This window comes from Neovison vison, chromosome 13 (genome assembly GCF_020171115.1).
Source record: "Neovison vison isolate M4711 chromosome 13, ASM_NN_V1, whole genome shotgun sequence".
Lineage (NCBI taxonomy): Eukaryota > Metazoa > Chordata > Mammalia > Carnivora > Mustelidae > Neogale > Neogale vison.
In genome coordinates this window covers 109,219,215-109,291,303 of record NC_058103.1, presented here as the reverse complement: position 1 = coordinate 109,291,303, position 72,089 = coordinate 109,219,215, and the positions used below count along the sequence as shown (strand labels likewise).

At 38.1% G+C, this 72,089-nt stretch overlaps 1 protein-coding gene and 1 long non-coding RNA gene across 2 annotated transcripts in view; both read right to left on the bottom strand.

The window, feature by feature from the left end:
• Positions 1–39,531: 39,531 nt before the first annotated feature.
• Positions 39,532–52,522, bottom strand: LOC122893149. The gene is made up of 3 exons (XR_006381587.1): positions 52,431–52,522; positions 51,544–51,658; positions 39,532–39,650 (listed from the first exon to the last, which is right to left on the bottom strand). It is a non-coding gene; the product is annotated as an uncharacterized LOC122893149 (long non-coding RNA).
• A 16,547-nt stretch (positions 52,523–69,069) lies between these two features.
• The window catches only part of LOC122894658 (intraflagellar transport protein 52 homolog), a 22,976-nt gene continuing 19,956 nt past the window's right edge, over positions 69,070–72,089 (bottom strand). Inside the window, exon 2 of the mRNA XM_044232414.1 lies at positions 69,070–69,898. Within this exon, the coding sequence (XP_044088349.1) occupies positions 69,289–69,898 (610 nt within the window). The 3' untranslated portion in view covers positions 69,070–69,288. The remainder of the gene's footprint in view (positions 69,899–72,089) is intronic.

Sequence of the window (72,089 nt, the reverse complement as noted above, 5' to 3'; positions counted from 1 at the left end):
GAGGAAGAAGCAGTCTCTCTGCTGAACAGGGAGCCAAATGTGGGGCTCAATCCTAGGCCCTGGGATCATGACCTGAGCCAAAGGCAGATTCGTAACCAACTGAGCCACTCAGGTGCCCCTACCATTGCCATTTTGGCGTATTTTCTTTCTTTTCAGTCTTTTTAAATAATATAGCTTTATGATCATTTCTGGATTTTAAAGTTTTAGACCTTGGAAATGTGTCCCACAATGGAAGACAAGGACTAAGAACTCATGAACTCTTCCGTCAATACACACATATATTTCCCTTCCTCTTGGAGTTTTACAACAATTTTTACTAAAGCATTACTCAAAATGATATTCACAATGTGAATGTACTTTTAAAAAAAAAAGATTTTATTAATTTATTTACCAGAGAGAAAGAAAGAGAGCACAAGCAGGGGGAGCAGTAGCTCCTTCCTTCCCAGAGGAGGAAGGAGCCTGATGGGACCGGGTCCCAGGACCCTGAGATTATGCCCTGAGTGGAAGGCAGATGCTTAACAAACTGAGACACCCAGGTGTCCCAATGTGAATGTACTTAAAGCCACTACACTGTATACTTTAAAAATGATTAAAATGGTAAACTTTATTATGCATATTTTACCACAAGTTTTTTTCTAAAACCTCAAGCTGTAGAAAATAAATGATATCAACATTACTACAGTCATTTATTTAGTATATAAAAAGTACGTTTCATTTCTACTACAATTTTTATTTTTACAAGATTCAGTAACTGCCTGTTTCCCCCCTCTATTTGCTTAGTTTTTATGGAAATGATCCCAACCTTTCAACCGAACTATAAAATCTAAATCAGGTCAGCCAAATACACGAGCTCCTTTTTTTTTTTTTTTTTTTGGATACAGTATTCATTTTGAGGTCCTCTATAATCCTATTCCTATCTGAACTAGAAGCTTTCATCTTGAACCTAGATTATTTCCATCCTGGACAGTTCTTTTGACTCTTTCCTATCTTGGATCTCTTGTTTCCTGAACCCCAATCTTTTGATTTCTTGCTTTATTGCCTCTGATGAAACACATACTTGAGCAACTTCCTGAAAAACTCTGTGTGGAAAGTAAATGTTTTGTGCTCATGGATGACTGAAAATGTCTTTATTATAAATTATCCTCATCTGATTGGTAGTTTGCCCAGGTATAGAACTCTACATTGCAAAATAATTTTTCCTCAGAATTTTGAAGGCTTTGCTCCACTGTTTTTTTAGTTTCCAGGATTGTTGTTGACATATCTGCCATTCTGATCCTTAAAACTCTGTATGTGATCTGCTTGATTTGTGTGGGGTTTTTTTCCCTTAAAGATTGTCTCCTTGTGCCTGGGGATTTGAAATTCAACAATATAACTTGTGGATATTTTTCATTTGGTGTCCCAGTTACTTATCCTTTTTATGCTCTTTATGTAGAAAAAATAGGATGCCAAAATCTAACGGCAAGAAGTTTCTCTTAGACCAATCAATTTTGCCAAAGGAGTATCCTCCATTCTCTTTCTTAGGGGATAAAAGCTTAACTACTAGCCTATTACATAGCTGTATACATATTTTTTATTTATACATATATATTTCACAAATGAGATCAGACTACACATTTTGTAAAATTTGTTTTTCATCTAATAATGTATCTAAAACTTCCTATGTCTGTATGCATAGGAATGTATAAGAATGTAAAAAGGATGCCTAAAATTTCATATAATAGATGAGCCATAATTTACTCAAATAACTTCTAGTTGGTGGGCTTCAGGGTTTTTTTTTTTAATAACAACATTGCAATTATGTCTGTATCTTCCTGTACTTAAGCAAGAATATCTGTACAATAAATTTCTAGAAGTAGAATGGTTAGAGCAAAAAATGTGCATATTTAAAATTTTTTAATTTTTTTAAAAGATTTTATTTATTTATTTGACAGACAGAGAACACAAGTAGGCAGAGAGGCAGGCAGAGAGAGAGAGGCAGGGAAGCAGGCTCCCTGCCGAGCAGAAAGCCCGATGCAGGGCTCGATCCCAGGACCCTGGGATCATGACCTGAGCTGAAGGCAGAGGCTTTAACCCACTGAGCCACCCAGGCGCCCCCATATTTAAATTTTTTTTTATCAACATTGCTAAATTGCACTCCCAAAAAGGTTGTAAAAATTCATGCTACCTCCAATGTTGTGTAAGTGCCCACTTTCTTATAGGTTTGAGAATTCTGGATATTGTCAAAATTTTTTAACTTTGCCATTTTGACAAAATTTTTAAAAATATATTCAGTTCTCTTGAGGCTTGAGATCTGAGGAAGGTGGTGGAGTAGAAGGATCCTGGGCTTACCTCATCCCACAGATTCAACTGGATAACACCCATATCAGTGTAAATAAGCAAGAAAATGACTGGCAGAACAGACTCTCCATAGCTAAATGTAGAGAAGAGGCCACATGGAAGAAGGTAGACTCTGGAGCCAAATGTACCCATGGGACTGTCTGAGGTGCCCAGCATGGGCACCCCAGGCACAGGGGGCCTACCCTGGGAAAAGGAATCCCAATAACATTTGGCTTTGAAGGCTAGAGGGTCCAGGCTTCACAAGTTTCTAAATCAGTGGGCCTTAACAACTGGAACTTTAAAAATCAGTGAGCTAGGCTCTAGGAGAGCATGCAGGGCAAGAGAAACGAGTCTTTGCCCTTACAGAGACAGCAAAACAAACAGCCCCATGGAGATACAGCATAGAAGCAGCAGTTTGAAAAATGCCTGGGTTACATGAGAGGGAGATTTGTTTACTAATCTCAGAGTGTGCACTGAAGGACCAAAGAACTTAAGGAGACTTCTCCAAAAATAAAAGAACTGGTGGGCACCATTTTTCTCTCCAGTTATGCAGCCTAAACATTCAGACAGATGCAGGAACCAGTGCAACACCACCACTCTCTATGTAGCTTGCAAACAGTGCATCCTGACCCCACACACTTCTACAGATCCACTGCCTCCAACCCAACCAACACTGGCAGGAGTTTTACCAGGAGGCTGCAGCTCCCCTTCCACAGCCGACCTGCCAAGACCTTGCTTATATTGTGCATGCTGCCACCACATTTTCCTGAACTGACCACTCCCATATGTTGGCTGAAGCTAATCCAAAGCAGTGTCACAAGACTGACAGTGTGCAAGCAGCCCTGACAAGGGCAAGCACCGCTTCAAAGTCAGTCTGGCCCCAGGGAGAAGGGAAGATAACCATATGTACCAGTCCAACTGTGGCCCCAGCAATAGACTAGGGGTAAACATCAGGTCTGACTGCACACCTGATCACCCAAAAAAGCTTCCCAAGGGACAACACAGGGAAAGTACCCTACAGTTCAGTGCTATCACAAATGATACTCAACTCAAGCCACGGTAGCCCCAGACTGGCCCATTAACAACACCAGAATCAAACCCTGCCCACAACAGGCAAAGAGAACCATTTCAAACATGACAGAAAACAAACATGGCTCAGCCACAACAAAACAATGCACACAACAGACATAGGAGACATCTCTGAAGTGCCAGGTTCTGCTACACAGGGACCATTGTACTGTAGGGCACTAAAGTCATAAAGCCACTACTTCCATGAACAGGAGATATAGCTGACTTTCTTAACACTTAGAAACAGACATAGGGAGTTAGACAAAGTGAGGAGACAGAGGACTATGTCCCAAAAGACAGACCAGAACAAAATGACAGCAAGAGAGCTAAATTAAATGGAGATAAGCAATATACCTGATGGAGTATTTAAAATAATGGTAATAAAGATATTTACTGGACTTGAGAAAGGGTAGAAGACCTCACCAAGACCCTCAACAAAGACATAGAAAACATAAAAAAGAACTGATCAGAAATGAACTCAATAACTAAAATTAAAAATACACTAGAGGGAACAAATGCTAGACTACAGGAAGAAAAAGAATGGATCAGTGACCTGGATGACAGAGTAATGGAAATCAAGCAAGCAAGCTGAACAGGAGAGAGAAAAATGAACAACAACAAAAAAAAAAAAAAAAGAAAGAAAATAGATTAAGAGAATTCAGGAGCACCATCAAGTATAATAACATTCAGATTACAGGGTCCTGGAAGAAGAGAGAAAAAGTGGAGGAGAAAATTTATTCAAACAAATAATAGCTAAAAACTCCCCAAATCTGGAGAAGAAAAAAGAAACCCAGATCCAGGAGGCAGAGAGCCAACAACAAAATCAACCCAGAGAGGTCCACATGAGGACACATAATAATTAAAATGGCAAAAAGTAGTGATAAAGAGAGAATTTTAAAAGCAGAAAGGAAAAAAAAAAAAAAAAGTTACATACAAAGGAAATCCCAAAAAGCTATCTGCTGATTTTTCAGCAGAAATTCTGAAGGCCAGAAGAGGGTGCCATGATATATTCAGAGTGCTGGGGAGAAAAAAAAAAAAAAAAAAAAGCCTGTAACCAAGAATACTCTACGCAGCAAGACCATTCAGATGAGAAGGAGAAATGAAGACTTTCCTAGACAAATAAAAGTTAAAGGAATTCATAACCATAAATCAGACTTAAAAGGGACTCCATGAGTGAAAAGGAAAGATCATAAACAGAAGTAAGAAAAGTAGGAAGTGTAAACTAGTAAAATAAAATATATCTACAAAAGTCAGTCAAGGGACGCCTGGGTGGCTCAGTTGGTTGAGTGGCTGCCTTCGGCTCAGGTCATGATCCCAGCGTCCTGGGATCGAGTCCCGCATCGGGCTCCTTGCTTGGCAGGGAGCCTGCTTCTCCCTCTGCCTCTGCCTACCACTCTGTCTGCCTGTGCTTGCTCTCGCTTCTCTCTCTATGACAAATAAATAAAATAAAATAAAAATTAAAAAAAAAAAAGTCAGTCAAGGAATTCACAAAATAAAAGAATATATAATATGATACCATAAAACTAAATCATGGGAAGGAAGGGAGTAAAAATTTAGTGATTTTAGAATGGGTTCAAACTTAAGTGACAATCAACTTAATATAGATAGCTATATGCAGAAGATGTTAAATATAACCTAATGCTAACCATAAATCAAAAACCAGTATGGGGCACCTGGGTGGCTCAGTCGGCTAAGCGTCTACCTTCAGCTCAGGTCATGATCCCAGAGTCCTAAGATCGAGCCCCGCATCAGGCTCCCAGCTCAACGGGAGCCTGCTTCTCCCTCTCCCTCTGCCTGCCACTCTGCCTACTTGTGGACTCACTTGAGTTCTCTAAAAAAAATAAATAAAATCTTTAGGGAAAAAAAAACAGTAATAGGCAAAAAATAAAGAGAAAGGAATCCAAGCACATCACTAATGAAAGCCAACAATGTGAGAAGAGAGCAAAAGAAGAAAGGAACAGAGAAGAACTACAAAACAACGATAAAACAAGTCACAAAATAGCAATAAGAACATATAAGCACATACCTATCAATAACTACTTTGAATGCAAATGGACTAACTGCTATAATTCAAGACATGGGGTGACAGGATGTATAAAAAAACAAGACCCATCTATATGCTGCCTACAGGAGACACATTTCAGACCTAAAGAAAGACACATACATATTGAAAGTGAAGGGATAGAAAAGCATTTATGAAGCAAATGGAAGTGAAATGAAAGCCAGGGTAGCAGTACTTTTATTAGACAAAATAGACTTTAAAACAAAGCCTGTAACAAGAGACAAAGAAGAATAATCATAAAGGGAACCATCCAACAAGACGATACAACAATTGCAAATAACAGGGAGCACTCAGATATATAAAGCAGCTAGTAACAAAATAAGTAATTCATAGTAATACAATAATATTAGGAGACTTTAACACTACAGTTAGATCAAATGATAGATCATCCAACAAAAAATCAATAAGAAAACAGTGGCTTTGAATGACACATCAAATCAGATAGCTCTAACAGATATATTCAGAACCACCATCCTAAAACAGAAAAATACACATTCAAGTGCACATGGGATACTCTCCAGAATAGGTTATATGTTAGGCCACAAAATCATTTTCCAGAAATTCAAGAAGGCTGAAGTTATACCATGCATCTTTTCTGACCCCAACACTGAAACTAGAAATCAACCATAAGAAAAATCTGGAAAGTAAATTTTAAATTTTATTTATATAAATTTATATAAATTTTAAATTTATTTACAAATAAATGGAGGTTAAATAACATACTACTAAACAATGAATGGGTCCACCAAGAAATCAAAGAGGAAATCAAAAAATCCATGGAGACAAATAAAAATGAAAATACAATTTACCAAAATCCATGAGACACAGCAAAAGGGAAGTTTACAACAATATAATCCTACTTCAAGAAACAAGAAAAATATGAAATAAACAAGCTACTTTTAAACCTAAAGGAACTAGAAAAGAAGAACAAACAAAACCCAAAACCAGTAAAAGGAAGGAAATAATAAAGATTAGAGCAGAAATAAATGAAATAGACACACACACACCAAAACCAAAAATTAAAAAAACAATAGAACACATCAGTTGACACCAGGAGCTGTTTCTTTGAAAAGATCAACAAGAATGATAAATCTTTAGCCAAATCCAACAAAAAAGAAAGATGACTCCAGGGCGCCTTGGTGGCTCAGTCCTTAAGTGGCTGCCTTTGGCTCAGGTCATGATCCCAGGGTCCTGGGATCAGAGCCCCTGGCCCCTGCTCCCATCGGGCTCCCTGCTTGGTGGGAAGCCTGCTTCTCCCTCTCCTGCTACATCTTGCTTGTGTTCCCTCTCTCTGTGTGTCTCCCTCTATCAAATAAATAAATAAATAAAATCTTTAAAAAAAAAAAAAGAAAGATGACTCAAATAAAATCAGAAATGAAAGAGGAGAAACAACTGACACCACAGAAATACAAAGAATTATAAGAGAATATTATGAAAAATTATATGCCAACAAAGTGAACAACCGAAGAGGAATGAATAAATTCCTTAAACAGGAAGAATAGACATTTTGAACAAACCAATTTCCAGCCATCATTGAATCAGTGATCAAAGAGTCTCCCAACAAAGTCCAGGATAAGATGGCTTCATAAGTGAATTATACTAAACATATAAAGAAGAGTTAATACCTGTTCTTCCCAGACCATTCCAAAAAATAGAGGAGGAATAAAAGCTTCCCAATTCATTCTACGAGGCCAGTATTACCCTGATACCAGAACCATATAAAAACACTACAAAAAAAGAGAACTATGGGCCAATATCTATGATGAAAATAAGTGCACAAATCCTCAACAAAATATTAGCAAACCAAATCCAACAATACATTGAAAGAATTAATTACAATCAAGTGATTTGTTCCCAGGATGCAAGGGCGGTTCAACTTTAGCAAATCAATTAACTTACTATATAACATCAATAAGGGAAATGATATGATCATTTCTCTTTTTTTATCATTTCAATAGATTCTTAAAAAGCATTTGACAAAATACAACATCCTTTTATGATAAAAACCCTCAACAAAAGTAGGTATAGAGAAAACATACCTCAACATAATAGGTTGAGCAGCAACATACTAAAGTCCATATATGAAAAACACACAGCTAACTTCATACTCAATGGTGAAAGACTGAGAGCTTTTCCCCTAAAGTCAGGAATAAGACAAGAATGACACCCCTCTTACTCAACAACACAGTACTGGAAGTCCTAGCCACAGTAATCAGACAAAAAAAATGGAATAAAAGGCATCCAAATTAGTGAGGAAGAAGTAAAACTTTCAGTATCTGCAGATGACATGATACTACATATACATAACTCTAAACACTCCACCAAAAAACCATTGAAATTGATAAATGAATTCAGTACAGTTGCAGGATACAAAGTCAATATACAAAAATCCATGCATTTCCATATATTGATTTTGTATCAATCAAGAGAAAGATAAATACCACATGATTTTACTCATATATGGAATTTAAGAAACAAAACAAATGAAAAAAGGCAAAAAAAAAGACAAACCAAAAAAAGACACTTTAAACTCTAGAGAACAACCTGTTGGTTACCAGAGGGGAGGTGGGTGGAGGATAGAGAAAATTGGTGGAGGGGATTAAGAGTAAACTAATCATGATGAGCACTGAGTAATGTACAGAATTGTCAAATCACTTTATTGTACACTTGAAACTATATATTAAACATACTGGAATCAAAATTTTTTAAATATCTAGTTCTAATTATAAAATACATTTCTTTAATAAATATTGAGGTAGAAAAACTTTATTTTTGTTAGCCATCTACTTTTATTCTGATATAAATTTTTTCTTTTAATTCATTGCACATTTTTCTAATGGGTGATTAATTTTTATTTTGTTGAATTGTCCCATTCTTCTGTACATTAAGAAGATAGGCCCTTGAACCCTCCTACACTGTTGGTGGGAATGCAAGCTGGTGCAGCCACTCTGGAAAACAGCATGGAGGCTTCTCAAAAAGTTGAAAATAGAGCTACCCTATGACCCAGCAATCGCACTACTGGGTATTTACCCTAAAGATACAAATATAGTGATCTGAAGGGGCACATGCACCCAAATGTTTATAGCAGCAATGTCCACAATAGCCAGACTATGGAAAGAACCCAGATGTCCATCCACAGATGAATGGATAAAGAAGATGTGGTATATATATACACAATGGAATACTATGCAGCCATCAAAAGAAATGAAATCTTGCCATTAGCGACGACATGGATGGAAGTAGAGGGCATTCTGCTTAGCGAAATAAGTCAATCGGAGAAAGACAAATATCACATGATCTCCCTGATATGAGGAAGTGGAGATGCAACGTGGGGGGTTTGGGGGGCAGAAAAAGAATAAATGAAACAAGATGGGATCGGGAGGGAGACAAAACATAAAAGCCTCTTAATCTCACAAAACCAACTAAGGGTTGCTGGGGGAAGAAGGGTAGAGAGAGGGTGGTGGGGTTATGGACACTGGGGAAGGTATGTGCTATAGTAAGTGCTGTGAAGTGTGTAAACCTGGCGATTCACAGACCTGTACCCTTGGGGCTAATAATACATTATATGTTAAGAAAGAAAGAAAGAAAGAAAGAAAGAAAGAAAGAAAGAAAGAAAGAAAGAAAGAAAGACCCTTGCCCATTAGTTATTGTTTCTTTTTTAAAAAAAAAATTTAATTTATACATAGATTTTACATTATGGCCTGGATTTTTTTGTGATTTTTTAGAAGAGCCTTCCTTACTCCAAGATAATTTTTTAAAATTCAGTTTCATCAAGTGTTTCATGATAGTTTTTATTATATAGAGGCACCATAATTTATTTAAACAGTTTTTTATTATTAGACTTTTATGTTTTTTCCCATTTTGCAAAGGCTATATCCTCCTCCTATTTTGTCCTGAACTCCAGAGAAACTGAAGAACAATAGGTGAATGTCTTCTCTATAAAGCCTCTTGACAAAAAAATAAATAAAAAATTTAAAAAATAAAGCCTCTTCACAAATATATAAACATTTTTCTTCTCTGACTTCTCTTAACTTTAACCATATTTCATTTCATTTTTTATTTCATTTTTGCTACTTTACTCTCAAATCCTCCTTGCCATTCCCATGTGCATTAAAATGCCAGTGACCAAACTTGGCCTGATACTTTAAGGGTGTGACCAATTCTAAGTTTAGCAGAGGGATACTTTCCTAGCTCTTGGATGTCACAGACCTATTAATATATTTCACTATCACAGTTAGCTTTATAAAAACAGCCACACTATACTGCTGACTCATTCTCAGCTGGTGGTCTCAGGCTATCAAATTCATAAAACTAGAAAAAAATGTCCAATGTGTTAGAGGAAAGAAAAAGAGATTCAAAAGATCCTGGCATTTTGGAACACTGTACCAAAAGATGAAACTTACAGAAAGAAATGAAAAGTCTTGCATTTTATAAAAACAACAAAAACCAAATAAACAAAACAAAAACCTACCTGAGTACAGCATAGGGGTAATTTCACTTAACAGGTACACACTGAAACATCTTAGTTTACTGTAAACTTAATATCATCAACAATGCTTAACAGCTGCCAATACATGTAATGCATTTTTGATAGGAAAAAAAAATGATGCTTGACTGTTCACAGCCTCTCCCCTCACTCTTCAGCCAAGGAAAGTTTTTTTCTTGGCAAGGTCAGTTCTTTTTTTAAGAGAGTGGTAGATTGGGTAAGAGGAGAGTTTTGATTGACCTACTGGAAAAGCTGGAGAGTTGCACAAGAAAAAAAGGCAGATGCTAAAGATGAAGAGACACTCAAATAGTCAAAAACCAATAGGCTCTAGCTTAGAGAGAGAGTTTGGGAAGTTTATAAGAGAGAGAAAAAAGAAAGAAATTTGGATTCACTGCTGTGTTATGGCAAGGGAGGCTTTTGGGATGAGGAAAGAGGTTTCAAAGGAAGTGTTGTCATGTGTTATGAATATCGTGTCACTCTGTGTGTGTTCTAAGAGACTGAAGTAAAATTTAAACATTTTTTTCCAATTATTTTTGGATGTTGGAAATGTGTGTCTTTGGAGAGAAGTTTGGGCTAAGCAGCTACCACAATCTCTGAACTGTATACAGGTTGCAAAATCTTATGTTGCATTAACAGAACTATAATATTTGACCATAATAAGATGACAATCATGTCATTTTAGCAGACATCTGTATTATTATCCTGGGTTCTGGATGCCAAAAATTTACAAGGTTTATTAGTTTGCTAGGGCTGCCATAACTCACCACAGACTGGGTTGGCTTAAACAACAGAAATTTATTTTCTCAAAATTCTGAAGGCTGTAAGTGTGAAATCAGAGTGTCGACAAGGTGATTTTCCTCTGAGGGCTCTCTCCTTGGTTTGTTGATGGCCATCCATTTTCAATGCCTTCTTATGGTCTTCCCTCTGTGTATGTCTCTGTGTGTGGTATCTTCTCTTTCTATAAGGACACCAGTCATATTGGATTAAGGCCCACCATAACCACCTTTCAATTTAATTACCTCATTAAAGACCATGTCTCCCAATCCAGTCAAATTCTGAGATATTGGGGGTTAGGATTTCCATAGGGGTACAAAAATCAGAACACAACACAAGGCTGCTGACAAATTTAATCTTTATTTTCATTTATAGAACTCTGAATTTTATTGCTGGTCTTTCAGGACACTCACCCAAGTTCTTATAACTGATAAACATCCAGAATAGTCTCAACTTCTTCATAAAGTTATTGTAAAGTAGTGAATTAAACTGGCTGACATGGATGCACTATATTTCTATTCCACTTATAAGAATTTAGAATCTGGTAGTTAATAGATATATGCAAAATGCTATTATATAAAATGGCCCTTCAGAGTTTATTGATACACACACACACACACTCATACACATATATGTATATAAAGAAAAACAATTCCCTTTTTAAAATTTGGTAATGATTGGGGCACCTGGTGTCTCAGTGGGTTGAGCCTTCGCCTTTGGCTCAGGTCATGATCTCAGGGTCCTGGGATCAAGCCCCGCATCAGGCTCTCTGCTCATCAGGGAGCCTGCTTCCCCCTCTCTCTCTGCCGGCCTCTCTGCCTACTTGAGATCTCTCTCTCTGTGTCAAATAAATAAAAATTTAAAATTTGGTAATGATTTATTGACTATGACACCAAAAGTACAGGCAACAACAACAACAAAATACATAAATGAGACTTCATCAAATTAAAGACTTTTGTGCATCAAAGAACACTATCAAGAGAGTGAAAAGCCAACCCACAGAACGAAAGAAACAAGTGGATTAGATAATCTGTCAGGTCTCTTCTATCTTAAAATCCCACAATTCTGGTTCTAGGACAATAAAAATATATTGTTAAATATAATTTTAAAATATTGGATATTAACAATGGGCATACAAGAAAAGCAGAGAGCTCAAGTTAGGAATCATGGAGGTTTTTCTTAAAATTTGACTAGACAATCTCAAACATCTTGGAGGAAAGTCCTTTACATCTGATTTCTAACCTAGAGTTAGACCTTCAGAATCATAACTCATACTGATGGCAATTCAGACTCTCAGTTTCACATTGCATAACCAGCATCTTCTTTCATAATGAAATATGCTTCAAAACTGACCTACGAGAATTGACCATGTACATTTATGCCCTGCTACAGATTTCGTATCTCTTCACAGCTACATGGAAAAATACACTGTATTTCCCACTTCCTTTAATTTTATTTTATAATTTGTTGCAGAAATAATAACATTTAATCAGCATTAACTGATTATCCATGTATTTAGGTAGAGAAGAATAGATAGTAAACTTCTGTGGTACACAGATAAATATCTGAGTTTGACAGTGTTTTATACATTATATTTATTCACATTTCCCTAGCTCATGTGGAAATCTATTCATATACTTTTCAACAAGCCAGGATTACACAGGAGATCTGCCAATCCCTAAAATTAGTTTTTTAAAATACCTTGTATAAGTCAGAAAATATGGCTCATCTTTTTGAAGGTTGAAGACAGGCTAATATTTTACTTTTCCTCAAAAAAAAAAAAAAAGATAAGGGCCAACTGTCAGGCAAAAGTTGTGAAAATGTAGCAGTAATACTTAGAGTTTGCTTTCTACAGTGAATTAAATTATTATACTTTGTAAGATTTTCATATACTACCCAAGGCTCATTTCTGCCATCAAGTTAAAATCACTTTAACATGAATATTTTTTAAAACATGAATAATTTTTAAATGAAGCATTTTCTGAGGGTAGAAAAGAGCCATATTGGATTTTATCTGGATACTAAATTCAAAAGGCACCTTGTATCAAGAAAGTAGATATTGTGCCCAGTATTATTAACATATTCTATTTAGAAGAATGACATTGTTATTCATATGAAAAGAGATGATGGTCTAGATAAAGTTAAACACATTCAGAGGTCTCAAACGTGTGTACATGAAATTATAAAAATTATATTTTTATATAGCAAGGACTTGACTACAGTCCTATAAAGAAAGTGTTTGGGCTATTTACTGCTGTGTAACAAACCACCCTGAAATTTAATGGCTTAAAATAAAGATTGGCAAACTTTTCCTATAAAGGACCAAACAGTAGACATTTATAGACTTTGGAGGCCATAAAATCTCTATCACAACTACTCAGGTTTGCAATTTTACCTCAAAAATAGTCATAACAGGGTGCCTGGGTGGCTCAGTTGGTTAAGCAACTGCCTTCAGCTCAGGTCATGATCCTGGAGTCCCAGGAGTGAGTCCCACATTGGGCTCCCTGCTAGGCAGGGAGTCTGCTTCTTCCGCTGACCTCTCTCTTCTCATGCTCTCTCTCATTCTCCCTCTCTCTCAAATAAATAAATAAAATCTAAAAAAAAAAAATAGTCATAATAATTCTTAAACAAATGGGTGCAGTTATGTTCTAATAAAACTTTATTCACAAAAAGAGGCAGTTAGCCAGATTTGACCCACAGACCATAGTTTGTTGGTTTAATTTATTTATTTAAGCTCATAATTCTATGGGTTGGTATTCTGGGAAGGGCTTTCAACGGGGAAGACTTGTCTGTTCTCCATGGTTGAATGGTTTAATGCCTGTGTTTGTAGGGAGTTGGCAAGTTGTCTGGGGGAGAGGGAAGAATGGTTCTGAATAGTCTCACTCATATGCCTCTCAGTTAATGGAGGCTGCTAGCTGGGTGCCTTGGTTTGTCTCCACATGGCCTCTGTAGTAGGCTAGCACAGGGTTTATCACATGGCAGCTGGATTCCAGGGTGGCAAAAGTAGAAGCTTCAAGACCTTTTTGAGGCCTCAGCTAGTCACACAATGTTCACCATATTCTGTTGGCCAAAGACCCAAAACTGGCCCAGATTCAAGTGTGGGGAAATAGACTCCACCTCTCCATAGAAGAGGCTGCAGTGAATTGTAGCCATTGAAAATTCTGGGACTAAACTCTGTCAAAACAGAGTGCTATCAATTCCCAAGACTTTTATCGGCAACTTTCCTACTCTGAAAAACTTGTCAAAACCTCATGTATTGTGGTCACAATTCTCATTCTGTATCACATAGCCACAATTTAAGCAAAAAATAAGAATTAATCAAAACTTCCATTCAAAGTGTTTTTGAAATATTTGTGTAAAGAAAGAAGCTTTCAAAGTAAAGAACCTTTTAAAGTCTCATAATGGAATGATCTCATTTTTATTTTTAATAGGGTTCTTGATCAGGAAGGTCATTTGAGGAGATAGTGAGGGAGAATGGGCAAGGTAGTGAACAGGGATGGCTGGAATTTTGATCGTTGGAGGTGAAGAGATTACTGCTTTTGGACTGAATTCTTTTGTTTTAGGATATTCCCCTCTATGAGTCTTTAGTTACATTTAATACAGTGGTATCTGCCAAGCTTCTCCTCTGTAAAATTATACTTTTCACTTTCTAACTAATAAATATTTTGTTGAGCTTCTTTATGCCATTCTTCACCAGATTTTACCCATTAGTTGTTGTTGTTGTTTTTTGTTTTTTTTTTTCAAGATTTTATTTACTTATTTTAGAGAGAAAGAGAGCAGAAGCAAAGGGAAGAGCAGAGGGGGAGGAGCAAGGGGGAAGAGGGAAATGGAGGTAATCTCTAGCAGACTATGCACTGAATGGAGAACCCAATATGGGGCTTAATCTCAGGACCCTGAGATCATGACCTGAGCCAAAACCAAAAGTCCAATGCTTAACCGACTGAGACACCTAGGTGTCCCAGATTCTACCCATTAGTTTCAACATTTGCTAATTTTTTTGTTATTGAACTTATTAGTATTATGATGCTATTAGAGTGTATTTTTTCTAAAATTCCATCATTCCCTCTATATTTACTAGTTATAAGGGAAGTTCTCCTCTTCTCTATATGTATTCATTTATATTAATACAAGTTCATGAATTACTATTTTACTCAATTTTATTAAAATCCATGGTAATGCTACTTATTATGATGACCAAACTATTCCAGAGTTGGCCAGTGGAAGCTTCTGGAGTCTACGGCCATACCACCCTGAACGCGCCCGATCTCGTCTGATCTCGGAAGCTAAGCAGGGTCGGGCCTGGTTAGTACTTGGATGGGAAGCTTCTGGAAGCTGGCTTTTCTGTTCTTCTAATATCTTCATCATTCTTTGGACACTTCCTTACTTTCTGACACAAAAGATGTTTCAGGCTCATCTTGTACCCTCCCTGCCTCAACCTGGCTTCTTTTAAGGGTGAATAGAATTTAGAAACCAAGTTCTGGATGCTAAATGTGCTCATTGCTATCAGGATATTGCTATTCAGTCTCTCACAGAGGGCACAGCTAGGGAATATTTGTACATATATATATATGTATATGTACATATAAAGGTATGTATACATATATATGTACATATATATATGTACATATATACATATGTATATGTCTATTTGTATATGTACATATATATACATATATATACATATGTATATGTCTATATATATGTACATATATATATACATACCTTTACAACAATATTTATCTATCCATCCACCTATTGAAATTAATGAGTTTGCCAATATTCTCAATCCAAAAAGTGTTTATTCTAGTTTTCTAATTTGTCTTTATCTTCACCAATGAGAATCCCAGCAACCACCATCCTCAATATACTTACATACTTGTTCAATATACCTGTATATAACTAGTTTCCCATGGCTGCTTCTGCCTCTGCGTGTGACCACTCCTCATTACATTTGTGCTGACCCAGGTTGCCCCTGCCACCTCCTTATGTGGATGCGTCCTCATGATGCTCAGCCTCCAACACTAGCTGCCATCCCACCACAGCCACTGCCCTCAGCTGCCCACACAGAATTTTGGATTGAATCTTGAAGGAAGATTTAATAATAAATAAAAAATAAGATTTTCTTGACTTTTTCCTCTCTATTATATGAATTGGGACCTATTAATACATATTTGTATAGCTGTAATACAGAGCTTCAAAAACAGTTTTTGTGTGCCTAAAATGACAAATAACTAAGAATTATCCTAACATATATGTTACCAGGAACATAGTTGTTACTTTACTGCTGACACTAATTTATGTCTTTTTTTTTAAAAAACCAGTTCTGATGTTCGGATGCTAAGGTATTTAGACTTACAGATAAATTATCTGCTATTGTAGGTATCTTCATGTTTCCTCTCTCCTTGTCCTAGACATGTTAATCAATAGCTCTTGCCATGCCCACAGCCCTCCTGAAAAAGAAGCCTACAAAATGGTTCAATATCACATTAATACAATCCTTATAGGAGCCAATGCTGATTACCAATACTGATGACCCAAAGGCCATCAATCTATGACCTGACAAGAATAGGGTTCTGCTTATAACAGAGGCAATCGGTTCCCATCCTGTATATCCCCCCCCCCAACAAATTCCTGGTCCAGGAATGCTGACAGCATCCAGCTATAAGCACCTGCCACTTTCTACCTAAGGGAAATAGGGCAAGTTGCACATACATATAAGTCAATGTTCCTTGAACTGGCCCTCAGCAAATGACAGAAAAGAGCTGGAGGACAAATATCCAACTTCCTTGCCTCCAAATTAAGATAAGTCTGAGGAATATTCTATACTGTCTCCCAGAGTTTCCTCTTGTCCACAGTTGTCCACAGCAGTAACCTACTCAATAATGAATCCTTTATTGTCTTCCCAATCCTTTATTGTCTTGTCCCAATTCCTTGCTCCTATAAAAGTGTTTCTAGGAACCACCTCCCAAATTAATTACAAGCTCTCAAATCCTTGCCTCTAAGTGTGCTGCTATGGGAATCCAACCCAAAAACTACTCAAATGCCATAATAGTTATTAGTAGAGCCAAACAGATGTCCTTTCTCAGGTATTTAAATTGGAAGTATACATGTATATATGTGCATGTGTGTGTGTATACATATATAAAACTGTTGTTAGTTGGACAGAAGGAAAGAGATGTGTTAACACTATTGAACCACATAAATGGTGGAGCACTAGAGAGATGATATAAAAATCCCTGCATTACCCTTTGGATCCAGAACCACCCCTCAATTCTAATCTGGATTAGACTGTGCCTTATTACAGCTTCTCTTGAATTGCCATGAGATTCTACCATGCTATAACTTTATATGTATTCTAAGAATAATGAACACTCACTCCCATCTCCACATACCTGAGTTCATACTGAGCTCCTCTGTTTCTTAAGACTGAACTACAACATGGAAGCCATCAACTTTATTTTATATTTTGCTTCCTGTATTGCAACTAAAACAAAGTCCTGCAAACTGTAGGGACTCAGTTAATTTTGTCTAATGAACAAATGAGAGGAGTATTTAAAAGGTATATAAGGATGGATGTCCATAGGTTCGGAACTACTTTCTAAATCTTAGCTATGGAAAGTAATAAAAATTCTTTCTCTTTTCTTTTTCCCCTGGAGTAAAGACTTGAACAAATTTTCATACCTTGTAACTGAAGAAACAATTCTTGTTTTTGTATATTCAGCATCTTCTTCTGCTTTCTTTTGGTAAGTGTTCCTCCTTCTCCGTGCCCCCCTTCCCCACAATACATACATTTCCTTTAGTTAAACAACCTGTCGCTCAATTCATGAGGTTCTGTCCCTTCCTGGGTGGCTCAGTCGGTAAAGCATCTGCCTCAGGCTCAGGTCATGATCCTAGGGTCCTGGGATCGATCCCCACAGGGGGCTCCCTGCCCAGGGGAGTTTGATTCTCCCTATCCCTCTGACCCTCCATCCTGTTTATGCTCTCTCTCATGCTGTCTCTCTGTCTCTCTCTCTCTCAAATAAATAAATAAAATCTTTTTTAAAAAAGAAGGTATAAACCCTGTAACTGGTCATTCATAATCCCCTATATTCCAGGGGGTTTATATATGACGTAAGCCAAATCAAACTCACACCCCATTCCCATCAATCCACAAGAAGTTAAGACCATCTTCAGTAGAAGTTGTAACACATAGGGAAATGCAGCCTAAGGTGGGGATTGGAGGACTGAGGGAGGAAGGGAGGGTGAGAGGGAGGGAGAGATGGAGACAGAAAGATCTAGCAATATTTTCTGAGTCTCCAGAGTTCTAAAGCCAGCTTCGCCTTGTATTTCTCTAAGAGCTAATAAATCTCCTTTTATATTTAGTTAATCTGAGATGGGCTTTTATCACTTGCAACCAAATAAAAGCCTCTCTCTCTCTCTATATATATATATATATATTATATATACATATACTCTCTCTCTATATATATATACATATATATATATATACAAAAATTGGAAAACTAACTCTTGAACTCTGATAGAAATACATTTCAAAATTTAAATTCCTCCCCCATAAACACCCCAACTGCACCTTAGTGCTTAGAACATGAGAGACCATCAGTAGAAGTCCATAATTCTGTGTTTCCCATTACAATGTGTGCTGAATGCCTGGGAGCCTAAGGAGGGGCCATTGTGTACCAGGGATTCTTAAGAAATTAGGGTGGGTCCAGTGGAAGGGGATTTTAGAAAGAAAAGAGAAGATTTTTTTCCAGACAGATTTTTAAAATATAGATTCACATACAATGTTACCTAAGTTTCAGGTGTACAACACAGTGATTAACAAGTTTATATATATATATGCTGTGCTTACTGTAAGTGTAGCTACTATCTGTCACCATACAACACAACACTATTGTAATTCCATTGACTCTATTTCTTATACTATACCTTTTATTTCTGTGTCTTACTCATTTTATAACTAGAAGCCTATATTTCTACTCCCCTTCACTCATTTTGCCCACAGGATAATGCCTTGTGTCCATCCATGTAGTCACAAATGGCAAGATCTCATTCTTTTTTTAATGGCTAAGTAATATTCCTGTGTGTGTGTGTTTGCGTGCGTGCGTGCATGTGCACGCGTGTGTGTAAAAAAAGATTCTTATTTAATACAAAAGGGAATATTATTGGAGGAATGCTAATATTTATTTTAGGAAGGGGTAAGAATGGGTGGGAAGCTATTTTTTTCTAATAGGAAGGGGCTTCAATAAATTTATCCAAGAATGAGAAGTGATTTGTCTCAAAACATTTAATAAATGTATATGAGTAAATTAAAACACTCTAAGTATCTTCTAGCCACTTCCACTTCGATGTGTCAAAAGGAACTACAGTTAATCTGAAACTGAGGCTGTACCCCTCAAAACTGATCTTCTTTTAATACCACTTATCAGTATAATGTCACCATCACTTATGCAATTTATATGTAAGCCAGAATCTGAGGGTTATCATTAATAACTTACTTTCCTTCACTTCCTCCATGTGCATTTAATCACCAGGTTGTATTTATTTTACCTTCCAAATGTGTCTTGAATCTCTCTGCTTATTCCCTATTTTGCTGCCACTTCCTCTGTGTAGGCTATCATCATATGAGTCTACTATTCTAACCTACTAATTGGTCTTCCCTGTTTCTGCTCTTGCTCAAAAGTATACAGCATATCTGGTGATTTCCATCCAGAAAATTTCCACCTTCCTTGAGGTAATAACACTCTAAATTTCTTTTAAGAAACCACCCATCCCCCAAATTATTTGGAATTACTTCCATCTCCAGCTCCAGAGTTATGGATGCCCTAACTGGCATACTTTTCCCTAGCCACAGAGATTGTTTTAGGGAAGGGCATTTAACCCATACCTAAAACACTTAAAATACTGCATTCCCCTAGTCAAAGGAATTAGTTCAAGGTGGGCATATGATTTAAGCAAATCCAGTCAACACCATTGACTGGTTCTTGTGACTGAGATGGGTACCAGACTGAAGATTGGGCCAGCACAAGGGTGAGAGCAGAATCAAGGGATCCAGAGGGCCAGGGCAGGGGCATGAAGACATCAACTGCCTATGCATAAAACTGTGCTTGGCCAGGGCAGTTGCGGGGGGGGCACCACAGTTGCTCAGTTGTGAGTGGCCCATTCTTGCTTTTGGCTCAGGTGGTGATCTCATGGGTCATGGGACTGAGCCTGGCATTGACCACTGCACTCTGCAGGGAGTCCGGCTTGGGGATTCTCTCCCTCTGCTCCTTTCACCACTCATGTGGGAGTGTGCACTCTCTCGCTCTCTTTCTCAAGTGAATATATAAATCTTTAAAAAATCTGTGCTTGGGGGCGCCTGGGTGGCTCAGTGGGTTAAGCCGCTGCCTTCGGCTCAGGTCATGATCTCAGGGTCCTGGGATCGAGTCCCGCATTGGGCTCTCTGCTCGGCAGGGAGCCTGCTTCCCTCTCTCTCTCTCTGCCTGCCTCTCTGTCTACTTGTGATCTCTGTCAAATAAATAAATAAAATCTTAAAAAAAAAAAATCTGTGCTTGGGTGAGGCCTGAACTCTGAATTTCATCATTATGTAACCCAATGATTTGTGGGGGGGGGGGCTTAAGGCAAGTTAGACTGGGTTTTCCATCACTTGCAGCTGAAAGATTCTTGGCTAATATCCATCCAAGTGAATGTACCATTGCACATAGAATAAAAGCAAAAGGCCATAATACAACTTAATGCACATTTGCATTTGCTCCATGGGTTCAAGCCACAAAGGCTGACCTTTAACCTCTTTTGATGCCATTCCCTCTTCCTGAAACCTCTTTGGCCTCCATATACGCAATACTATGCTTCTTACCCTACTTACCCTTTAATTCTCAGCTCAGATGTCTTTCATGAGTCTTCAAACATACTAGATCCTCATTACTTACTTTCCAAGCACAATATGGGTTTAGCTTTGCTACTTGTAAGCATAGAAATTTTACATTTACTTATGAGATTCTTTCATCAAAATGTCTGTCTCATACAACTATAAGCCACATGTGAGAAACTCTTTTTGCTTACTAATACATTTCCTGACACATAGTAAGTGCTTTGTTATTTCTTTTGTTGACTAAATTAATGAATTAATGGAGTCAAGAGGAGGGGTGTCTGGGTGGCTCATCTGGTTAAACATCTGGCTCTTGGTTTCAGCTCAGGTCATGATCTCAGGGTCATGAGATGGAGCCAGCCTTTGGGCTCCACACTCAGCAGGGAGTCTGCTTGAGAGTCTCTCCCTTGCCCTCTCTCTCTCTGCATGTCTCCCCTCTCTCATTCTCTCAAATAAGTAAGCCTTTAAAAAGAAGTCAACAGGAGGAATACATTCTCTTAGTATAATAAGTTTCAGTTAAGATCACACTTTATCAAATAACAACTTGAATTACATCTGAAAAGGAGCATAAAGTTATAGTGACTATCACTGTTCACTTACAAAATGAAAATGGGTTATAAAATTTATTAAATTTTATAAAGGCATGATGGGAGAAATTTTTCTGGTTATATCCAAGGAATTCATAAAAATGAAAAATTTAAAAAGATGTATCAGAAACACATACTGTTTTATCTAAAGGGTAAATTAAATAGCTGAGTTAGTATCCTTGTAAGGTAAAAGGTTGAGGGATAAATTTGTTTTAATGTAACTCAACCAAAGGGGGCAGAATATGACCAATGTATTGATTAAGATGTAGATGGAATAATTTAGGAAAAAACATGATTTCTGGCAAGGTTCCTCCTCTAGCTTAAAGTGCAACAACAACAGCAAAAAACAGATAAATGTTCACAATTCCATTTCAATGCTGGATCAAATCTCAACACACAGACTTTCTCTCAGCTATTGGAAAAACAGTTCAGATGATTTTGTAATATTACAAATTGCAAAGCCCTCTTTCATTGTCAAAAGATAATTTTAGATTCATTTTAAATCTTAGAGGTCATATTCCTGCATCATTTTTTTCTGGTGTCCTATCCTCACACCAGAGAAATGACAGTTGTGTAAGGGAAGGTTAAGGTGACAATATTATTGCTTTAATGAGAGTTTCACAGTATAACAAAATGTATTATATATTTAGTGAAACAATACTTTCCTGTTGTTTTCAATAATGATTGAATGAAAATATACTATGACTCAATTTAGATTTTGAATGAGCTATGATTTCATAATAAAGAACACCTAGAAAAGTAAGATCATAATGCTCACATCTCTAAATGTTTTTTCTTCAACCTGAAATGCCTTGCCTTCTCAGTTCTGCCTAATCCAAATTCTCCTCAGTTTTTTTTTTCTAAGATTATTTATTTATTTGACAGAAAGAAACACAGAGAGAGGGGGAACACAAGCAGGAGAGTAGGAGAGGGAGAAGCAGGCTTCCTGCCAAGCAGGGAGCCCAATATGGGCCTTGATCCCAGGACCCTGAGATCATGACCTAAGCCCAAGGCAGATGCTTAACAAATGAGTCACCCAGGCGTCCTCTCCTCAGTTTTTAACAATACACTGAAATCATATGTTACGACCTTATTATTCTAGGGTGGTTTTTTTTTTTTTTTTTACACTTCTAGGCTAGTTGCTTATTGTGTGGGATCAGTTGCTCCCAACTGCCAACTCAGATGTACTGTGTACATCTGACACAATGCATCAAAATCACCTACAAAACACTTTTAAAATACATCTTCCAAACTGCTCCCCATTCCTCTTCTCCCAATTCTAAGATTTTGACTCAATAAATCAGAGAACCTAAGGAATCTGAAAATTTAAAGAACCTTCTCCCTATATCCATGTTTATAGTAGCATTATTCAGAGTAGCTAAAAGGCAGAAGCAACCCAAGTATCCATTGAAGATAAATGGATAAACAAAATGTGGTAGTACATATAATGGAATATTACTGAACCCTAACAAGTTAGGAAATTCTAATATATGCTACCACATAGATGAATCTAAGGACATTATGCTAAGAAAACAAACCAGTCACAAAAGGATAAACACTGCATGATTCCACTTGTATTAGGTACTAGTTAAATCCATAAAGAGAGAAAGTCGAGTGGTTGTAGCCAGATGCTGAGGGGAGAGGAGAATGGAGACTTATGGTTTAATGGGTACAGAGTTTTTACCCATGAAGATGAGAAAGGTTTTGGAGATGGATGGTGGTAATGGTTGTACAACAATGTGGATATATTTAATACCACAGAACGGTACCCTTTAAATAGTTAAGATGAGGGGCACCTGGGTGGCTCAATGGGTTAAGCCTCTGCCTTCATCTCGGATGGTGATCTCGGGGTCCTGGGATCAAGTCCTGCATCGGGCTCTCTGCTCGGCAGGGAGCCTGCTTCTTCCTCTCTCTCTCTCTCTGCCTGCCTCTTTGCCTACTTGTGATCTCACTCTGTCAAATAAATAAATAAATTCTTTAAAAAAATAGTTAAGATGATAAATTTTATATTATGTGTATTTTGCCACAATTTTTAAAATGGTTAAAACGGTAAATTTAAGTTATGTATAGTTAACCACAAACGAAAAATATTAATTCTCTAGATGTGGGAAATAATTCTTAGTCATTTGTGTTGGTTTTCCATTCTTCCTTATCACAATATTTTATTCATAAATTTCTTTATAAATATTTACTGAGTATCTGCCATGCACTAGGGATCATTCTAGATGCTGGAGAGATAGCCATGACTCAAGCAGACAAGGTCCCTGATCTCAAACAGCCATAATTCTCTCTACGGCATTGTATTTGTAAGAATTAGGTGTGTAGCGTAAGAGAGAAAACCCAGTTTCACAGTGGTTTTAATACTCAAGATGCTGTTCTGTCATATAAAATGTCTATTTGCCAGGGACCAGTTTCCCTAGTTTTCCTTTTTATCAACACTGGGGTATGATCCTTATAGGTATCGTCCATGGTAGCTGCTGGATAGTTGGTCACTGTATCTGTATTCCTACCAGCAAGAAGGAGAAAATCAAACTCAAAGGGCATAATCCTTACATCTGCTACATTCTCAGAAAGTGACATCTCATTGACAATTACTTAGTCATAATGGCCACGCCTAGTTGCAATGAAAGCTGGGAAATGTACTCTAACCTTGGCAACCCTGTGAGTACCTGAATTGCAAGGGTTCTTTAACTGAAAAAGAGGAGTCTGGATACTAGAGAACTAGCAGCCTCTGCTACAATTATTTTCCCAGCAGATCTTAAATCCTTTGAAGACTGAGAGGTCTCACTAAGTATAGAATTATTAAGAAGAGACCAAGGAGCAAGGTAAAGAGAGCACTTGGGATGATATCCATCTGAGGGTTTCACCCCTTTTACATGCCACTTCCTATTGATAAGGATGGCTTTAGAGCAGTGGTCAGCAAATATCTTCTGTAGAGGGGCAAAGAATATTTTAGGCTTCGCAGGCAACAGGTTCTCTGCATTTACCACACAGCTCTGTTGTGATTGCATGAAAATGCCCAAAGAAAATATGTAAATGAGTGAGTGTGGCTGTTTCCAATAAAACTTTATTTACAAAAACACATGCTAGGCAGAGTTTGGCCCATAGGCCATAGACTGCTGACCATTGCCTCATCTCAAAATACAAGCCCTTAAGAGATTTTAGTATATTGCCTATATATTTTGTCACCTTCATGGGTTAGTAATCAAAACCAAATATGGGACTCAGATCCGTCAGGAATGTGAATTTTGTTCACATCATCATGTTAGCCACTGAAACAAGGAGAGGTAATAGTTAAGCATTAGGAAGATTTAGAATGGATAGTAAAGGATGTGTTGTGGAGGAAGGCCAATTGTGGCAAGTATTTTCTCCCATTCTTTGAGTTGCCTTTTCACTTTCTTGATAATTTCCTATGAAGCATAAAAGTTTTTAATTTTGATGAACTCTAATTTTTCCCTTTTGCTTTGGTTGCCCCTGCTTTTTGGTATCATATCTAAGAAACCATTGTCTGAGCCAATGTCACAAATACTTATACCTTTTCTTCTAAGAATTGTATAAGTCTTAACTTATACATTGAGGTCTTTGGTCTATTTTGAGTTAATTATTGTGTATAATATGAGGTAGGAGTACAACTTCATTCTCTTGCATGTGGATACCTAGTTCTCTTAAGTACCATTTCTTTCTTTTTTTTTTAAGATTTCATTTATTTATTTGACAGAGAGAGATATCACAAGTAGGCAGAAAAGCAGGCAGAGAGAGAGGGAAACCAGCTCCCTACTAAGCAGAGCGCCCAATGCGGGGCTTGATCCAAGGACCCCAAGACCATGACCCGAGCTGAAGGCAGAGGCTCAACCCACTGAGCCACCCAGGGGCCCCTCTAAATACCATTTCTTGAAGAAACATTCATACCCCACATGGAATTGTCTTGGTGCTCTTGTTAAAAATCAGTTGTCCAAGAATGTATGGGTTTATTTCTAAATTCTTTATTTATCTATTTTTATGCCAGTCCGTAGTTATTTTTAGTAACCAGAATGTCTATTTTCCAGTATAATGAATAACATGTTCTTTTATTCATGTAATCATTTATCAAATATTTTCTAAGCATATATGTCAATCACTATATAGAGTTTAGAGGGGAAAGGAAAATATTGTCATTTAGATTAGATCTAGGTATAGATAAGTTTCCTTGAATGTGTTTTCCTCAAATATAGGTTCCTGGGAATAGTTCCTTTTGATCTGCAAGCTTATGAACAAAAGAGACAAAAATATCTCTCTCACACATTCCCAACATACAATGATGGGACAGGCACAAAATAACTATGCTAGACACTGCCATTCACAAAGGGGAAAAACTGAAGAACACAAAAGTCACTGGTCAGTAGCAATACTAAAATCCAGCTGGACATATATTGTCAGTTCTTTGATCAGTCAGAGAGTCAGTCCTACTGTTTGGGAATGATTCACTATTATTCTTGGCTCTACCCTCTGTATTTTTGACCTTCTGATTTTCCATGAAGAATAGTTCACATCTGCAGCCAAGCAGTTTTCTCAGTCTGCTTTGCCCACGGAAATTTGGAGATCCAAAGATCTCTTCTCATTTTGTAGTATCTCTGCATCTTTTGGTCCAAATTGATTTAATTCTTTTAAAACACTTGTGGTTTTTTTTTTTAAAGAATCAATTTATAGGGGCTCCTGGGTGGCTCAGTGGTTTAAAGGTTCTGCCTTCAGCTCAGTCGTGATCCCAGGGTCCTGGGATCGAGCCCCACATTGGGCTCCTTGCTCAATAGGAAGCCTACTTTCTCTTCTCTCTCCCTGCCTGCCTCTCTGCCTACTTGTGATCTCTATCAAATAAATAAATAAAATCTTAAAAAAAAAAAAGAATCAATTTATAGTCCACTCCACTAAACTAAATCTATACCCAAAGATCTCTGAGATAAGCACTTCTCCTACTTTGGCCTTCTTAGTAAGAGAAAGATCCTGAAGGATTACACCTTTAAGAGTGTTCAAAGTCCTTTTTAGAGACAGCTTCAAGATCCTTAAAGGACCATTTGTCTGACTAAATTGCTTTTTTGAGGAATGACTTCAGATCTTTTTGAGATTATGAAAATGGATTTTATATTTTTTCCCTGGGTTTGATCTTTGCTGTGAAGCTTTTTCTTAATTGGCAATCTTGGAGAGCCTGGAAATGATAGTTTTATTTTCAAATTCAGTTCTTTATTTGGCTTATTTCTTTCTTCTCACATTTTACTATAAGCAAGAAGAAGCCAGGTGGCACCTCACTATTCTTCTAGAAAATCTCCTTAGCTAGATTACCCAGCTCATTAGGTATATTTTCTATTTTCTACTTCATCACAGGTTACAGTGTTGTAAAACATTTTGTCACTACATAATGAAGATCCTCTTTCTCCAATTTCCAGTAAGATTTTCCTTATTGTGCTTTAAGCTCGCTCTGAGAGTCCTCTTGAGGGCCATTAGACTCCTCTGTCAGTACCTTCAAGCCCCATTCACATTTCATCTACTGTTCCAAAGTCCCATATTCTCAGGGTTTTGTTATGGCAATACCCTACTCCTGGGTACAAAACCTTCTTTCAGATGCTATGACTGCAATATAAATTTATCCCAAAACTTGGTGGATTAGAAATAAGTCAATCAGAGAAAGAGAATTATCCTATAATCTCTCTGATATAAGGAATTTGAGAGGAAGGGCAGGGGATTGTGCAGGGTAAGAAAGGAAAAAATGAAACAAGATGTGATCAGGAGGGAGACAAACCATAAGAGACTCTTAATCTCATGAACAAACTGAGGGTTGGTGGGGATGATGGGGGAAGGATGGGGTGGCTGGGTATGGACACTGGGGAGGGTATGTACTATGGTGAGTGCTGTGAACTGTGTAAGCCTGATGATTCACAGACCTGTTCCCCTGAAGCAAATAATATATTATATGTTAATAAAACACACACACACACATACACACACACAAAATAGGGGGAAAACTTGGTGGCTTAAAGCAATGGTTTCTTATGTTCATGGATTCTGTGGGTCAGAAAATTTTGTGGAATAATTTTTGTCTGCTTCATAATATTTATAAGATTTGAAGGTTGAGGACTGGAATCATCTGAAGTCTCACCATTCACATGTCTGGCAGTTGATATATATAAACCATTCACTAGGGACCTCAGGCCCTCTCCATGTAGTCTCTTTGGGCAAATTTCAGTTTTCTCGTAACTTGGTAGCTGACTTCTAAGTGAGAGAATCTTGAAAAAGACAGAGCTAGATGATAGCTGAATTGCTTTTCATGATCTAAGCCTGGAAGTCACCCAATGTTACTTCTGCCTTATTCTATTAGTTAAAATATTCACAAGATCCCCTCAAGTTCAAAACTCCACTTCTTGAAGAACTATGAGAAGTATATGAGACGAGAAATAATGTTATGGCTATTTCGGAAAACAGGCAAAACTTTAAAAAGTACTCTTTTTATAGATCTCTTACATACTCTACCTCAGGCTCTGCTCTAGGGAGCTCGACTATATTAGTTTCAGGGGCTGGTGTAACAAAGTACCAATGAATTGGGGGATAGAAATGAGATAAATTTATTGTTTCATAGTTCTGGAGGCTAGAAGTTCAAGACCAAGGTATTGATAGTGTTGGTTCCTTCTCAGAGCTGTGAGGAAGAATGCCCATGCCTTTCCCCTAGCTTCTGATGGTTTGCTGGCAATCTTTAATGTTCCTTGGATTGTAGATGCGATCACTTCAATCTCTGCCTTCATCTCCACATGGCATTCTCCCTGGGTGCATGTCTCTGTGTCCAATTTTCTTTTTTTTTAAAGACACCAATATTGGATTAGATATCCTCTTACTAAAGACATCATCTAAAAGACATCATCTTACTAATTACATCTACAATGACTCTATTTCCAAATAAGGTCACATTCTGAGGTGCTGGGGTTAGGACCTCAAAAAATTAATTAAACAATTAAACTGAACAAATAAACCCATAAGACTGACCTAAGACAAAAGAGTATGTACATTACAGTATTTATTATAAAGAATATCTGAAGTAATGCATTGGAAGTTCCTGGTATTGATTAAAAGATTAGTAAATGTTAGTCAACATTATTTATCTTTGGATCCAGAGAGACTAGCCTATCACCTAGTGAGCAAATAGTAAACATCTTTGGGTTTGGTCTGTTGGGCATTCATTCCATCTTTTTCTGCAAGAACACCTTGAAGCAATTCCCTTGAGATTCTTGGTGAGACAATCATTCAGAATGTCCTCCCCTCTCTTGAACAAAATGTGAGTGGTTGAATGACCCAAGAATGCCATTCAGACTCTCTCCCAAACACTAAATCTCAAGTAGGATAACAAAGGGATAGAAAATGGCTATGATCACTTATCCTAACAATACTGCCACAAAAAGGACTGACCATTAGTTCCTGTCACTTGGATACTTAGAGCTACTGTGATTTCTGTTCTTTTCACAGCCTGGGGATTAGTTTTTCCTTTAACTCTTTGTGTTACTCCACAGCCTTAAACACATTTCTTGTTTTTGCTTAAGATAGCTAGAGTTTCTTTTGTTTATGGAGAAATTGAAATAGAAATTGATTCCTGAAAACACCTCTTATAACTGACACCTAGAATGACAATGTGAAGTTGGAAGGGTCATGGTGAGACAGGACACATCGTAGATTTCCCCGTCTCTGGCTGGAAAGATGGCTAGTTTCATGAGCATATTTTATCTGGAGACTCAGGCAATGTGTCTACCCAGGCTGGAGATTTAGGAGAGTCAGTAGAAAAATGTCATCTGGTTAGATCAGTTTGGATATTTTTTTCAGCCTGGAATGAGTTACTATAAGTAAGAGACTACTGGCTCATCAGAAAGCATAGAGGACAGAAACTGTTAAGGAAAGCCCCTTATATCTATAGCCTATGATCAAAGAGAGTTAGTGGCCAGATAATCTTGAGCTTTGCTCACATGGCAAAGCTGAAGTCTCTTCCCCAAGATAAAGTTAGTAGAAGCAAAGCCCAGGATACTGAAAACTTAAAAGAAAATAAAAAGGGTCCCAAGGAAAGCACCATTAAGTATCTTTTTCTGGGTATTCATTGCCTGATGAAGTCTCCACTTAGCCCCACTTTAGAACCCAACCACTGACATACATGGGATAAGGGAGAACAGATTGGTTCCATCTCTCTAACTCAAGCTGCTACTTGTTTTTGCCCCTGAGCAAATGTCCAAAATGGAGGCATTATAGGTGAGGGCTAGAGATAAGGGCATAGATTTAAGGCCTGTTGTTGTGAGAGAGGACATCTTCTCTGTTGGATATATATGGAAAACCTACCAGATTTCTAAATAAACTGTATTCTTAGACAAATGATTAGCAATCCAAGGCAGTCTCCAGGCCCCTGAACTCTTTCCTATAGCCCTCACAGATGAGTCCTCCCCATTGTCCTTGCCAGATGTGACCACATTGGACACTGCACATTGGCTCCACTACCAGAAGAGAAAGGCAGAATTAGCCACTTTGACTACCCACAGTTTTCACTCCATCACTGAAGCAGGGAGAGTTTCTGTAACTGGAAAGCAGGATGTGATCAATGCCGTTAGACAGTGGCCATTCGAAGCTAATTCTTCTTCCCTTTTCTATGTGGGACTTTTTTTTTTTTTTTTAAATTAATGTGCAGCCTGACCTCTTTGCACCATTGTAGCTTAAGTTAAATTTGTCATTTGGCAAAGTTATAAGCAGGAGATATCCTGGACCAACGCAACAGTAATGAACAGCATTAGTGAGGGTTCTACAGAGAAACAGAACTGGTAGGATATATAGAGATATATAGAAAGAGATTTATTATGAGGCACTAGCTTATGTGCCTATGCAGGCGGAGAATCCCAAGATCTACTGTCCGCAAACTGGAGGCCCGGGAAAGCCAGTGGTGTAGTTCTAGTCCAAGTTCAAGGTCTGAGAATCAATGGTTTAAGTCCCAATCCAAGTCCAAAGGCCCAAGAATCCAGAGCACTGAAGTCCAAGAACAGAAGATTTTGCATGTCTCAGCTCAAGCAGAGAAAGCAAATTCACTCCTCCCTGCCTTTTTATTTTGTTCAAGCCCTCAGTGTATTTGCTGATGCCCACGTGCACTGGTAGGGGAAATCTTCTTTACTCAGTCAACTGATTCAAATGCTAATCTGTTCCAGAAACACACTCACAGACACATCTAGAAATAAGGTTTTATCAGCTATCTGGATATTCCTCAGCCGGGTCAAATTGACACATATAATTAACCATCAAATGCACATTGCTGAGAGCTCCTGGAGGCTGGATCCAATAAGTGACATAGAGTCCAGGAAGGGAGTTTTGGGGTGTACATGGAAGAGTTGCACTATCGTGTACTGGAACACTTATGACATTGTAGGATGAGAGGAAGAGTGTGTGTTTATGGATATTGAACTATCAGGAAGAGTATAGCAGAAAACTATTGTTTTTGCCTGCCCAGCATTCCAATTTTCCTTCATAAAACATGTCTTCCCCCAGGCTTGAGCCAAATAGTTCTAAAAGAGCTGAACCTATCCTTCCCAGCTCAGCTGGCATGTAACCCAGACCTGATGTGTTAATTTATTCCATCTCTCTGGCTCAATGAGTAATTCAGGAAAGTTCATGTGATCCAAGTCAGATCAATAGAGTCAGCCACAGATTTTGATGGAATCATTGGGAAAGAGACATACTTTCTACACAGGGACTGGTTGGCTGATAGAAGGTAAATTTGCAGCTCTCGGAACCAGCATGCCATCTTTGTGGAGAGAAGGGTGCTTGAGCAGAGGAAAGCAGAAAGAAAAGCTCTTATAAGTCTCCTTTGCTTAACCTTTTAGTGTGGTGGACATTTGTCTGGAGCCCAGCATCTTATAAACACTCTCCCTTTTATTAGGGAGTTTCCTTCCTCCCCAAATTAAAAGTTAGAAATCATGCTTCCCTGGCTCCCTTGTCCCTGAGCACAAGCATGTGATCCAGGCCTCAACAGACACTCTTGTGAAACCCTCTTCGAGAAGAGGCTAATGTGAGAAAAAAATGCCATGTGGCATTTTTACCAGTGAGAGGGACAGTGCTGCCACTTGGCCTTCAGGCGCAACACTGCTGAGTTTCTGCTAACAGAGCTAGCAATAGTACCTCCATTGGTGTTGGGAGGGGGTAGTGGAGAGAGTAGCCATGTCCCAGGCTAGCTCTGATGCCTGCTTTGGGTGGTGTCCTGGATGTTCAGCCTGGAGGCCGGCTCTCTAGTCCTCTTGGCAATTCTGTGACCTACCAAATATCCTTTGACAAAAAAAAAAAATTTTTTTTTTCATTTAACCAATCAATTAAGATTTGTCATTTCCAACTAAAAATTCCTGATAATTATATAACAATGAACAAAAATCTGTATATAGAGACGGATTAATGAATGGCAATTCTGGGAGGTAGGCATTATTATTCCTATTGCATAGATGAAAAATAGCCCTAGTAGTATTAAGTACATACTGCCCAAGGTCATACAGCCAGTAAGTCCTGAAGCAGAGATTTTCATTCTAGTCTCTCTGTTTTCTTAATCTCCAAAGTTCACGTTTTTGGGGGACATGGCATTTATTTTTTTTTTTAATTTTTTTTATTTGACACAGAGAGATCACAAGTAAGGAGAGAGGCAGGCAGAGAGAGAGGGGGGAAGCAGGCTCTCCGCTGAGCAAAGAGCCCGTATGGGGCTTGATCCCAGGACCCTGAGATCATGACCTGAGCTGAAGGCAGAGGCTTAACCCTCTGAGCCACCCAGGTGCCCCGGGACATGGCATTTAAACATGCTTTCAGAAATAATCTTGTGATGGAGAATAGATTGACTTGCTTAGAACTCATCCCAATCTCCTTCTACTATGCCTTCCCATATTATAGAGGCTGGAAAACTAAAACTGACATTTCCAGTACTCATTTGCAACTAGGAATATGACTGAGCCTCCACCAATTAAGTGTACTTATGTGAAAACAGAATTTAGAACTAAATCAAGAAGGAGGGAAGGTAGGCCTTCATCTTGATGGTGCAAATCAGGTACATAAGGTTTGGGGCCAACAACTGAGGCTGCCACTTTCTGATTCCTGAATTGGCAGAGGTAGTAAGACCTTGAAGGTGGCAGGTGACACATGGGTTTCTTGATTCCCCAGCTTCCGGAATGTTGTAGAGACAGTTCTCTAGATAGGTCAGCTCTGTGGTAGTCTTCTGGAAGTCATTCCTTAAAGCCTAGCCTAGAGCCTATTCCTCTAGCCCTTCTAATTGTGAGCACCCAATTCCTTGCATCCAATCCTTTTCCGTTTAATTACTACACTGGCCCCTATTACCTGCTTCTGACTCCTATCTAATACAAGCACATATAGAAGTCAAGTACAACATAACCAAGCAGCACTACATAGAGATTCTCATCTTTTCATAGAGTCACAACTATAGGGGGAAAAATACGTATTCAAGGTGAACTGATACACTGAAATAAAAAGTACCATGGCCTTTCCAATCTTGCAATACTTGCATCTCAAAAAACTGAGTTTATCAGTCAAGACACAGGAAGGCAACAGATGGTTCATTCAAACTTGAAAAAGACCAATTTTTAAAGATATGCACAGAGCATAGAGAACCACAGGGTTATGCACTGCCCCTAGACCTGAGGTAGCAAGAGGAAAGAGTCTGTTATAGACTGAATGTTTGTGGTTCCCCCAAATTAACAGTGTTGAAATTCTAATGCCCAATATGAAGATATTAGAGGATGGGGCCTTTGGGAATCAATTAGGTCATGAGGGCAAAGCCCTCAGGAATGGAATTGGTGCCCTTATAAAAGAGATCCCAGAGAGCTCTCTTGCCCTTTTTCTATCACATAAGGGTATGGCAAGAAGTCAGCATTCTACAGCCAGGGAGTGGGTTCTTACCCAACACCAAATCTGTCAGCGCCCTAATCCCAGACTTCCACCCCCAGACCTGGAAGAAATAAGTTTCTTTTGCTTATAAGCCACCTAGTCTATGCCATTTTGCTACTGCAGCCCAAACAGACTAGGAGTTACGTAGACAGGATGCCTTCCAGGAGCTGCGGCCTTTGGTTGAGGCATGAAGCTAGCACACAGCAACCTCACAGGCGGGGATCAGGGAGGGGACAACCTCACACTCTGCCCACCTTCCATTTTCCTGCCCATTCACTGAATCTGCCTGGAAGTCAGGCGACAAGAGCCTGTGTTGTAGCCCTCACAAGACAACCTTCCATGGTGGTGAACAATGGAGAGTCCATCTGAGGAAAGTCTATCCAAATGAGAGATGTCCAGCACAGCAGACAAAAAATCGGCAACACCGAGTGCAGTAAAAGATCATGAAGATTGTGGGTTCAGAGAGTTTCGGAGCTACTGAATTTTTTAATGTTCACAGGTTGAGTGGATTGTTTCTTTTTAAAGAAGGTCAATATAATCTGCTCTATGTGATTTGAGGGCATTTTACTCTGGTCCACGCGTACTGTCATACAGTGTGAGAAGTGGAAGTCACCTTGGAAATCTTGATGAACATTTCTTATTTCATAGATGACGAAACTCAGACTTAAAGAAACAACATAAATTCCTCCAAAGTCGCATGGCCAGAAACTTGCAGAACCGGACGACGTACCCAAATCTAATGATGCAGGGCTTCTTCTCCTTTCTGCAGCTAAAAATCCTTGCTGGACACGAGTTATGCGTGGGACAAAGTGCCAGACTGTGATGTGGCTACAGTCTTAGTCTTGAGCATCCCTCTCCCTTGGTTTTATTTTTCTCTTCATTTTGAACATATACCTGAAAGGCTGAATTTCAAAGACTCTTCTCCTAAAAATAACTAAAAGATATGCAGGAGGGAATTAGCATAATGTATTTTATCTATAATTTACAGTGTGTAATCTAGAAATGTGCAACAAAGCAATGTAGTAGTGCAGAGAAAATTCCCCAGGGATATTTGGTTCCATTTAAAAACACCTCAGTATGGAGGGATGTGGGAGCAGCAGGCTGTGACACACTTCCATCAGGGCAAAATGTTATTCTAGTGATTCACAGCAAGAGGCCTGACAAACACTTTGAGTCGATATAAAGGTTCTTGCCATCAGGATAAAATGAGAATTGCAGTGGGTGGTCCCATTCTAGCTTCATGTCTCCTTCTACTTCTGTCCTGGCTTAGGTGGTTGCCCTGGAAACAGTAGGGTGGCAAACAAAACCATTTGGAACAACTTTTCGGAAGCCTTGCGAATGAGGCCTAATTTTTATTTGCTGCTGTCTTTTTTCTCTTCCTAAAGGGTGACTTTTCCAAGTCTATCATTCCCTGAGAGGGTGTGCTCTTTGGACTACCTTGGAAGTTGATTCACTCTGAAGTCTCTGGCAAGGTCCGGTTGGAGGGCTGGCCAGGGTTTGGCAGATAGCAAGGGAAGGGGGCTTTATTTCTCATTATTTAGCTTTGGATCCCAACACAGATGGTCCTGATCTCTTCCTCCCCCACCTAAGAATTTTTCTAAAATGACACCCAAGTTTTTCTTGGCAGAAATTATAATTCCTGGCAAACAGTTCACTGCAGCTCTAATTATGATGACAGCTTTAATGGAGAAGATAATCATATTAAATGGTTCTTATTCAGTTCCATGTGATGAATTAGTGATTACCATGAAATGTGTTAAGCAGCCAAAAGTCAGGGGAAGGGATGATGTACTGAGTTACAAGTTGAGGTCTGAGGGATTCCAAAACTTGTGGGAGGTAGGACAAAATGACCTTTAAAGAGGAGATGCTGATTTTAATGTCTCTTGTGGCTCATATACCAAGTAAGGAACCCCCTTTTCTTGATGTGTCTGTTAAAGAAAAAAAATATTCTGACACATGTTAAAATGGTAAAGGAGACTATATTCAAGACTATTGCAATTGGGGCTGACTCTATTGCAATAGGAGAGAGATCAGACCCAACTTCCAATACAAAAAAGACAAGCATGCAGAGTTGGGGGTCAGTGGATGGAAAACTACTGACAAGAGACTTCAAGAGCACTGGGATTCTTTTTTAAGAGGATTCCTGCAAAAGGCTGGGCATGGATTTAAACATCAATGGTGAGGGATGAGGGACTTGACCAAACACGGGGTAAGGGGAGGTGATTAGATATCAATGCTGGGGGTACTCTTGATAAACTTACTTAGCAGGATTCTTATTAAAACTGGACTGGGCATGCCAAAGAAGGACACAGCCAAGACTGAGGCCTGAGAATCTTTGTCAGCCACTCCTCCTAATCAAGAAAATAGAGACATTTTAAGTTCAATTTAAGTTCATCTCTTGCTCAGTCTCCTTTTGTTATTAAGGACCAGCTGAACCATATGTTAGGACTTGGGAGTAGAGGGTATTTACTGGAGAGTACAAATAATCAGGCATTAAATGTGAGAAATTTGTATGAAAATAAAAAGAAAAATAAAGATTAAGGTTGAAGCAGACTGTAAGCCCAGTTTCTGAGTTCAGAGGGTGACCAGTTGAGATTTCTAGATGCTGGGCTTGAAGCATCTTTAGGTGGTGAAGTGAGGAAATGGGGGTGATCTGGTAGATTTCCTAGGCTGCAGTCTGAATGTCTTCAGTGATGGTATAATATCAGGGTCATGGTTATTTTCTAGAGCAGAGCAAGGAAGATGTGGCTCTTGCCGTAAACCTTCTGATTGGCCTACACAGCAGCAGCTCCAGGCTTAAAGGTCACCCATCATCCAGCATCAGCTTGCAGGACAACCTAGGATCCCAATAAGGATTCAGGCAGTTGAGTTCTCAGTGACACTGAGTTAGGAAGGTGGGAGAAAAATTGGAAACATTCATTTGGACAGTTGTATAACCAGATATTGGAGAAAATTAGGAGAACTGACCATTTGGGAGGGACTGACCAAATGTGCATGTTGGCAGGACTCAGTCCAATCTGTAAGCATATAACAAAACCTCAAAGACATTGACCAGGACTAGAGGCTGACAGTCCTTAAAGGTGTACTATAGTTTTTCATTGCAGCATGAAATTTCTCTCTATACTCATCCTTTTTTTCACCAAAGTTAACCAAAGTAAGATTATTTTTGTCTACAAAATGGGTCTGGTCACGTTAGATTTGGCCTATTATTTACACAAGTGCAGCAAGATTAGTAACTGACCACACAGACCTTTGAAACTTTGCTTTGCTGGCACTTCTCATAAGGAAACTCAAGTTAGACTTTTAAAAGCCTCTCAAGGCTAGGAAGACAAGCCAAGAATTTGCCAGCAGATTTCACTTGCAGGATCTATAGATCTGGGCAAATTTCTCTGTGCTCTAAGTCCCCAAAATATGCTAAGTTTCCTGGGCCTGCCAGTAAGTGACCTTCCTTACTCACCTACAAGGCTGGGAACCCTATAAGCCCTACCAGCCCAGTTTTCCCAAAAGGGCTTTGTAAGCATTAGCTCCATAAAGTCAATCCTAGTTCCTTGGAACTATTTGGTTATAATTGATTCTATGCACATCAGTCTTAAACATGACATTCCACTCAAAGCCTCAGTTATATAACTAATGTTTCCAGTTATGTCCTTTTCAAGGAGGAGAGGTTCTTATTGAACTTATGCAAATAATTATATCACCATGAAGATAAGAATACTCAGTAAGAGTTTCTGAATTCTGGAGGAATCAGGCAGGGAGAAAAGATAAATGTTTCATTTCTATTTACAAAAAGTGTTATCTACTAAATTGTTGTGAGCTATAACTTAAAAGAAAAGGAAAAGGGATTCCTTAAATCCAGCAACAATCTTCCAAGTAAAACCATAATTATTCTTTAGCAGTTCATTCAGTTTTATGTAATTAATTGTTGTTCTGCCTCATCTTGGATTAGTAGTTTTATGAACCCTTCAGCTTTTCCACCAAAGTTCTAGGCTGCTTTCTCTGTCAAATGGCATGGTTTTAAAGTAATTTAAGCAATGCCATCAGAAGCCTAATCCCAGAGACCTCTCCTAGTCCTTTCCATGGGCCTCTTTCCATTCCTTTTTGTTGAAGATAAAGCACTCTGGCTCACAGCTAATTGCAAGTGCTTTTAGAGAGGAATCAGAGTAAAACAAAAACTGTCTATTAATGACAAAAGATTTTAAAATGTTAAAGATTTGAGGAGAATTCATCATAAAAAGGATGCAACTGACAAGGGAATTTATTCCTAGGGTGTGGAACATTTAAAGTGGTAACTAGAATTATCACTGGTAACATTATACCAGAACATATCATGGACACTGAGGATATTGACAAACTTCATGCAATTTCTGAAATGTTTGTGCTCGCTTTGGCAGCACATATACTGAAATGTTTGTATTAGTAATATTTTATCCATACAAATAAGACCTAGAGAAGGTTAAAGTATCTTTCATATACCAGCATCCTGTAACAGTCTAGCAAATTTTATGAATATTCCATCTCACAATTTTTTAAGTCTATCCTTCCTGATAGTACTTTTCATTGTGTCAAAAAGATATATAAAGATGTCAAATATAGTTAGCCTCCCTCTATCATATATAAATAAGAGGCCAAATGTATATAAACTTAAACTTGTGCTTAGTAATCTAATGTTTAATAGTTTCTCTTAGAAATTATCTCAAAATTTAATGAATATTTTCATATCATCTATCTAAGGTTGGAAGTTACAAAAAAGATTTTGGAAATTGTTTATAGGCAAATATATCATAACATTAAACAAAGCTCGCCTTCATCTCAAGTCATTTCCTTGTTAACTATTTTTTACAGCACACAAATGTTAGGCATATATGAGAAAGGAAGGAAGGAAGGAAAGAAGGAAGGAAGGAAGGAATAAATCAGAAAAGCAAAGAACTCTAAAAATGGTTAAATAGCAAATGTACACTAGTATTACACTTAATACTGATAACTCAGAAGACAGAGCTCTTCTTATTAAACAATATTAAATTAGTTTTATCACCAAAGAGTTTCCCAAACCATACAAACTTGAAAAGCATTTGGGTTAGTTTCTATATTTCTGAGAGATTTAGGGATATTTAATTTATATAAGCACTTATTTATCTTTAAGCTAATTTATGAAACTCCTTCACAAGATTTTATAAATTTTTTTGGTAATCCCATCTAGACATGGAAAAATATCACATATATATAACATACATATACAAACACAACTATATAATCATATAGACAGATGCAAATAGAAACCTCATTGCTTTCATTCTAAAATTGTACCCATGAGGGACACTTGGGTGGCTCAGTTGGTTAAGCCTCTACCTTTGGCTCAGGTCATGATCCCAGGATCCTGGGATCAAGCCCCAAATCAGGCCCCTTGCTCAGCCAGGAGCCTGCTTCTCCCTCTACCTGCCGCAGTCTCTGCTTGTGCTCTCTCTCTTCTTTACAAATAAATAAATAAATAAAATCTTGGAAAACAAATAAAATTGTAACCATGAGTCAGGTAAACATAGCAATAAAAAACTAATTGGTTTATATAAAATAATTGGCTCTTGTTTTTGTTCCACTTTATATTTTTATCCCAAATTCTGTTTCTGACAGATGGAACAAGTTAAGGTTACCTGCTCAATTGACAGTTAATGCTTTTTAATCCATATTTGTGGAGGAAACTTTTAAGATTTTGTTTTGCCCTGCACGTAGTTTCTTTGGGTGGTCCCTAGGTCTCTTGAGAGCCCCCAGTGGAGGATGGGAGAACCTAAAGTTCAAAGTTCAACTGACTGTAAGAAAGTGACTATAAGAAATTGACTATAACAAGGGATATAAGGAAAGAGAAAGTCTTGGTGGGTAGACAGAGAGATGGAGGAGGTATGGGCTTGAAGGCAATTCTATCAATGGATTCAAGGGAATGGAGGATTGAAGGTGATAAAAGGAAGAAGGAAGAATGCTGAGAGAGAAATCTTAGTCTGGGGAAGCCATTGAAATTACCAATTATCCTTAGTAAAATTATTCCAACAAGAAAGGAAATAGAGAGCTAGTGTCCTAGTGGTGAGACCTATAGTTAACAGGAATATGAGAAGGGGGTTTCAGTCTACTGAGAAGCTACCTTGTTCTTCACTCATGATATGTTGCTAACAAAGAAGCCTGGGATTCTAACCCACCCTGCATTTGCCTGGGACTCTAACAGAGCTTCTAGAGTAGAGGCCTCCAAAAGAGGCAGGAATTTGCCACTTTAAGAGGCAAGGAGTAAAATCTCACTCAGAAAGATCCAAGACGACATCCATCTGCTTACACAGGCATTTTTCAACCAAAGAATCCCAGGGCTCTAACCTAGCCTCAGAGGGTATACTCAGAATCTTAAGAACCCAAATCTGCCCTTACCATGCTTTAACAGTCTGTCATCCAGAGCACTGGCTCAGGAGTTGGACTCACCATTGGATCCCTAATCAGTCAGGAGTGAAACCAAGTCTTCAGAAGCGTACACCTGGGGTCCTGGAGGAGAGGTTCCAGGGGTCCAAGGACGAATTTAATTTTGTCCAATTCATGGCACCATAACTGTTAAAGAAAAAAATTATTCAAACACTTATTAAAATGGTAAGCAAGGGGTGTCTGAGTAGCTCAGTCAGTGGGGGTGTCTGACTCTTGATGTTGGCTCAGGTCTTAATCTCAGGGTCGTGAGTTCAAGCCCTGCATTGGGCTCCCCACTGGGCATGGAGCCTACTTTAAAAATAAAAATAAAAATAAATAAATAAAATGGCAAGGAAGACTTTATTCAGGACAACTGCAGTAAGCACTGTAGTAGGGGAGAGATCAAAGACAGCAGGGTATTTATAGCTAATAGACAGAGCGGATGGAAAATTACTGAGAGGAAATTCAAGGGTAAGGGGATTCTTACTAAACCAACTTGATAGGATTCTTGCTAAAACTGGGATTGACAGGCCAAAGACAGGATGGGGGCCAAGATGGAGACCTCATAGAAAAGAGGGCTCAGAGAAGCCTGACTAAACTAGGGTTAAAGAGAGAGTATGCAAAAAAAAAAAAAAAAAAAAGAGAGAGAGAGTATGCAATGTCCACCCTAATATGTATACTTTTACAGACAAAGGTAAGAATGGAAAGGAAGGAAGAAAAGAAGGAAGAAAAGGTTTATAAAATTGCCTTCTTAACTCAGACTCTTTTGAGTGCTACCACATATTTGTTTGTGGGTGAGAAATTTGATCTTTCGCAATAGCCAAAAGATATTTAGGGCCAAGTCTTTAAAAATAAGGAGGGGATCAAATTGAGTAACAGAGTTACAACTATAAAGCAATGAGCTGGCATTTTTTGTATGTGATTTACAAATAGGATGACCAAACTTGACCCCTTTTGCCTGGCACTCTCCCAGTTTGAGGACTTAAATCTCCCTCAGTTCCAGGTAACCCAGGAAAGTTGACCCAAACCAACTCAGTTTTAAAACTCCAAGTCCCACATCCTGGGAAACCCTTCAGTGCCAGACAAACTGAGAAGGTTTATCACCCTGTGTGTGAAAAGAGCTCAGCAGATACTTCAAGAAGTTCCAAAAGCATTTTGAGTTATGGCATATGACAAACTAGGTATTTGGTTTTCAATATAAGGAGTGGGTTTTGTTTATTTGTTTTTAGATTCTGTTTATTTATTTCAGAGAGGGAGAGTGCAGGAGAGAGCAGGAGCAGAGGGTAGAAGCAGAGGGAGAGGGAGAAGCAGACTCCCTGAGCAAGGAGCAAGGAGCCTGATGTGGGGCTTGATCCCAGGACCCTGGGATCAAGACCTGAGCTGAAGACAGACGCTTAACTGACTGAGCCACCCAGGTGTCCCAGGAGTGTTTAAAAAAAAGAGAGAGAGAGAGAGAGAGCGCCTCATTTGTCTAGTCACATATTATGTAGGAAAATATTCACCCTGACTCCTATTTGGTTAAAAGTATGTTTACTTAGCTACTTTAATGCAAATAAAAGCCCAAACACCTTTCCACAAATGTTTGGCTGAACAAAGCTTGTTTACCAAATTAAAATACTTGTGTACAATTATGCGTGTTTTCTTTTTAAATTAATATATCTCTTTTGTTTTGCTGCAAAATTCCTACCGGAAAAAAAGACATTCAAATTTGCTATTCATTCATCTGTAAGCTACAGTAACTACAGTTGCGAGGGTGGGAACCAAAGTGTGTATAGGGGTGTGTGTGTGTGTGTGTGTGTGTCTTCTGTGGGGAAGCGACCTTCTTTACCCTCATTGTCTCCAAATTCTAATTATCTGTACCTTCACTCATTTTCCTAAGGATGTGTTGTTCCTTTAGAAGACTTTTTTTTTTTTTTTTGGTGGGTGATGCTAGAGATGGAAGAGATTCAAGAGGAAGCAACTTGGAGGCTGAATTATAAACTACTTAATGCCGAAGTATCTGAACATGACGACAAACTGGGAAAACCACTGAAAATGAGGAAGTTAGAAATAGAGAGTCCAGGCAGAAATGAAATGAATTAAGGTAACTGCCTGATGGCAGTGGACGTTTTAACTGTACTTGCTCTCCTTTTATTCTGCACTCTCCTAGACTCTGCTGTCTAGTGACCTGTTCAGGGTTCTGGGTTTCGGGGAGGGAATTTTCTGGGTTTGGTTCTCTAACTTGCTTCCCTTCTCACAGTCAAAGTACCAGAGGTGGCTGTGGTCCTGCTGGGAATCCAGAACCTTTTGTAAGATTCTTGGATCTTCCAGCTCTGTTGTCAAGGTGAACTGGTGGAGTTCTGGGTTGAGGGCAGGGTGTTAGGGAGCTGGGCTAGTGGAGCTGGTGGAAAGATTTCATCTCTCCTTTTACTAAGAAAGGACCAAGCAGAAGACAGCAGTGACAATTTCACATCATCACAGTTACTAATTTTTGCCTCTTTTCTTTACAACAGAACTGTCCTGGACTTTATGTCCTCTTAGACTTCATCTCACTTAAGCCCTGGACCCCCTCCAACCTTTTCAAAGGCTTTGCTCTTTCCATCATCTACTCTTTAGGATCTTCACATTTCCTCTATTAGAATGTTCCTGTCTGCATATAAAAATGCTAGAATATCCCCCACCTTAAAATAAATCTGTCCTCCCATGAATCTATACCCTCTTCCATCTAGCCCCTCCTGCTGCTCAGATCTACCTATATCACCATTCCTAAAATCAGTGACCAATGCTGAATGTCTTTACTTGCTCACTTCAGAGTTTCTTTTCAGAATTCTCCAATCATTTTCTTCCTTCCAGCTCTACTGAAGCCCTTCTTCTCAGGATCACCAATGAGCTCCTTCTGTCTAAATCCACTGAGCATTCCCAGTCCTCCTCTCACTGGACCTCTCAGCAGTGTTTGATTCAGTAGATCACTTGGCTTCTGAGTTAACATACTGTCTCAGCCTTCTTCCTACATTCCTGCTTGACTTCTTCTTAGTCTGCTGGCTCCTTCTGCTTATTCCTGATTTTTAAATTTGTCTAAACCTCTTCTGTTCTTTAAATATACCCACTCACTGTGGATGTCTGGGTGGCTCAGTTGGTTAAGTGTCTGCCCTTGGCTCGGGTCATAATCCCAGGGTCCTGGGATCAAGCCCTGCGTTGAGCTCCTTGCTCAGAGGGGAGCCTGCTTCTCTCTCTCCTCCCTGCTTGTGCTCTCTCTCTCTTTCCCTGAAATAAATAAAATCTTTAAAAATTAATTAATTAATTAACTCACTCACTTTGGAGGAGATTCATCCAGTCCCATGGCTTCCATGTCCTTTTGCCTGTCAATAATTCTCAGATCTATATATTCTCCAGTCCTGACATTTCCCCTGAGCTCCAGACTTAACAAACATATCATGCCATCTACTTGACATTTCCATTAGCTGTCTAATTAGAATTTCAAGTTGAACACTTTTTTAAATAGAACTTGATCTTATCTCCCAAACCTGTTTCTCCCACGGTTTCTTCCACTGCAGTTACTGTTTTACCATTCATCCATGCTATGATCTGACTGTGTCCCCCACTTCCCCCCGCAAACTCATATGTCAAATCCTAAAGCCCCAAACCGATGGTATTAGTGGGTGAGGCCTTGCTTAAGAACACTCATGAATGGGATTAGTGCCTTTATAAAAGAACTCCAGAGATATCCCTGACTCCCTCCACCAAGTGAGGACACAGTGAGAAGGTACTGGCTATGAACCAGAAAGAGGGCCCTCATCAGAAGGTGACCATGCTGGTGCCATGATCTGGACTTCCAGCCTTCTGACCTGTGAGCAATAAATTCTTGTTGTGTAAAGATACCCATTCTGTGGTATATTGTTACAGAAGCCTGAATGGACTAAGAAAATCCAGTACTTCAGAATGTAAACTTAAAGCCCATTCTTAACCACTTTATTCCTCTTACACCTACATATCATGCAAATCCAATTGTGTGGGCCGTTATATGTGCCTGATGGCTAGGACTGGGTATCATCCAGAATTCCCGGCCGGGTGATTTCCAGGACTAGTGCTACAGTCTTCACTTGTGATGCTCTACTTTCCAGGGTTGGGTATGAAATGGTAAACCCAAAGTGCTTGAAAAAGATGACACCGATGCAGACTGAGTCTCTGCATTTATCTTAGCCACTCTAGTCTCCATGACAAGTGATCTTTGTTCCCAAGAAAGATGAGCAATTGAATGTTTCCAAAAGTCATTTTCTCAGGGAAGGAATCCCAAGGGGGTGATGCTTGAGGGTTGGGTCCTCTTGGGGTCTAATGTTTCCAATCTGAATGACTGGAGACATTCATATGGGTTGGGCTGGGTCAGGGAGGCTCATGAAAGACTGGAGGAATTAAGCAAGCTTCCTGGAAAGCTGCATCTGCCTCCGAGAATGAAAAAAGACCTCCTTCCCTTTTGAAAGTGCCAGTTATTCTAACAGCCAAGGAAAAGAAATGTGTAATGAATTTTGTAATAAATTCCAGGAATTTCTAAATATATGTAATGAACCATGTGGGTTCTTACTGTAGGACCTTGAACATTTGAAGTGCAATGCAGATGTCTTGGCTGTACAGAATACAACCCAGAAATTCCTCCCTTTTCTTGAACATGTACTTTTCAGAGCTGGCCTGCAGGTGGAGCTGTAGCCCACAGAGGGACTACATGTTAACCAGTATGGCAAGGGACTGATGGGATGTTAAATCCAGATAAGAAATTAGGGTATTGCCCAAGTAGATCTTGCCTCCTTGATTCCAGATGTGATTCACTCAGCACTAGAAGATGACTAAGGCATTGCACAGGCAAAATGACACCATAATCTGACAGACTGAGCCTCTCCCATTGTTCTCAAACCTCTTGGACCAGTACACGGAAGTATCTACAACCTCCTCCATGTCCAGGTAGGTGATAAGAGGAAAAAATGCCTTCTGGATAAGCCCCAAGGAACTGCCCATGTGAAGCTGCTAGTGCCTTGAGTAAAGTGGCCAATTCACTCATAATGCTCATTCCTAGGCTCAAAATAGCAGGTCCCGATTCCTCCCAGCACATACTGCACCTCTGCTAAAGCTTGTGAAAAGTATTGTTGTCCACAAATGGCTTGGCAGGAAGACAAACATATTTGGAGTAGGGTCACAAATTCATTCATTCTGCCCTTAGCTGTGCAAAGAAAATGCAGCTTCTTTATTTCCCCATAATATATCTGCTCATCCACGCAGAACTGGAAAAAGAAACTTCAATTTATCCCATTCAGTTATACTCAGCTCAATAATTCAGACAACCCCTTTATGTGATTCTCTTTCATTTCTTTAAGAAAAATGGTAAATCTTTCAAATTTTTTCTTTGTCTCTTTGTGTCCTTCAAGATCGAATCTGTGCACTGGGGTCTAGAAGGGTTTAGATGACCCATAGCCGCAGAGATAGAATCATCTGGATCTTCACTGGTGAATAGTGGAGTGCTTAGATTTTTCTGTTCCCTGGACTGGTGACAACTAAAGTATAGTTTTTCTGGCATGGCTTTCTTTCTTTCCTTTTCTTTTTTTTTCCCCTCAAATTTTATTTATTTATTTGTTGGAGAGAGAGAGCACAAGCAGCAGGCAGAGGGAGAAGCAGGCTCCCTGGTAAGGAAAGAGCCTGATACGGAACTTGATTTCAAGACCCTGGGATCATGACCTGAGCCAAAGGCAGACATTTTACAGACTGAGGCACCCAGGCGTCTCTCAGGTGTGGCTTTCTGAGATGAGGTATTACCTATCTCTAAAATCTATAGTTCTGGCCTTTTCAAAGTTCCTATTCAGCTACCTTTTTGTTTTGACCAGAGCCCTCTGATGTACTTCTGTGGACATGGAAACACATGAAACTTGCTGGATCATTTGTACACCAGGTCATGTGGGCCTAGGAAGGATGGCTCAAGCCCATCTATCAACTCACCTCCCACTACACCTCCTCACTATCATTCCTTGCCAAGACTCTGACCTTTGACCTTGCTTCTTCTTTGTCTTCCTTATTTCTTCCATAATCCCTTAGAACTAGAAGGAGCAGTCTTTAGGCAATTCATTTGTCCATGTCATATTTCCCTTGAAGGCTACGGAAATGAGACTCATGGCTTAGCTTCCATAGGTAGAAAGGATACCTTCTCTATACTTAAAAAACAAAACAAAACACTGTGATTTGAGTTCCCCTAGCTAGTTCCAGATATACCCTAAATCTGAATTTAAAAAATCCTTTCTGGACGAAACCTAAATTTATGTCTTGATGTACAGTCAGTACAAAACATAACCAAAGTCTCAAAGGTCAGAAATGACTTTGTTCTGTAATTACACTGTTGGGTATGGTAGCCAGCAGCCCCATATGGCTATTTAACTTTAAATTTAAAATAATTAAAATTAATTAAAATTTAGAAATTCAGGTCCTCATAGTAGCTGCATTTCTTAGTAGCCATGTTCTTAGTAGCCACTTGTTGCTAGTGGCCACCATGGTGGATGGCAAGGATATAGAACATTAACAACATTGTTAATGTAATGAAAGTTCAATTGGATGGCTATTCTAGAATTGTACTCACCTCCCTTTCCTGAAGTGCTAAGACATTTTATGGAAAAGGAAGCTTCCCATAACATAAGTTTTTTAGGATATGGCACTACATCTAAAAATACATTTTTAAATAATTACTCCTAACAGTTGTTGCCCAGGACTCCTAAGAGGCTGGGTTAGTCAATAAGTCCCATCTACTCCTCCAAGTGTCAGTGATTTTCTCTGTTTCTCCTAAGGAGAGAGTACATAATTTATGGAGCTTAATGCAATATCAAATTTTTGAAATTGTATTCAAAAGTTATTTTAAAATGTCAAGATAGCAGTAGCAGAGTATTAATGCAATTATTGGCTTTTTTGAGGGAGGGGAAAAACTGGCTTTGTTCAAGACAACTGTACCTAAAAAAGAAATCAAGGCTTTGCACATAAGTAGCAATGCCAGGGACCACAGCTGGACCAGTGCTGGCCAAGCTCAGATGTTAACTCAGACAGCTGCCCAGGGAATGCCTGGGACTGGAGGGAGCCACCTAGCCAAAAAGACGAGACAGGAAATAAGGGTCCCAACACATTGTATTGGAAAGCCCAATGCTGGAAGGTCTTGGCATGTCAACTGCTTCCAGCTGGGTATATTTCCAACCAAATCAGGGCCATGTGCAGCCAGAAAGGCTGAGATTCATCATGACCATCATTTTAGAAGCTCCTGGAGGAAGGGGGAAAGGCCACACACCCAGAAACTTCAGCTTTCCTATTTGGACTATTTACAGACAGTATCCAGGAACTTGTGCATTGGATGGGGGTGGGGGTCTTCTCTGCCTCAGTCTGAGAAACAAGGGGATTTGAGGAAAGACCAGAACAATGGTCTGAATCATCAGAATTTCAAAGTGAATCATCAATGCCAATGAATAAGATGGAAAAAAATAATAATAATCTACTTGTAAGTTGCCTAAGCAGAAGCTGAGGAAAACAGACAAAAACTAAAAGATCTGATGTGGAAGGTGAGACTTGGAACCTGTAAACATTCTATAAAGTAAGTAAATTAACTTCCACAGCTTTTTAAAGTATAGCAGATTGGTACCTACATGGAAATCTTGGTTAAAATTCAGTAAAAAATAATTTTTTAACAAACAGTTGAGCTCAAAAGGGAAAAAAAGTTTCAGAGTAAAAAGAGAAAAGAGAACCTAGTGGGTTCAGTGTCAGTTTGATTCATTTGATGGTCTAAATAGTTTTTGCTCACAGTCTTCTTCAGGTGTCTTTGTCTGTCATATTGATCCCTCACCCTGGATAAAGAAGATCTGGCCCTGAGCACAGCCCAGGCTCTTGGCCACCCTCTCTGCTCAAGTTTAGAAGCTGAATAAAGGATCTCCCTGAGCTTCCTGAAACACAGATTCTGGGGACCCAAGTAAGGTCCTTGAAGGAAGAAAGTCCTTGATGTATGAAAAGAGTAGAAAAATCCAACCACCCAGCTTGGGAAAGCAGTATAGAAGCCTGTTGATTTAATTTCTCACATGGGACTTTTTCTAACCCTAGGCAGATAGCAAAATTCCAGTAGAGAGGAAAGAGGAAAATACATTTTAAAACTAGATCAACCTATGAGTGCCTGGGTGGCACAGTCAGTTCAGTGTCTGACTCTTGGTTTCAGGCTCAGGTCATGATCTTGGGGTCATGAGATGAGTCCTGCATTGGACTCTGCATTCAGTATGGGGTCTGTTTGGGATTCTCTCCCTTTCCCTCTTCCCTATCCCTCTGACCTGTGCAAATGCTGTCTCCCCCTCTCTGTCAAATAAATAAATAAATAAATAAAATCTTCAAAAAACAAAACTAGATCAAACTAATAGAAAGTAGAGAAGAAAAAAATCAAAATTAAAGAATGGTAAATAGAAAACAAAACAATGGTTGAAAAAAGTCCAAACAGATCAATAATCAAAGTACATATAAATATTAATATATTGAACTTGCCTACTCAAAGATAGAGATTTTCATAAGAACTTTTAAAAATTCAACCATGTACTGTTTATTAAGAGTCACACCCAAAACATGGTGATGGAGACATGGTAAGTGGATAACATGGACTAAAAACTTAATAAAAATTAAATATAATAATATCAGTATCAATTTTTAACTTTAAGGCAAAAGGGAGGTTATTATAGAAAGATACAATGATAATGAGAATAATTCACATGGAAGAAATAGTCATTTGGAACCTCAAATGTGTTTCTTGTGTGTGTGTGTGTGTGTGTGTGTGTAAATCGAAAATCATAGTTGTAGAAGACAAAAGAGTATAAGTAGGGACGCCTGGGTGGCGCAGTTGGTTAAACGACTGCCTCCGGCTCAGGGCGTGATCCTGGAGTCCCGGGATCGAGTCCCACATCGGGCTCCCAGCTCCATGGGGAGTCTGCTTCTCCCTCTGACCTTCTCCTCGCTCATGCTCTCTCTCACTGTCTCTCTCACTCAAATAAATAAAATAAAATCTTAAAAAAAAAAAAAAAAGAGTATAAGTAATCCTACAAATTTGAATCCAAAATTCAAAATACACATTATTTCTAGCACACATGAAACATTTATAAAAACTTACTATAATATGTTAAAAATATGACTACATATGTAAAATATGACTATAATATGTCAAAAAGTAAATTTCAAATGACTACTAATGACATAAAATCATACAAAACAAAAATCTGATAACAATGAGATAAAATTAGAAATCAATATAATAGTTACACTGCCCTATACATGTTAGAAGCTTCAAAATAATTATTAAATAGGAGAGAAAAGTTAATGAAAATTACCAAATGCCCAGACAATGAAAACACTAGTACCAAATGCAATTTAAGCAGTATTTAGGATGAAATTTATAGCTTTAAATGCATATAATAGAAGAGAAGGAAGCATATACCTCAGAAGTTAATTAGAAAAAAGGATGCAAAAGAAAAATAATAACAAAAGAAAGAGAAAGAGACAAAAGGGGGGAAATCAATAAGGAATCAATAGACTCAAAAGCTGGTTCTTTTTTTTTTTTTTTTAAAGATTTTTTTTATTTATTTTTCAGAGAGAGAGGGAGAGAGCAAGCACAGGCAGACAGAATGGCAGGTAGAGGCAGAAGGAGAAGCAGGCTCCCTGCTGAGCAAGGAGCCTGATGCAGGACTCCATCCCAGGACACTGGGATCATGACCCGAGCCGAAGGCAGCTGCTTAACCAACTGAGCCACCCAGGTATCCCAAAAGCTGGTTCTTTCTGAAGACTAATAAAATAGGCAAACCTGGCAAAATCGATTGATGGAAAAAAAGAAAAAGGGCAGAAAAAGGGACATGACTACAAATAGTTAAAGTTTCTAAAAGCCCTAGAAAATATTATGAGTATCATTACACAAATAAATTTGATAGTTTAACGAACTTAGTTCTTTAGAGATATATAAATCACTAAAATTGACTTGGAAAAGAAATAGCAACCTTTATATTTATTTATACCCATTAAATAAATTGAATCTGTAATTTTAAAAAATTATACAAGTATGTCTCCTCAGACAAAAGAAACAAAGCAAAAATTAATTAGTGGGATTATTCCAAAATAAAAAGCTTTGCACAGCAAAGAAAACCATCAACCAAAATTAACAAAACAGGAAACAACATGTGTTGGAGAGGATGTGGAGAAAGGGGAACCCTCTTACACTGTTGGTGGGAATGCAAGTTGGTGCAGCCTCTTTGGAGAACAGTGTGGAGATTCCTCAAGAAATTAAAAATAGAGCTTCCCTACGACCCTGCAATTGCACTCCTGGGTATTTACCCCAAAGATACAGATGTCGTGAAAAGAAGGGCCATCTGTACCCCAATGTTTATAGCAGCAATGGCCACAGTCGCCAAACTATGGAAAGAACCAAGATGCCCTTCAACGGATGAATGGATAAGGAAGATGTGGTCCATATACACTATGGAGTATTATGCCTCCATCAGAAAGGATGAATACCCAACTTTTGTAGCAACATGGACGGGACTGGAAGAGATTATGCTGAGTGAAGTAAGTCAAGCAGAGAGAGTCAATTATCATATGGTTTCACTTATTTGTGGAGCATAACAAATAGCATGGAGGACAAGGGGCGTTAGAGAGGAGTAGGGAATTTGGGTAAATTGGAAGGGGAGGTGAACCATGAGAGACTATGGACTCTGAAAAACAGTCTGAGGGGTTTGAAGTGGCGGGGGGGTGGGAGGTTGGGGTACCAGGTGGTGGGTATTATAGAGGGCACGGCTTGCATGGAGCACTGGGTGTGGTGAAAAAATAATGAATACTGTTTTTCTGAAAATAAATAAATTGGAAAAAAAAAAAAAGAAAACCATCAACAAAACAAAAGAGCAAAATGGGAGAAGATATATGTAAATGATATAGCTGATAAGGAGTTAATATCCAAAATAGATGAAGAACTTACACAACTCAACACCAAAAAAAAAAAAAAGAAAAGAAAAGAAACCTAATTAAAAATGGGCAGAGGACCTTAAAAGACATTTCTCCAAAGAAGACACACAGATGGCCAACAGACAAATGAAAAGATGCCCAACATTCACTCATCATCAGGGAAATGCAAATCAAAATTCCAATGAGATATCCCCTCATACCTGTCAGAATGGCTGAAATCCAAAACACAAGAAACAAAAAGTATTAGTTAGGACATGGAGAAAAAGGACCCCTCCTGCACTGTTGGTGGGAAAACAAATTGGTGCTGCCACTATGGAAAACAGTATGGAGGTTCCTCAAGACACTAAAAATAGAAATACCATAAGACCCAGTAATTCTATACTCGGTATTTACCCAAAGAATGAAAATACTAATTCAAAAAATATATATGTGTTCCTATGTTCTTGGAAGCTTCATTTATAATAGCCAAGATATGGAAGCAAGCCAAGTATCCATCAATAGATGAATGAATAAAGATGGGACATATATATACAATGGAATGTTACTCAGCTATAAAGAAGAATGAAATCATACCATTTGCAACAACACCAAAAGGGTATTGTGGTAAGTGAAGTAAGTCAGCCTGAGAAAGACAAATACCATATGATTTCACTTATATACGGAATATAAAAAAAAAAAAAAACCCAAAGGAATAAACAAACAAAAGCAGAAACAGACCCATAAATACAAAGAGAAAACAAGGAATACAATACAAAGAGAATTGACGGTTGCCAGAGGGAGGGGGGCAGGAGGATGGGTGAAATGAAAGAAGGGGACTGGGAAGTACAGGCTTCCAGTTATGGAATGAGTAAGTCACCAGGATAAAAGGTACAGCATACAGAATATAGTCCTGGTATATTAATAGTGTTGTATGGTAACAAAACAGTAGCTACATGGGGTGAGCGTAGCATTGCACATAAATTTTTTGAATCACTACATTGTATACCTGAAATTAATATAACATTTTATGTCAACTATACTTCATTAAAAAATAAAATCTATAACCATTTAAAAAGCACCATGTCAAACAAGTACTTACCCACATAGATGAGTTTAACCAAATCTTCAAAATTTATTTCCTATGTTAGACTTTTTCAGTGAAAAGATAGAAGAGATCCTTGCTTCATTTTACAATTATATTTTTGATACCCAAACTGCACAAAGACAATATGAAAAAAGAAAATATTTAGTTATTCTCACTTTTGAACACATGCACAAATATTTTAAAATGTTACTTAACTGAATTAAGTAATGTATTTATAACACATCATAATAGACAAGGTACAAAGCAAACATAATAAGATGTTAATTGTGGAATCTGGGTGGTTGATGTATGGGTGTTCACTGTGAAGGCCCACTTTTCTAGTTTAAATTTTTTCACTTGAAAAACTTGGGAAAAGTAATAAATAAAATCTTTGTACATCTGCAACCTCTAAAAGCATATCATGACAGAACCCCAAGGATGACTAAAAAATCTCTTAACGTAATTCATCTCATTAGTACAGATGAGCAGTTTATAAAAGTACAATCTATGGGGGCACCTGGGTGGCTCAGTCAGTTAAGCATCTGATTCTTGGTTTCTGCTCAGGTCACCATCTCAGGCTCATGAGATGGAGGCCCCCTTGTCAGTCTCCAGGCTCAGCATGGAGTCTGCTTAGGATTCTCTCCCTCTCCCTCTGCCCATCCCCTCACTCACATTCTCTCTCTCAAATAAGTAAGTAAAATCTTTTTTTTTTTTTTAAGTGCAATTTATGGAAAAAAGACAAACTACTGGCAAACTGGGAATGGACTACAACCGCATCCTGATGAAGAGGGCTGTAGGCTTCAGCTTAGCTATTAGTGGCAGAAAATTCCAAACTATATAGAACTGTACTTTTGTTTCATATAAAAGACTAGTTAGGAGGCCTACAGCCAAGTTCCTTCTACCGTATTATATTTTGTGTGATCTTCATTCTTCAGATTACTTCAAGTCCAATAAATTGCTCCAACTCTAGTCATTGCATCTGCATTCCATGCTGCAGGAAGTAGAAAAGGGGAAAGTGAAATAAATAAATAAAATTTAAAAAATTAAAGATTCTACTTAGGAAAAAGGAGAGAACCAATTCCGGGGGGAGCAGCAGTCTTTTCCAAATGTATCTATCAGAAACCTCTAGAAAACATGATACTTGGTCATAAAACATTAGATGTGTATTCTTTAGAGTCAGGAACAAGTCAAGAGTACCTGTTACCACAACTTCTTTCTCTCTCTCTCTCTTTTTTTTTTAAAGATTTTATTTATTTATTTGACAGACAGAGATCACAAGTAGGCAGAGAGGGGGCGGGGGAGGCAGGCTTCCCACTGAGCAGAGAGCCCGATGTGGGGCTCAATCCCAGGACTCTAGGATCATGACCTGAGCCGAAGACAGAGGCTTTAACCCACTGAGCCACCCAGGCGCCCGTCTCTTTTTTTGTTGTTGTTTAAGATTTTTATTTATTTATTTGACAGAGAGAGAGAGAGAGAGATAGCAGGCGGAGAAGCAGAGGGAGATGCAGGCTCCCTGCCGAGCACAGAGCCTGATGCAGACTCAATTCCAGAACCCTGGAATCATGATCTGAGTGAAGGCAGATGCTTAACAGACTGAGCCACCCAGGTGCCCCCGACAGCTTCTCTTAAGCACCAGATAGAGTCCCAGCCAGTGTGATACTTAAGAAGGAAGGAGGAGGAGGAGAAAGAGGAAGTGGGGAGAGAAGAAGGAAGAAAGAAGGAAAGAAAATTCTTATTTGCAGACCATGGGATTATATACATAGAAATTGCAAGAGAATTTGTAGTAAATAATTCAAACAAATAGGAGAATTCACCACTCTGGATACATTGACAGTGTAAGAGAAAAAATATATGTACTTATATGTACTTATATAAAATCTTTCATTTACAGCAGATACCTAGGCAAAAATCTAATGAAAGAGACCTATTTGGTAAAATTATAAAACATTAGATAAAAGATGCACTGGATAAGTAATAAGACACTGAAGGATTGAAAGATACAATTGTGTAAATCTAGTAGCTCTCCCCATGAATTTATAATAGATCTATGAATCATTATAATTCCAATCAGAATCCCAACAAGACTTTTCAAGGAATTTAACAATCCTACCCTAAAGTACATGTGGGGGAAAAAAGAGAGAGAGAGACAAAGCTAGCAAGAAATTTTTGAAAAAGGAAACTAAGGAGTGAAGATTTGCCCTACTAGGCTAATTATAAGGCTATAGCTATTTAAATAGTGTGGTATGGAGGCAAGGATATAAAAATAGGCCAAATGAGCATAATGAACAAAATAAGTTAATATTGACCTATACATATATGGAAACCTAGCATGGGACAGAGATGGCTTTACATGTCAATGGGGGAGTGGTGACCATTAGATAAATGGTACCAAGAGAACTGGCCATAGCCAGTGCATATTCTGGAGGGAGGGCATATTTAGATCTCTACTTCATGCCATAATAAAAATACAGTCCACACAGATTAAAAATTTTAATGTAAGGGGGAATCTTAAAAGTTAAAAAGAAAGTATAAGAGAATGTCTTCATTAAATTTCTTTAGGTTTCCTAAACAAAACACTAAATGCACAAATGATAATAGAATTTGAATACATGAAAATATAAAAACTGCATTAGACAAAAGACACCATAAATAGCAAAAATGCATGCCACTGACTGGGAGAAGTTAATTATAATACATATTATGGGGTATCAATATCTAGAATATAAAATAATCCTGACTAATCAATAAGGAAAGACAAGTAGTATGGTAGAAAAATTGTTAAAGGTTTCAATAATTTATTATACAGGGAAATAGCCAAAACAAGTAAGAAAAGATACATTCAGAAATAAATGCAAATTAAAACCATAATGAGGTACTATTTCATCCTTATCAGCTTGGCAATATTTTGGAAGTTTGAGAAGCCCAAGTGTTGGTAAGAATGTAGAAAGGAAGGAAGGAAGGAAGGAAGGCAGGCAGGCAGGCAAGAAAGAAAGAAAGAAAGAAAGATAGATAGATAGATGGAGGGAGGGAGGAAGAAAGAGAGGAAGAAAACAAGCAAGCAAGAAAGAACTTTAAAACATGATTATTAAAAACCACACTGGAGAATAATGTTGCAATATCAGATGAGGTTGGAATGCACATCCCCTAAGACCTAGAATTCTCCTTGTGGGTATAGATCCTAAACAATTCACATACATGTCCCCAGAGAGACATGAAAGAGAATGTTTGTTGTAGCACTGTATTTAACAGCAAAAACTTGAAAACAACTAAATGTTAAACACAATTGTGGATAAATTGTGGTGCCAGAGTCACACAATGAAAGACTAAATGTATGTACTAAATATATAACAACCAGGCAGGAAGGATATATGCTAATTTGAGGATAGTGATTACCTTTGGACAGAGAGCAACAGAACTGGGCAGTAGGGGCTGTGGTTAAAATGTATCTGTATTGTTAAAACAAAAAACCCGAAAGTCATTATGGCAAGATGTCAACATCAGTTAAATTTGTTAAAAACAATGAGCCTGGCCATATGTACGGACTGATAAGGAATGATTTCCAAGGCATACTGTTAAGGAAAAAAATAAGCTGTGGAGGAATTTGACAAGTAGACCACCATTTGTGTAAAAGGAAGATCAGCTTGTGTTGAATATTTTTGAATGATACAAAATAAATGGACAATGATGTCCCCTAAAGGGTACTGGGGTCAGCAGGGGCAAAGAGATCTACTTTATGTACCTTTTTCTACTATTGGGCTGCTTTATCATGTGGATGTGTTTTCTCTAAAGTAAAATATTAAAGCAAAAAACATCTTTAATTAAAATTATTTCTACCCCAACAATGCATTTAGTGACAAAATTACTGTTTTGAGGAATATTTTGCATAAAAATATAAGTGTATCCTTATGTTTGCCATCTTCCCAAATGCTGATTTTTCCAAAGAGTTCTAGATAATAAGTTCCTTATGATCAGTCACACAGAAACATACACCCTGCCTGCTGCATCTGCCTTAACTGTGCATCTATTTATATGGTATGACGGATACTTTCCCTAATAAATCTTAGCATTTCCCCTGCTAAGGGACTGAGTGCTGACTAAATGGTTGATGACACATGGGAGTTATTTCTACATTTTCCACACACAGTAAGACAAATCAATGCAATGCCCCTTCTGCTGGTAGAAACACTAACAGCTTTGGGGCATTGTCAGAAGGGGTGGGGGGCACACAATGAATCCATAGTTTCTGGACTTCGCTTTGAGAGGCAGCCTGAGGCAATTTCAGAGCAAAAGCAGGATTTGGAGTTCCTAACCTCACCCGTTTTATTTCTGTGAGCTAATTTACAATCAAGAGAGCTCCCATGCTGTCAGATCTAGAACTCAACTACTTCAAACAGTAAACTTCCCTCTTACATTTTGCCTTGAGTTTCTTCAGCATTAGTTGTTTAAAGGCTGATTACCTGAGTAGAGTAGTGATTTTCAAACCTCCTATCGCAGGACCACTTTGGGAAACGAGACTGATCCTCACTGCCTTCTGTTTCTCCTAGCTAGACCCCCAAGGCTCCACACCCCAGCTGGTGGAAGGTGCGAGATTCTGGTTTATCCCACTTTACAGGTATCGAGGGGGCAGGAGAGAGACTCAGGGTAATAGGGGAAAAGAGGAAAAGAGGCTCCTGTCATCTCTTTTTCATGTCTTTCATTTCACAACTTCTTTCTTCCCATGCCTGCTGGTGTGCTCCCTCGCCTTGTTCCAGAGCCAAAAGACAGGTCAGCCTCACTGCTTCTGATCCAAGTTGGCAGAGGCTGTGGTAGCAGGGTGGTAACTCTGCCCGATGTTCTCAAGCTACACTTGGGACATGTCCAATAGCAAAGTCACTCAGTAAACAGTTCTCTGCATTCTCTCTTCCTTGAGTTGGCTGGAATATCTAGGACCTAGTACCACCCACTCTTTAATTCAAGACAAGCCCACAGACCAGAAACTTCACAGATCACCCTATCTTAAAGCAGTCTTTTGTGAACAAAATGCCATCTATAAAATCATTGATATGCTACATTATTTCAACTACAAACCCTATTGATGTCCTTTTCAAGGTTTGGTTTTTCTTTTTTCAGGAATATTTCCTGTACACCATTCATTCAATATTCAAGAACCTTACTAAATGTCTACTTTGTGCCTAGTTTTGTACTGGGATTGAGTGGGGTAAGGAAGATGAACAGATATTGCATGTAACAGTGCCTTATTTTAAGAAGCTTATGAAGTGACTAGTGAGAGAAAAGTCATTATGAAACAAAGCATAACTCAAGACAAAATATCTATAAACACTAAAAGCAAGGAATAAATATAAGAGACCCAGAGAGATCAGGAAAAACTTTAAGAAAGATGTTGGTCTGGAGCTGGGTTTTTAAGGAGGGGTCAAAGGTTGGGGAGGGTTTTCTAGGTGTGACGTAATAGTGAAGACCACGGATGCTGGTCTCAGTAGAGCAGACTGTGGACGTCAGAGCAGTCTAATAAAGGAACTCTGAAACCCAGTAAACAGATAAATAAAGAAATCCAAGGGGTAAAGACAGATGAATAAGTTAGGCAAGAATTAGTTATTTTGCTACATATAGACTCTCAAAGATCAAAGGGACCTCATGAATTACGTCATCCATCTTCTGCTTTCATTTTACAGATGAGAACACAGAATTAGAGAGGTGAAGTGATTTTTGCCATATCAGGTAACAAATTAGTGCCAGAGCGGAAACTCAACTCCAGAGCTTCTGACTCCCAACACGTCACACTCTACTTCAAACCATCAGAGTACTATGGCTCAGATGACTCCAGGCCAACTGGGACCAGTGACATACTAACAGTAACAATGTAAGTTTCAAAAGGGAGGATTGTAGGAAGAATAAAGCTCATTTTCTACACAGATACTTGGGATATTTCTAAATTTTTCTTTTCTTGAATTGTAGTATGTATTGCCTCATGTTTCATCTCCTCTGCTTCAAAGTTTTCCACAACATGGACCTGTCAGCCTTTCTGACCTTATTTCCCAACACTCTCCACTCCATAGCCTCTACTCTAGCCAGATACGATCATCCACTGTCCCCAGCTTTCGCCTGGCTCATTCTCCCCTCTGGGCATTGCTGTCATTTCCCCCTTCTCTAAGAATTTGTTACCCTTTTCAACATTGACATAAACCTGGGTTTCAGTTAGGATCCTCAGCTACTTCAAGTCTTCTCTACACTCCTTAGTTCAGTGCAACCCAGTTCATTTCAATAAAATTTTATGGACCTGCTGTGTGCCAGGAACTCTTACTAGGCACTCAGGATTCCAGACTAAGTAAGGGACAGCTGCTGCCCACTAGTAGGAGAATACAAACAGATGTTGAAAGCAAATCATCACCACCCAGAATCATAAAAACAGGTACAAAGGACAGAGACAGTACAGTCAACAGGATTGAAAGGAAAGAGACCTCATTGAGAGAGTGATGTCTGAGCTGGGTTAATGGATGAGTGGGAGTCTGTCAAGGGCTAATTAGGGGAAAAGGGAAGGAAAAGACTTATCTATGCAGAGAAGACTATATGTGGAAATTCACAGCATTTGGTAAATTTTGTTTTGTTAAAATCCAAAGCTAAACCAGCTTTGGATTTGGTACCAGGATTTGGTTTGCTTTCAGAATAGTGTGCGAATAGATGAGCAAGGGGAGCTAAGGAATGGGGCTCATCAGGGGCTTCTCACCAGGCTGCAGAGGCTAGACTGATCCTGTCTATGATAAAGAGCTACTGAAGACATTTTAAGTGTTAAGTGTTAGGCTGGGGGGTGGGGTGTTCAGAGGACTGTTGGCCCCACCTTATACTCAAGTAATCAAGTAAAGCTAAATGAAGGAAAGTTCTGGAAACAGACTCTGAAGAATGGGAAAAATTTCAACAGACTGAAATGGAGGGGAAGTTATTACACCACTAGTGGAAATAGCAAAGCTGCCAATTTATTGTTACCTATTGTTCTAAGTATGTTAACTTTTTCTCCTGAGACATATTACCTAAATCCTTCAAGGACAGGGATTATTTTCCAAGTTTCCTTTTAATAGCTCCAAATACCCAATACATCTCTGGATACACAGTGGGTGTTTGGTCAATTATCAATGACCTTTGGGATGTGACAAAAAAAAAAAAAAAAAGAAGAAGAAGAAGAAGAAAAGGGAGAAGAAAACCTCTCATATTTGTTCATGACAGAAGCTTGTGTTTATTCCTAAATCTGTTGCTAGGAATGAAAATTCATAAGGTTTCATAAATCCATAATTTGAAATGAAGATGGTGTGTATAATTGGAAGCTTATGGTTGTCTAATAAAGGACAGAAGATTCCAATTAAAGCCAAAATTCCATCTCTAAGCAGCCTTTCTCACTGTGTGGGCATCCCAACTGCTAAGTTTGTTTAATAGATCAAATTAAATGGATGACTGCTTTTGAAGGGCATCTTAGGGACTTGGGTCTTAGCTTTCCTTCCGTGCATGTGTCCCTAAGCTCACTAACAGAAGTATTCAGTTTTATTATCAGAAAGCCAAACCACTTTTAGATATTGATGAGAGTGATAACATGATATAAACACTTTGTGAAGGACTATATATACATATTATTTATTTCTTCTTTAAGAAAAAAAAAGGGGGGCCAATAGTTTCCCCAATTCTCTTTGTTCCAAATCTTACCAGGCTCTGAAAAATACCCTGTCAAAAAAATTTATTTAGGTATAAAGTAATTTTTTCCCATGAAAATAAATGTTGTTTTCGTGTGTTCAACAGTGCTCATATTGCATTACATATGTTATTTTTAACTCATAAGTGGCGAGATGCTGTCATGCAGGGATGATCTTCAAAATAGTTAACAATGGTACAGCATGTACCCCAGTCATTGAGAATGGACCCCTGAGCAATCTGGATGGATGCCAGATGGTTTTCCAGATCAGCATATACAAGCTCCATCTCAGCCCTGGTGTAGTAGACTTTTAAGTGACTATTGTCCATGAATTTCTTCTGATAAGTCACACATTTTCCTTTGAAGAACTACCCTACCCTATTCCAAGTGATCTTGAAGGAAATGGCCATTATGGGACTCCACTTCCCCTTGACCAGAAGGCCGGGACATGTGATCCAGATTTAGCCAGTCAAAATATCACATTCTTTCACCACAGTAATTAACGGAGAAATGGGTACATGACCCAGTTTAGGCCAAGTAGAGTCCTCCCCAGAACTTTTCCCCTGGACTTAATTGGGCTGATTTCCCCTACTTTGGAAACTGCTAAATGTGAAAGAATTGAACATAAGGAGGCCACATTGCCTACTGAAGAATGAAGCCAAGAAGAAATAAATGATCCTCAGAGAGGAAAAGAGAGATAAGGTCCTGACATTATCCGAATCCCTGGAACCAGCCATGCCTACAGCCAGGTGCAATTTCATGGCTCAAAGACTATGTTCTCTTTATCTATTTTTTCTCCCTTTCTCTCCCTTCCTTTCTTTCCTTCTTTCTTTTCTTTTTCTTAAACCAAATAGAGCTGAATTTCCTTCCCTTGCATTCAAATAAGTACTGATTAATAATTATGCCCACATAACATAATTTTATCTATATAATTTCCATTACACAATGCTGATGAAATCTTGAACTTAATTGAAAACTCTGCTTTTTATTAGATTGTCCTAAGGCTCCAAACCAATACATTATGCAACTAGAAGTCATCATGGGTCCTTAATCAGGGGAATAACAAAATAAAGATGGTGCTTTAGAAAAGTTTGCCTGCCAGAGATGTGTGGAAATAATCAAAACAACATATGCTCATATATATATATATATATATATATGAATGTATGTTTCTTTAATTTTCAAAGATGCCAGGTACCATTTCTTTTTATGTGAGCATAACTGAAAAGAACTGTTATTGCCTATACCTTAAGAATGCTTAGGAATTATTATACACTCTGCTTTTTATTATTTGGGACACTGAATCATAGATTTACATCATTTACTTTTCCTACAAGCAGATACTAGGACGTTGCTTTGTGCAAGTTACTGTTAGAGGCTCTAGGGGTAAAGAGATGAATTAGACAATTTCTCCGACCTCAGAAATTCACATTCTATGAGAAAAGCAGAAGTGTAAACAGAGAAATAGTGTAAGAGTTCACAGGATTGGAACCCTTCCTTCTGCTGGAGGTCTCCTCTTCACTGGCATTATTAGCTGAGAGCCGTAACACGCAGGAAGTAGAAGCAGGTGCACACAGCTCCATAAAAGCAGCTCCAGAGTTTTCCAGGACAAGTAGCTCACTGAATCATGTAGCCCTGGGTTTTCTTGCATTTTAGACACAACTCAGCTTGCTTCAGTCTTTTTTTATGTAAAGAACTTCCTCCCAGGAAAAATAAAGAGGTATACCATGGTTGTTGAATGTGGTCTTAACTCTCTTTACAAGGTCAGATATGATATACAGGAAGTCACTTTGGTTGATTTATACTGCAAATTGTAAATTAAATTTAAATTTTAAAAAGTTTAATTATGAATAAAATTCTTGAGAGCACAGTGAGGGGACCCACTAAATTTACATTTTCAATCATTACCAAGCCTCTGTTTATTTGGAGCCACTCCCTCTGTAAAGATGGATAGCAGTTAGACCTTTAGAGTGGATTCTGTTACAAGAAATTCCTCCAGGCTGTCTCATTTTCCTCAATTCCTCATTGGAATTTCACAATAACTTAACACATAGCTGGAATTCACTACAAATTCCTAGGAGCTAGAAGACAAAAAGACACTGACAACAATTTATTTTACCTTTTTTTTCTTATTCTAGTTCCCGTATCTTTCTGTGGGTGTTGTTTGCTTTAGTGGATGGTTGATGTGTTTGAAAAGGAGAGAAAAAAAAAAGTCTTCATTCCTTTTCCATTTCTATTTTAACAGGCTCTTAAATTCTCCATGTAGACTTTTAAACTAAAGGTAGTCTAAAAAGGCCTGGTTTTTACTTCCAAAGTAACTCTTAAATGGGGGGAAATATTTATTGTGTTAAATTTTTTGAAAGGATTTAATGCCTAACTTCTAAATTAAATGATTTGAGAACTTAAAAACTCTTTGGAAATTACTTAGTTCATGTTGGGAAAGCTGGACAGCTGCGTGCAAAAGACTGAAACTGCACCACTTTCTTAGATACACAAAAATAGACTGAAAATGGCTTAAAGACTTAAATAAAAGACCTGAAACACTGAGACTCCTGAGGGAAAACATAGGCAGTAAGGTCTTTGACATTGGTTTTAGCAATGTATTTCTGGATATGTCTCCTCAGGCAAGGGTAACAAAGTAAAAATAAGTAAATGTAACCACATCAAAGTAAAAAGCTTTTAACAGGAAAGGAAACCATCAACAAGACAAAAAGGAAGCCAGAAATGGGAGAAGATACTTGGAAATGATACATCCAATAAGGGATTGCTATTGATACAACTCAATACCCATAAAACCCAAATAATCTGGTTAAAACATGGGCAAAGGGCCTGAACAGACATTTGTTAAAATTGCGTGCTTAATTCACAGACTAGTAAGTGTCACAGCCAAAACTAGAACCCAGATCTCACAAGGTTGTCAACATTTTTAGAGCGTTCCCTACCCATTTCTCATAATAGCTATTATAAAACTTCACAACTGCTTTCATCTTATACAACTACCTGTCTATCACTCTGGTCCCTACTTCACAGAAAACTAAAAGCTACTAAGCATGACTCCAGTTTCCATTTTTAACTTTCTCATATCCCAACTCAAAGGAATATTACCTTTACTCTTCACGGGGAAATCATGCCATTTGTTACCTGTATCACATTGAGTCCCATCTTTTCTGAGATCCTATTTTGTTAATTATTTCTTCTGACATATATGGGAATCCTTTCTCCATTCACTCCTTTTTAGCACATAAATATGCTCAAGGACTTGGATTTCTAATGATCTTATGTCCCATTTCAGAACCATTCTTTCCTTTTCATCATACCAAACACATTTTAAGAAACTGTTCTTAAACTGTTCCTACATTCCCACCTCTTACTCTTTCAACTCTAAAACTTTTGACACTATCATTCAACTGAAAGTGTTTTGGCAAAGACCATCTAGGTCTTTTTTTTTTTAATATTTTATTTATTTTATTCGACAGATAGGGATCACAAGTAGGCAGAGAGGCAGGCAGAGAGAGAGGGAGGAGGAAGCAGGCTCCCTGCTGAGTAGAGAGCCTGATGCGGGGCCTGATCCCAGGACCCTGGGATCATGACCTGAGCCGAAGGCAGAGGCTTTAACCCACTGAGCCATCCAGGCGACCCCCATCTATGTCTTTTAAGGACATTTCAATTTCCTCCTTTTGAGAACTCTCTTCTCTTTTGACCACCTTATTCCCATCTTAACACTGTGTTCGTAAGTTTTTCTCTTCTCTTGCCTTTCATTCATTCCTTAATTACTGATAAGTCCCGCTTACATCCATGACCAACTGTGACACACAAATTTGTATAATGTAAAAAATATTTCTCTTAAGTTTTCAATGTTAACAAAAGGTAATTTTATTAGAATTTTTGCTTACTTAAGTATAAAAATAAGTATAAATTCCTTATGCTTATAGCTCTTAACAAGCTTACAACAAAAGCTTTATAAAATAAATTCAAATAAAGCTAAACATCTAAAAAAAAACCTCCTAAGATGAAATAAATATCACTTTATGTGGCTGGTTATATTTTTTTCTTGAAACTAAACTGCCAACTCAGAATGTGAATATGGGGCTGGCTGCTAATAACATAGGTTCTTTCTAATTTTTTTTAAAAGATTTTTATTTATTTATTTGCCAGAGAGAGACACAGAAACAGAGAGAATGAGAAAGAGTGTGAGCGGGGGAGAAGTAGAGGGAGAGGGACAAGCAGACTCCATGCTGAGCACAGAACCCAACCCTGAGATCATGACCTGAGCCGAAACCAAGAGTCAGATGCTTAACTAACTGAGCCACCCAGGTGCCCTAGTTCTTTTTAATTTAAATAGAACTGTGTACCATGAGATGATTCAGTTCTCCCACCACTGTTCTCTATTCACACTACTATGAAACCTTCATTCACATGAGCAAGCACACAATGATACCATTTCATCTTCACCTGACCTGATTGCATCATTTACATAGTAAGCTGGACTCTGTGATACTTGGCACAAGCAAGATTATAAACATAAATACAAATGCAGACACTGAAGTAAGTTGGTAATACTATTAATGAAGTGGTCATCCAAGTGATCCAGATTATTATTGAAAGGAAAACATATAAGCATTACTATAAAAATCTACTTAGCAAACAGATAAACCTCTGAAAATACATTTGATAGATCCCAGGGTTCTGGCACCCCCAATTATGTGCACCACATATCTGTATCTATAGTCTAAAACCCTCTCCTGAGCCTCTGCCCTGTATATGCAACTGCCTACTGAAAATTTCTCTACCTACATGACCTATGATCACCTCAGATACAACATGTCCAAACTGAACTTGTTATCATTCCCCACGCACACACCCACCTTAACCTGTATTCCCAATCTTAGTTAATGACATCATCATCTACCCAGTTACTTAAACCAAAAACTCATACTAGTTTCCTTCCTCTGCCTTACCCCTACATTCAGCTGTTACAGATACTATTTCCTAAACTTCCTTCATATCAATGGTCATTTTTCTTTTGACCCAGAAATTCTACTCAAAAATATCCCAAGGATATAATCAAAATCTTAATAAAGCAACAAATGAAGAAACATGTTCACTTCATTATTATATTTAATTTTAAAAACTAGTGAAGAAATAAAAAAGAAAATTAGCATGACAATTTAAGAGTGGGGAAAGATTAAGCTAAATATAGTGGGGGTTATCTTTATTCAGAAATAACATAATATTCTAGTTCTTGGCAGACTACCTATCAAGTTTCTTTTTAAATGCCCAGTACAAATGCTTTAAAATGCTAGTTAAATTTAAAAAAAAAATTTTACATCCATGATTGATTTATTGATTTATCAAGAATGCAAGAGAGATTCTCAGAACCAAAATAAAGAACAAGAAGAATGGATGATAAATCCAAAGAGATATAAGAGATCTGAGGCCAACTACTGTCTTGGGTATATGTCAGTCTTTGGTGGCCTACAGTTTAAATTTTAAAAGGTATTGAACATGGCAAACAAGAGACAATGTAAGCCCAAGGAAAGCAGGATATTATACTGGACTTTGCATATAGAAGGAATCCCCAAAAATCATATCCTTAGTGAGTAAACTAGAAAACAATCTATCCTACACTCTTGGTTCTCTTGGTTTCCATTTAGTTGTGATCTCAGGGTTGTGGGATTGAGACCTGTGTGGGGGTCCATGCTCACTTTGGAGTCTGCTTAGGATTCTCTCTTCCTCTTCTGTCCCTTTTCCCAACCTCCCTCTTTCTCTCTCAAATAAATAAATATATCTTTAAAAAACATAATTAATACAGCTAATAAACTAATTCAACAAGTTACAGCATATATTAACACTCAAAAATCAACTATGTTGCTATATATCAGCAGTAAACAATTCAAAAAGGAAATTAAAGAAACTATTCCATTTATAATAGCATCCAAAAAAACCCAAAAATAGCTCAGAATACATTTAACCGAGGAGATGAAAGACTTGTATACTCTTAAGTATAAAAAATTGCTGAAAAGAAATTAAGAGTTAAATAAATGCAAAGATACCCTGTGTTCAAGAACTGGAAAACAACATTGTTATATGGCAATACTATCCAGAGTGATCTACAGATTCACTGAAATTCCAAAGGCCATTTTTTGCAAAAACAGAAAGCCAATCCTCAAATTCATGTGGCACTACAAGGGGCTCTGAATAGCCAAAACACTCTTGAAAAAGAAGAACAAAGATGGAGGCCTCATTCTTAGAAAGTTCTTAGAAACTTACCACAAAGCTACAGTAATCAAAGCAAGGTTGTACTGGCATGAGAATAGATTGATAGAGCAATAAAATCAAACTGAGAATCCAGAAATAAGCATATATATCTGGGGCCAACTGATTTTCAACAAGAGTGTCAACACTATTCAATGGAGAAAAAACAGTCTTTTCAATGACTGGTACTAGGACAAATGTCTATCTATATATAAAATAATGAAGTTGGACTTCTGCCTGCCTCACAGCACATAGAAAACTTAACTCAAAATGGATCAAAGACCTAAATGTAAAAACTTGAACTATAAAGCTCTTAGAAGAAAGCAAAGGGGTAAATCTTCATGTACACAGACAATGGATTCTTAGATGTGCCATTAAAAGTATGAGCAACAGAAGAAAAAAAATAGATAAACTTGAATTCATCAAAATTACAAACTTTTGTACATCAAAGAACATTCTGTTATTTTTTTAAAAGATTTTATTTATTTATTTGACAGAGAGAGATCACAAGTAGACAGAGAGGCAGGCAGAGAGAGAGAGGGAAGCAGGCTCCCTGCTGAGCAAAGAGCTTGATCCCAGGACCCTGAGATCATGACCTGAGCCGAAGGCAGCAGCTTAACCCACTGAGCCACCCAGGCGCCCCATCAAAGAACATTCTTAAGTAAATAAAAAGACAAGACAGAATGGAAAAATATTTTCAAATTATATCTGATAAGAGTAAGTGTCTAGAATATATAAAGAACTCCTATAACTCAAAAACAAAAAGGCAAAAAACCTAATTTAAAAGTGCACAAAGGACTTAAATAGACATTTATGTTAAAAAGAATGTACAAATTGTAAACAAGCACATGAAAAGTGTTCTACATCATTAGTCAGTAGGGAAATGCAAATCAAAACCACAATGAGATATCACTTCACACCCACTAGAATAACTATAACAATAAAACAAAAACAGAAAATAACAAGTATCGAGGAGGAAAATTGGAATTTTTATATATTCCCAGTGGGAATGTAAAATGGTGCGCTACTGTGGAAATAGTTCAGCAGTTCCTAAAAAGTTAAACATTGAATTACCATATGACTCAGCAATTCCAGGCTTATGTATAAATCTAAAAGAATTGAAAACAGGGACTCAAACAGATACTTGTATGCTGATGCCAGAATTAATTGCAACATTATTCATAATAGTCAAAAGGTGGAAGTAGTCCAAATGTCCATCAACAGATGAATGGATAAACAAAATACGGTATATATATTACTCAGCCGTAAAAATGAATGAAGTACCAATACATGCTACATTACTGTCAAACTTCAAAAACATTATGCTAAATGGAAAAAGCCAGACACAAAATGTCATATAGTGCATGATCCCATTTTTATTAAATATCTATAATAGGTAAATTCATAGGGAAAGAAAGCAGACTCGTGGTTCCAGAGCTAGAAATAGGTGACTGCTCAATGGGTATAAGGTTTTCTTTTGGGGTGATGAAATGTTTTGGAATTAGCTAAAGATGGTGGTTACACAACGCCGTGACTGTACTAAATGCTACTGAATTGTACACTTTAAAATGGTTAATTTTATGCTATGAGTTTGAATTTAAAAAGTATAAATTCATTGCACTACTGAGTATTTACCCCAAAGATACAGATGTAGTGAAAAGAAGGGCCATCTGTATCCCAATGTTCGTAGCAGCAATGGCCACAGTCACCAAACTGTGGAGAGAACCAAGATGCCCTTCAACAGACGAATGGTTAAAGAAGATATGGTCCATATATACAATGGAGTATTATGCCTCCATCAGAAAGGACGAATACCCAACTTTTGTATCAGCATGGATGGGACTAGAAGAGATTATGCTGAGTGAAATAGGTCAAGCAGAGAGAGTCAAGTATCATATGGTTTCGCTTACTTGTGTAGCATAAGGAATAACACAGAGGACACTGGGAGATGGAGAGAAGTGAGTTGGGGGAAATTGGAGGAGGAGATGAACCATGAGAGACTGTGGACTCTGAGAAACAAACTGAGGGTTTTGGAGGGGAGGGCAGACGGGGGCGGGGGGGCGGTGGATGAACCTAGTGGTGGGTATTAAGGAGGGCACGTATTGCATGAGCACTGGGTGTGGTGCATAAACAACGAATTTTGGAACACTGAAGAAAATAAAATAAACTTTTAAAGAAGAAGTATAAATTCATATATACTCAGAAATAGAGTAAGCAAAATGTGACAAAATGGTAATCTAGATAAAAGATGGACAGATGTTTGTTGAATTATTATTTTAAAAATTTTATGTAGGAGTTTCTTCTCAAAATAAAATATTGGGAAAACTTGTACAAACAGTAACTTTTCTTCAAAATATAGAAAGCAAAATCGACAAAATTGCAAGGAAAAATTGGCAAATTCACCATCAAAGTGAGAGATTTTAGTAAACTCTCTTAATAATTGATAGAGTAAATAGACAAAATATTGTAAAGATAAAGAATACTTGAACAAGCTTGATTTAATAGACATGTAAAAAACATTGCATCTGACATCTGCAAAAATATAACCTTTAAATACATATGGAGTATTTATGAAAACTGACTGTGTGTTAGGAGATAAAGCAAGTCTCAACAAATTCCCACGAATCAGAATCACATCCTGACTACAAAGCTAGTATTCATAAACAAATAACAAAAATATATTTTTAAAATATCTACATTTAAAAATTTTAAAACACATTTCTAAATCCTTCATGGAATAAAGAAAAAATACGGTGAAAGAAAAACGGAACTAAATGATAACAAAAATAGTACACATCAAAACTTGCATACTAGAGGAAATATATAGCCATATCTTAGAAAAAAGAAAAGCTTAAAATCAATGACATTAGTTAAAAATATTGAAACATTATAGGGACGCCTGGGTGGCTCAGTGGGTTAAGCCTCTGCCTTCAGCTCAGGTCATGATCTCAGTGTTCTGGGATTGAGCCCCGCATCAGGCTCTCTGCTCAGTAGGGAGCCTGCTTCCTCCTCTCTCCCTCTTTGCCTGCCTCTCTGCCTACTTGTGATCTCTCTCTCTGTCAAATAAATAAATAAAATCTTTTTAAAAAAAATAAAAATATTGAAACATTATGAAAAGAACAAGAGAGTAAAGATATTCAAAGTGAGAAAATAATATTAATTAATGAAATAAAAACCAAATATACATGAAAGACCATTAATAATGAAAAAGATTGGTTTTGAAATAAATAATAATAAATAAATTTTAATAATATTATTAAATAAATTATTAAATAATTTAATATTTATTAAATAAATTTAATAATATTATTTATTATTATAAATAATAATAAATAAATTTTTATAATAAAGTTATAAAACTTCTGGCAAGATTGATCAGAAAAAAGGGAGACACAAGTTTAAAAATTATAAATATAAGGGAATGTAACTACACATAAATTAGAAAATAGGAATATTAAGAATATATTTATGCCAATAAGTTTGAGCAAAGAGGACAAGTTTTTAGAAATCATACTCAAGGAAAAAAATAGAAAAAATTAAATAAAAATTTAAAAAACCCAAATGATTTTACAATCAATATAGAAATTAAGTATCTTGAGTATCTTTTTTTTTTTTTTTAAAGTAAAGATTCAGTCAGATTTAATTTTAAAAATGGAATGTATCTTACATAACGATCTTGTTAGAAATACCTATCTGGGCACCACAGGAGATGCAGACCTACAACTCACTGGGTAAAGAGTATATAGACAATTTTGATAAAGAGTTGAAGAGGAATTCAAAAATAGTTTAAAAAGAAAATCAGGAGGCAGAAGATGCTTCAAGAGGCATGATCCTCAGCAATTGTTCTGGAATGCTGGTTCACTTGTATCAATGTCATGTTCCTGGTTCAATTTCTTGAACTCCACCACTTGGAAGAAGATGTGCTCAAGGATGTGTTTGGCATCTTGTTGGTCCTTTGGTAGTTTACTAGTTACTCCAAGAATGTCACCACACTTTCTGACATAGAATTCCAGGTCTTCTTCAGTACACTTATTTGTAATCTGAGCAAGGCGGGCCTTCTCAGAAGAGAACGTCTCATCTAAGTCAAATAGCTCCAGCGGAGGAGGTGGTAATTCCCCGAAACTGGGAGGGAAAACCCCTGGCTGAAGGGCCGGCAGTGGTGTCTCAAACTGAGGCTGGATGAGCTGGAGAGGTTCATGTTTCACATTTAGCTGTTCATGGGCCTTGATGACCTTGGGGAGGGAGGTGGTATCCAGCTGGTAAATAGACAGGTCGAAGAGGGTAGTAAAGTCTCTTGGGTTCTCATCGCCCTCCTGGAGACACACTCGAAGCCGCTCTGACAGGGTGGCTGTGTCCGGCAGCATCATGTAGTCGGAAATCTCTGGGTCCTCGGCATCAATCTGGTTTAAATGAATGTCTCCAGTGGGGCCCAGTGACCACCATCTTCACCTGATACCGCCCAGCATCCCGCGGCCAGGTATCCAAGGCCTCTTAGCAACGGTGGTGCGGGGCGGCGCGCCAGGCAGGCGCCCTGGGGCGGGGACCTGCCGTATCTTGAGTATCTTAAATCTTCTCAGACAGTGCACACACACACACACACACACACACACACACAAAACATACAATACCTTATACATTAGGTCCAAATGATTTCACCTGCGAGTTCTACTGGGAAGAGTTAATTTGAACTTTAATCAAACTTTTCCAGAGAATGCAAAGAAAGTAAGGACTCCCCAACTCAATTATAATATTAGCATAATTTTGATGCCAAATTCAAGCAAAGGCATTACAAGAAAGAAAATTTCAGATCAATCTCACTCATGTAGATGCAATAATCATAAAATTTTACTAATCCTGGGACACCTGGCTGGCTCACTTGGTATACCATGCAATTCTTGATCTCAAGGTTACGGGTTTGAGCCCTCTATTGGGTGTGGAGATTGCTTAAAAATAAAATCTTTAAATAAATTTTAGAAAGGGATGCTTGGGTTGGCTCAGTCGGTTAAGCGTCTGCCTTCATTTGGAAACACGATCCCGTGATTCTGGGATCAAGTCCCCCACCAAGCTCCCTGCTCAGTTCAGAAGGAACCTGCTTCTCCCTCTGCCTGCCACTCCCCATCCTTGTGCTCTTCCTCGCTCTCTCTCTCTCTCTCTCTGACAAATAAATATAAATAAAATCTTTAGAAAAATAAATTTTAAAAATAAGGTATTAGCAAAGTAAACCTAGAATCATTTGTTGTTTCAGATTTTATTTCTTTATTTGAGAGAGAACAAGAGCAGGGGGTGCAAGGCATGTAGAGGGAGAGAGAGAAGCAGACTCCCAGCTGAGCAGGGTGCCCCACCTGGGACTTGATCCCAGGATCAAGTGGGGCACCCGGGACTTGATCCCAGGATCCTGGAATCGTGACCCCAGCTGAAGACAACTGAAGACAGATGTTTTACTGACTGAGCCACCCAGGTGCCCCTAGAATTCATCTTTAAAAAGCAATTCATCACAAGTAATTCAGCTCTCCAGTCCAAATAGTCTTGGTTTACAGTTGTTTGATTTCCATGGTGTAAATGCTACAGTCTTGGCTAATTTCAAGCTGCCAGTATGACTTCACTGAGTTCAGAATTGGGAGAGATACTAATAATGAGTTTTCACAAATCACTATGAGTGGGCTCCTATATACTATTTACATGACTCACATACCATGACACTGAATACCAGTGGATAAAGACAATCAGGCTGGGATAACTGGCTATGCAAATTTTTAAAACTACATTGAGTCTCTACCTCATACCAAACAAAATCAATTCCAGATGGATTATGGACTTAAATATTAAATCCAAACTTTAACATATTTAGTTACAGGAGAACATCTCTTTGAACTTGAAGTCAGAAATTATGTCTATAAGACTAAATCATTAACAATAATGGGAAAGATTTATTTTATTATTAAAATTATTAAATTTTGTTCATCCAGGGCACCTGGGTGGCTCAGTGGATTGAGACCCTGCTTCGTCTCAGGTCACAATCTCAGGGTCCTGGGATCCAGCCCCACATTGGGCTCTCTGCTCAGCAGGGAGCCAGCTTCTCTCTCTCTCTCTCTCTCTGCCTACCTCTCTGCCTACTTGTGATCTCTCTCTGTCAAATAAATAAATATATTTTTAAATAAATAAATAAAATTTGTTCATCTAAATACACAAGCAAGAGAGCAGAAAAACTCACCACTGGGTGAAATGTGGAATTCTCATTTGGAGATTTTTTTCCCCATACAAATATAGTTGGATACCATCATCTTCTGCCTCCCTAGTGATGCTTCCTTATGTTTTGTAGCTTAAGTCTCTGCTGTTTTTTTCCAAAACACTCCCCTATCTCTCTTCTTCACAGTCAAGTTTATTGAAATATTAATATACATTTACCTTCACTTTACTCACTTCTCAACCCACTTCTTAATTCAGCATTTCTCTCTTATTTCCAATACACTGATTTCTTAATTGACATGACTTTTCTCTAAGGTGACCTGATAATGTGAAATTCCATGAACTCCTTTCAGTGTTCAACTAACTGGCCACTCCTCAGAAGCATTCAATAATGTTGACTACTCCCTTCTTAATATCAGTTTCTCCCTTGGCTTCTGCAACTCCTTCC